This window comes from Oncorhynchus tshawytscha, linkage group LG01 (assembly GCF_018296145.1).
Source record: "Oncorhynchus tshawytscha isolate Ot180627B linkage group LG01, Otsh_v2.0, whole genome shotgun sequence".
Taxonomy (NCBI): domain Eukaryota; kingdom Metazoa; phylum Chordata; class Actinopteri; order Salmoniformes; family Salmonidae; genus Oncorhynchus; species Oncorhynchus tshawytscha.
In genome coordinates, this window is record NC_056429.1 from 51,175,012 (window position 1) to 51,246,985 (window position 71,974).

Genomic DNA, 71,974 nt, shown 5'->3' on the forward strand with positions numbered 1-71,974 from the left:
AGACTGTGTCCCTGTGTCCTGGTGTCGCCCCACACGTGAGAAGGTCTGCTGTGTCACTGGAATAGGGTGGTATCTCTACAGCTGGGAAAACCATGCTCCTCTGCTGGTCATGATTGGAATGTGCATTGTGCTGATTCACACTTCTGCTCTGAGATTCCCTCTGTCTGGCCTCTGGTCAGGAGTTGGGCTACAGGGCCCTTAATTCTGCTATGACACAGCTCTTTATATTGGCCTCGCACTCACAGTGAGTTCCTTACCAGACCTGTACTGTAGCTAAAGGTACCTAGCCTTCATAGAGACGGAATCAAAATAACTCTTTGGAGGCTGTTGTAATCCATAGTAGCATGTGGAAACAACAGACCAAAAACACACTCCTGCTAAAAGTTCCTCTTTTGCACCAATGACCAGCCCAACTGCCTGTGAATGTTGTGCTGCTTTTGAGATAAGGGCTGCCTTCCACTGTACAGTTTAGGGGATTTAGTTATCTAGAACATGCAGCATCTCCACAGATAACACCACTCAGAAAGGTTAGAAAAGAATGGGATAATGGGAGAAAGTCACTTTTCTCATAGTATATTGCAGCACAGATTCACTGTACCAGAAACTTCATTTAAGGTGTAATGACTAAACATGGCAGAGAAATGAGCCGATTTGTTTGAATAAAACAAGAGGTATATTACTCATTATTTATTGACTATTTCTATAAATATTAATCCACAAATTATATCGCTTTGAATAATTTGAGGCAATATCCCATTTGTGCATGCAATACTGTAATAGACCAATATTCTTAACAAGTTCGTTTTTTAAATATGAATTTACAAACTACTATGAATTTTCTGAAGAAAAAAAAGAAAAGTTTATGTGCCCTAAAATATGTTGGCTAAAATGCTGCTACTATGTTGGCAGAACTTTAATTCAGTGCACTAAACAAAAATGCAATTATATAGTAGTGACATGAGTAAAAAGGTGGGGGGTTTGGCGAAGAGAGGCAGCACTTCTTCGTGCAATCCATCCACACTGCCCAGTCTGCCAATGGAGGGACATGCTGAGGTATTCCTAAACAAGGAAGCAGCTGATACAAAATCAGTATATATACAGTAGCAATGAGACAGTAGCAATGAGTCAATTGGTTGCTTGTCTTTAGGAGTCTCTTTAAAGAGTTATTAGGTGTTTAATACATTTGACTTTTCTTTCACATTTTTTCAATCGCAGAGCTGCTTGGAATAAATGATTTCAAATTAGACTTCTAGACCAGAGCATTATCCTCAGTTAGCATCACCTGATCTAGAGACTTATCTATTTTTTTCTCGTTTTTCAGCAAACCACTGCCACCTCAAAGGTCTCTGTCCTACTGGAAAGATGGGATAACAATGTAAAACCTTGGGTGATTAAGCGCATAGGCCTACTAGCCTACATTTCTATAATGTCACTGAATTATTCATGATTCAATAATGAAATGTGTTCGAATGGTATAAAAGTATAGGGTTGAGTATATGTGATAATATGCATTTGTTGTTACAAAAGCACATGGAAAGATGCAACTTTCCACAATGGTTGTGGTGTACCTGTCACAATATTTGTTTAAACATAATTTGAAACCAACACAGTTGTCGTTTTAATTGCGCTGTGACTCTTATAGGATGCCAGAACAGGTGACAGAAGGGGAGCTGCTCATATGCAAGTGAGGAGTCCCCATCCTTCTCTACGAAATAAATAAATAAACAATAAATCGTCCAGTCTCCTGTGCGCCTCATCCCATCTCATGCATGGCTGCCAGTAATGGTCTACTGGGTGTCAGCTTTTATTGGCACGATACAAAGCAAGAGCCAAGGGCTGCTGCCTCCACTCCCCAAGCAGACTCGACCTCTGGATAAAAGCAAGCAAAATGCCTCAGTCGAGCACAGAAACATAGAAATGTTAGGCTGGAAAGAGGAAGTACAGTGGAGAGGGGAGGGACCGAGGGCAGAGTTCCATGGGGCTGCCGCGGCGCTTCGAACTTCTGCACATGGAGCGGGGGAGAGTTGGAAGAACTTCATATTGCAAACTCAAGGAATAGCAGGTAGAGTAACTTTCACGATGCTTGTTAACTTCGAACTCATTTAAAGCGTTTATTCGTATTTCTAAATAGTAAGAAAGGGCCTTATTCGTTTAAAAAAATGAACTATGTAGCGGATTGGAAAACATTGTCCTGAAGTCTGGTGCAGGTGCGCGAGCGTCTGAAATCCTGTGATGCGAGTATTTGTATAGTGGCGCATGTAACGGATTTGACCAAAAAGTCTAGGGAAACTGTAATGTTTAATGAATGTTATACAATTTTGATCAGCATTGTAGTTAATATCAAACGCACTTAGAAAAATAATGGAATAATGGAAAATGTTCCTCTTTTCCCATACTCCTTTTTGGAGATTGCAGGAATTGCTCACAATTATCTTGACCATATAGAATCATTAGGTTATATTTCTTGCCATTGACGATTAAGTCTAAAATAATTATGGTTAATATAAAAACAAAAATACGTTTTTGTGGTTTGCATGTTTTACATAGACTCCTTTCACTTTTCGTACCAGATCAACACCTGTTGCAACTGTGCGCATCCAGAATGAATATCTAATTATAACTATTTTGCTTAATGTCATTCAAGCTTCATGTCATTCAAGAGTTCTTATTTCAGAAGTCCACGTCATATTATTACAAATCAAACGAAGTAGGCCTGAGTTCAAATAAACGCAAAAACATTATATTAACACTCCTCAATGAAACTGCTGAAACTAATTAGCTATACTACGTTGCCTACAGGATAAAAAAAACGTAGTGTTTCTCTGCTTTCTCAAAGTTACATGAAAAAGACACACACACACACACACACACACTTCGAAGTCCTGTTTCAAGGTGCCCAAGACGTTCGCAACCATTGGTTGGTCTGAGCTGAACATGACTTGTGTGTTGAGATAGTATTGGTGGGCAGGACTCAAGTAACTGTTAACATGTTGTGAAACTGACATTCAACAAAAACACCAAAGGAAGATTCATTTTGAGAGAAAAATTGGGGAAACAAGTCCACAAAACTTCTCACACTTCTGTGCACTGGGACATATAAGTCTACAAACTTTAACTCGTAGGTTATTATATTCCTATAACGTAGAACTATATAGATAAACAATGCAAAATCCAACTCAAGTCTAATTCATTTGGTTAAACATAAGAAGGTATATCATTTGCGCATTGTCCAGTTTGTTCTCACAAAGCATCAAAAGCCACGTTGATATTGTTTTAACTTGATTTACTGTGTTGATAACAATATTTCAATTTTGTTAACATAGCCTCCCGCTGGGCAAAAACTGACTGAAGTTTTCATTTGGATTGACCTTGTCAGTCTGTCACGGAAAGAGCAGGTGTTCTCTAAGGTACTCACTTTTTTTTAGAGCAGCTAAACACTTGCATTTCAATTTGATGGTAGTAGCCTACATACTTTTGAAAAGTTGATTTTAAAAATGAATCCAAAATTAAAAACACAACGAGTCAAATGTACTTGCCCTCATATGAAATCAACTTAGTATATTGAAATGACTATGACTAAATCAAGCAATGACTTGCACCCCACCCCATAGCACAATTATGACATTTTATGTATCTGCTTCTTCGGATTGAGGATGGTTGAAATGCTGCAAACACATGCTTGTGGACACATCCACTTCCTTGTTACTAGCAGACTGAGGAAGGGGAAAGCGAAAGAAAGGCAGTTATTAAAATGATCGTCACTGAATACGAGTGTAATGAAGTGTGTAAGATGCAATTGAAGACCCTATAAGGAAACTCATTTCGCCCTTGTAATGTAGCCATTCCAACCCTTACAATAGGTGCCCAAACATCTGCTCAGTAAGATTATCATCTTTCAATTCATGGCGACACATTTCCTTAATTTCCAATGAGAAATTGCTCTATAAATATTAAAAGATGACTGTTTTGACTGTTTATTATATTACGTGGTATAGTGTAGTAGGGCATGGTTCCCCAAATTGTGGGTTTGGAACCACAGGTGGGTCGCTGGTAAGGCATGAGCGAGTTATGGCACAAATGTTGTTTTATTTAACACCGCAATGGATGAGGTGGGACTCTGTACACAAAATGTCATATCCATTTTTTAAAATCTCATTATCAAAATATATTAATCAAACTGATAACATTGTATTTTAGGAAAAAATAGCCACAAAAGCCATTGTTCTTAATTTCTTGTCCAAATGAGTGATTGTTTTTTGTATGCCATATGTCAAAAGGAATTTTCTGGAGAAACAAATGAGTATTTTCAAGTACAGTCTTGAATCACACTTCTCACAGAAGCAGCATATGCTAATAATAGTTTGGGAATAAAAACACTTCAAGTAAGAATACCTGATATGATACGTTTCTTGTTTTAATTTTCACCAACAACAAAAACATATGAAAAACTTAGCCTGATGTTCTATATGACCACCTAGATTGTATTGATTTTCATATATGACTGTTTTATTCATTGGTATTAGCCCCCATGTAATTTGCATATGTTCTTTTGTTGATATTCCAACATTTAACGATGAATATGAGTTGCTAGATTATAGTTTATATTATAAAACCCTGTCTGTCCGTTTTTACTTCCTCCCATTATCCAAAGTGTGCTGGTGTAGTCCACTTTGGCTGTTTAACGGTTTGGCTGTTTCAGTCTCCACCCTGCTCCCTTTCATGAGTTCGCACCCTGCTCTGCACAGCCCCCCCCCACACACACCCACACACACACCCACACACAATCCCTTGAGTTAGGACTGAGGGTGTTGTGAACCCACAGCCCTCTTCCTGTCTCTCCTCCCCTTAGTAAGCGCACTCAAACCCACTGCCATGACTCTTCCTGCCCTTTATGAGGCACTTTCATAAAGCAGCTGTTGCCGTTAGTGCCTTGTTTTGTCATACTGGACTTTAGAAGGTGGTGTCATTCTGGAATATTGTCTGAATGAAACCATCCACAAAATATACAATATATTGAGAATCATCAACAAGGGAAAAAAAACATTAGAGCAAGAAATTCAACTAATTGTCTTTTTTCACAAACGCCTGTGGATCAAAATGAAACGTTACGGTGAACCTTAGACAGGGAATAAACATTACTTGAATCTAGCATCAGGTACTAAAAGTAAGAACGGTGTCACTTTGGGTGAATATACAACTTCCTGAATGTTTTCATGCACCTTGCTCTCCACATGCCTACACAACTCGCTTGTGGTTTAACATGGGAATGCATTTCTCACTTCTGTCAAAGTCCCCCACCAACACCATCAGTATTTCCCTTCGCACCATCTGCCCAGAAAAAAAGGGCACATGAGAATACCACCCCCTCTCGACCTCCAAACTCCAGATGCTAAAGAATGATGACGCAGGCATGGCCTCCTAGTCTTATATCGACACACATCAGCACGCAACACCAACTGTGCTTTCTGCGCCACATCTCCTGCACTAATGACCTCTGCCCTTCCCACCCCCTCTGCAACCCCCCCACCACCTCCCCCACGTGAGTCCTGGGTGTCTGTGGGTTGTGGAACTCAGCCTCGACTCGCCTGTCCCCTGAACATTGTGCGTTGCAACAGCGGCGGGGGCTGCTTGGTGGCTTCCCACTATTTGTTCCAAATGTGTGGAGCCATCTGTCAGTAAAACAGGAAGGCCTAGGTTCCCCTTCTCCCTTGGGCTTGCTTCGCTATTTTAGGGAGCTTCACTTCTCCCTGTGTGGCTGGCTGGGCCGGCAAGCGGCTCCACCAAGGGCCTTCTTGAAGTGGCGGTGCCGAGGCTGAGGCTGTTGTGCCCATCTGCTGCAGGCTTGAGGGGGATGCATTATTAATGGGGCCACGCGCACTGGTGACTCCTCAGATATGCAGCAGGCTCTGGCCAGGGGATGTGCTCTTCTTCATTAAACTGCCTCCTCTTTTGCGAGAGAAACTTACTTCGGGGCACCTCGGCCTTCCTCTATCGATCTCTCTGTCCCTGGTTCTCTCTCTCCACTTTCGCTCTCTGGCACACTCTCTGTCAGTCTTGGTTCCCTCCCCTCTCTGTCTCTGTATCTTCCCCCTCTCTATCTTTCTCTGTCTCGCTCTCTCTTTCCGGGTCCCGCTCTGCATCTCTCTCGGACTGTCTGTCTCCCTCTTCCTCTCTCTCTCTTTCTTATCTTTCTCCCTCTCCTCTCTCTTTGTTTCTGATTGTGGCTCCTCTCGCACATGTCTGCGCTCGGGTAGTGGCGCGCTCAGCGATGCATGCTCAGTAAATTAGAGCGAACACGAGCGGCGATAAGCTTGGCACGGGCAAACAGCCGCATCCTCAGTGACCTAGGGCCAGTTAATTTTCTGCTTAATTTTGCGGCAGTCAGTTTGCATTTGTGGATGATTACGTGGCAGGAAATTAACAATAAATAACAAATGTGGTCTGAAAGCCCCTTCCCAGCACCCCCATCGCCATAGCCCATCATGCGGGGCCAAGCCACTCTCCCAGCCCGCCCTCTCTGTCAGACTTGTAATGAAAATGTCTGTAATTCTTTGTAATGTAATGTGGGGGACAGTGGTGTGTCTTTCGGTGTGACAAGAGTGATCTTGCCGGGGTGACGGAGTTGTACAGAGAGAGGTCACCCCTTTAGTCAGCTGTGGCTTTTTATAATGTTGTGGTTTTTTCAGCCCTGCGGAGCCGTTGATTGCATTTAAACACATCTACATCTCTGTGTCTCTCTATCCCATTAGAGTACCTGCACCGAATGGAGACGGAGGAGGCACAGGAGATGTCTCAGATGCCAGGTAAGAGCTTCTGTTTTCAGAACTGGCTCTGTATAGGAGCATGTCTGGTAGAACAGAGAAGCACAGCGTGAGTTGCACAGAGCCCAAGCTGAGTGGCACAGTCATACCACATGTAATAGATTATAGATAATTATGGTTCTATCTTATGAGCAATAATGAACCATGTTCTGGTGGCTAATGGGTTAGCTGGTGTTTCCCCATGTAGGCAGGGACAGCCCCCCTCCCAATGATGTGTCTGAGGAGAACGACGAGGCCATGCCCATCCCAGAGGACCTGTCTGCTAGCTCCAATCTGCAACACAATAACAGGGGCGACAAAGAAGGCATGGGTGAGTGACAGATCACATGGGTTTCACCGTGCTTCCCTAATGCACCACTCCTACATCAGTAGGCCTATGAACCAGTTAAGTTGCTGCACCTAGACCAGTATATCCATCAAACCTTTACCTGTATACCACAAAACCTAGCCGTTTCCAGAGAACCTTCAGAAATATGTAAACCCTCAGGACAAAAGTAGTAGCACTGTTGTTGCTAATAATAATAATTCAAATAATGATCTTTTTAAAAATGATGTGGAAATACACGACAAAATACATTAATAATTAACAATACCTGTGTTTGTTACACCCGCCTACACTTAAAATACATTTCAGCACTTTTTGTACATAGTCCTCTCATTTTAGGGCACCAAAGGTATTTGGACAAATTCACTTATATGTGTATTAAAGTAGTCAAAAGTTTAGTATTTGGTCCCATATTTCTATAACACAATGACTACATCAAGGTTTGACTCTATACATTTGTTGGATGCATTTGCTGTTTTGTTTGGGTCGTGTTTCAGATAATTATGTGCCCAATAGAAATTAATGGTAAATAATGTAGTGTCATTTTGGAATAACCTTTATTGTAAATAAGCATAAATATGTTTCCAAACACTTCTACATTCATGTGGATGATACCATGATTACGGATACTCCTGAATGAATCGTGAATAATGAAAAGTAAGAAAATTACAGAGGCGCAAATATTATACCCCCCCCAAATGCAAACCTCTCACCAATACAATAACAGGGAGGTTAGCATTTTTTTATTTTTTGGGGGGGGTATGATATTTATGCCTCTGTAACCTTCTCACTCTTTCCATGACAGACTGACCAGGTGAATCCTCGTAAAACCTATGATCCCTTATGTCACTTGTTAAATCCACCTTAAATCAGTGTAGATGAAGGGGATGAGACAGGTTAAAGAAATATTTTTAAGCCTTGAGACAATGGAGGCATGGATTGTGTATGTGTGCTATTCAGAGGGTGAATGGGCAAGACAAAAGATTTAAGTCCCTTTGAATAGGGTATGGTAGTAGGTGCCAGGCGCACCGGTTTGAGTGTGTCAAGAACTGCAACACTGCTGGGGATTTTTTGCGCTCAACAGTTTCACTTGTGTATCAAAAATGGTCCACTACACAAAGGATATCCAGCCAACATGACACAACTGTGGGAAGCATTGGCATCAACATGGGCCAGCATTCCTGTGGAATTGTCTTGAGACCTTGTAGAGCCCATGCCCCAACAAATTGAAGCTGTTCTGAGTGCAAAAGGGGGTGCAACTCAATATTAGGAATGAGTTCCTAATGTTTCGTACACTCAGCATAAGTGAATATGTCCCAATACTTTAGGTCTCTTAAAATGGGGGACTATGTACAAAATGTGCTGTAATTTCTAAACAGTCCACCTAATATGGATTAAAATACGCCCCCCAAAAGCTGACAGACTCCACAAAAAATCAGCACTTTAACCTCGTAGTCATTGTATAATTTCAGAGTACAGAGCCAAAACAACAACAACATTGTCACTGTCCTAACACTTTTGGAGCTCACTGCACATATCATAAAAACAAATGTCTTAGTAACATAACTATTTTGTTAGTAACATAACATTTCGTAATGGCATCCCAACAAGCGGTTGCCACATGTAACAACAATCCCTTAGATCCACTCATTACTTGCAATCTGGCACTTTAACCAAACACAGTTCTTTTGAACATGCAATCTAAAAGTTATTGATGCATTTAGGTCATTGGCAGGAAAGGTTGCACATTTCTCTGATCCGTCTCATGATGTGCAAACCTTAAGGAATGGCTAATGTGCCCTTGATATGAGGATGTTACTAAATTAAGCCAGGGAATATCATGGACATAATATTAGCATTAGTTGATGTACACGTTTATTTCAACTCGGGACATGACTGCGATATCAGGGGACACCAGGCAGCATTTACCACACGGAGTTTTGGGACTTGAATTGTTGCTTCATGGGAACATTTGTGAAAAGCACCCCTACCTGCATGCAAGGTGAACCATATCATATTCTATGCCTAAAAGTACAGTAGCTCATGCAACCAATAGCTAGGGTGTCTTTGTGGGATGTGTCGGTGATCCATTGTGATAACTACAATACACCGTAAGTGTTGCTATAAAGTGTGGCGTAAAATTAGAATGTCACTCCTTCTGTATTAGCTCCAGATAGCGGTGTGGTGTCGTGTACCGTTGCACTTTGAGGCGGCGTCTGTCAAATAACATGTCACAGCAGAGGAAACTGAAATAGGATGTGCAAGAGTTTCCTAAGAAGAACTTGCCATCAGTCAGTTTCAACACTCCAGGAGATAAAGACTTCAGGAGCAGAGTCGAGTTCAGAGATCAGCACGGCACATCCCAGTGCATCGCACCACCGCACTGCTAACGCACCTGCAAACACACACACACACACACTTTCACTTCAACTGTCAAGCTGTTAACTCAGCAGCACACATAAGGAACTCCAGCCCTTGCCAGCGTGCCATAGTTTACGACAAGGATGCCCATTGTCATGCACCGGGGATTTATTGTAACTGCCCTACCTATCATGAAGTACACACGTGTCTTTATCAAGATTCACCTTAGTTGACGTGAACACGTCGGTCAGCATTTGTTGCGGAGCAATCATCATAAGACATGATGAGGCTTTCACGTCCAGCAGCTGCAATTCCAATTTTTATTCATGATCCACCAACTGATTACATTTCTGAAAGCATTACATGGACTAGGCCCTACTACTTCCTGATATTTTGGTCATAAATGCGCCTTTTGGGGGGGCTCTGTGCAAGTGTGCAGTTGAGCTAGAGATAAAAGAGTAGGCCATGGGAAACACAGGCATATGCTGCTGTGGTTTGCCCTAGTCAGCCATGGCTTTCTCCATATGACTGTCTTTGTGGCTGAGCCTATGATTAGTCATTTCACTTGCCAGATTTTACATATTAGGAAAAACAGCTCAAATGACTCAAATCTTCACTGATGCACAATGGGGACTATGACTTAGAGATCACAGTCAGACAGTTTAGAATTTTTATGCGCGCTTCCTAAGTGAATTGAATGATATTTGTTGATCAATTTGGGAATGTCGTTACAGACATTATTCCATAGTACTTTCAACATGTTTTTGTAAATTCACTGAGAGGTCATGGGTGATAAAAGTTACTGTATTGTGTTCTTTGTTGAGTTTGTTTTTTAAGGACAGGTTGAATGATTCTTCATCTCTATATCTGGTCTTATAGTATTTTGAAGAGGTCCTGTATCAGGAGAGAGTTTGGCCTAAACATAGACAATAGGGTGTGTGTTTGTTGTATGTGTTGGTCTTTGAGTGTGAGCGAGTGTAAGTGTTTGTGTATATGTGTTGCTCTGCACTCCCTGAAGATCTAATCACCAGTGTGAGAGGAAGTGACTGTTATATCTATGCAGTGCATCGCTGGCTCGCTGATCAACCCCAAATGCATCAGGGAGTTATTATTATCTGTCAGGATCATGTGGTACAAAGGCTATGGGCCTGAAGTGCAGATCGCACACAGGATCGTGTAACTGAGACAGGGAGACTGAAAGTATAACGGAAGCTCAAGACCTCAAAGCCTGGTTGCTTTTTGCAGTTTTCCATTTACTTTCCAAAGCTAGCATAGGTTCGTCCTACAAAGCGTCTCCAGGTTCATCCTACATTGCCTCACCATACAAGTCAACAAGCACAACAAGTATTCCCCTTGTGTGGGGAGTACAAGACAAATCATCTCACAAGTATGCTTTACAAGTTGCCTTATTTAATTCAATTCTTAAAACATATATATTTGGTCATTACAGTCACACAGACAGTAAAATGACATGTCACAGTAGGTCTTTCTGGTGACACAATTTCTCTTTCGCTATGAATCATTAGAGTTATTAAGTTATTCACAACAACCGTGTTTATTTCATCCCCGAGTGCTACGCTTTTGAGTTCTCGGAAATTCAAGGCTAGTAGAAAAGTCCACTTTGTTTTTGGTGCTCCTAATCAACACTGACACACTCAAAGGAGTCATGTTCAGTGTGGCATTAACGTGGTTTTACACGCATGTGGTTGTTTCCACAGTCAGGCAAGCACACACTGGCCTATTTTCATCAGGCAGTGAGAAAAGAAGCCCCGTTACAGGAACCTCCAACAGGCTATTTTTACTTCCCCACTAGATATCTAAGCCAACACCAATGACTTGTTATCAGTTACCTGTGTTTCCTGTGTATTCTTTTCTTATACTGAACAAAAATGTATTTTACTGAGTTACAGTTCATAAAAGGAAATCAGTCAATTGCAATAAATTCATTAGGCTCTAATCTATATATTTCATATGACTGGGCAGGGGTGCAGCCATGGGGGGGGCATAGGCCCACCCACTTGGAAGCCAGGGCCACCCACTGGGGAGCCAGGCCCGGCCAATCGGAATTTGTTTTTCTCCACAAAAGAGCTTTATGACAGACACATAAACCTCAGCAACCCCCCTCCACCCCCACTCAGACCTCCACCCCCACTCAGACAATCTCGTAGGTGAAGAAGCCGGATGTGGAGGTTCTGGGCTGGCGTGGTCTGTGGTTGTGAGGCCGATTGGACATACTGCCAAATTCTCTAAAACGACATTGGAGGCAGTTTGTATGTTAATTTCTACCGTTAATTCTCTGGCAACAGCTCTGGTGGACATTCCTGCAGTCAGCATGCCAATTGCATGATCCCTCAAAACTTGAGACATCTGTGGCATTGTGTTGTGTGACAAAACGTTTTTATTGTCCCCAACACAAGGCGCACCTGTGTAATGATCATGCGGTTTAATCAGCATATTGATATGCCACACCTGTCAGGTGGATGGACTATCTTGGCAAAGGAGAAATAGGGATGTAAACAAATGTGTGCACAACAATTGAGAGAAATATGCTTTATGTGCTTATGGAAAATGTCTGGGATTTTTTATTTCAGCTCATGAAACATGGGACCAACACTTTGAATTTATATTTTTGTTCAGTATAGCTTGTGAATTTAGAAATTTAGCGTCTCTTTTGTACCAATGTATCAAATCAATGAAGCTGGAGCTGTTACTAAGTAAACTCAGCAAAAAAAAGAAACGTCCCTTTTCAGGACCCTGTCTTTCAAAGATAATTTGTAAAAATCCAAATAACTTCACAGATCTTCAATGTAAAGGGTTTAAACACTGTTTCCCATGCTTGTTCAATGAACCATAAACAATTAATGAACATGCACCTGTGGAATGGTTGTTAAGACACTAACAGCTTACAAACGGTAGGCAATTAAGGTCACCGTTATGAAAACTTAGGACACTAAAGAGGCCTTTCTACTGACTCTAAAAAACACCAAAAGAAAGATGCCCAGGGAGACAGGACGGACAGGTGATTGTCCTCGCAGTGGAAGACCATGTGTAACAACACCTGCACAGGATCGGTACATCCGAACATCACACCTGCGGGACAGGTACAGGATGGCAACAACAACTGCCCGAGTTACACCCGGACGCACAATCCCTCCATCAGTGCTCAGAATGTGCGCAATAGGCTGAGAGAGGCTGGACTGAGGGCTTGTAGGCCTGTTCTAAGGTAGGTCCTCACCAGACATCACCGGCAACAAAATCGCCTATGGGCACAAACCCACCGTCGCTGGACCAGACGGAACAGGCAAAAAGTTCTCTTCACTGACGAATCGCGGTTTTGTCTCACCAGGGGTGATGGTCGGATTCGCGTATATTGTCGAAGGAATGAGCGTTACACCGAGGCCTGTACTCTGGAGCGGGATCGATTTGGAGTTAGAGGGTCTGTCATGGTCTGGGGCGGTGTGTCACAACATCATCGGACTGAGCTTGTTGTCATTTCAGGCAATCTCAACGCTGTGTGTTACAGGGAAGACATCCTCCTCCCTCATGTGGTTCCCTTCCTACAGGCTCATCCTGACATGATCCTCCAGCATGACAATGCCACCAGCCATACTGCTCCTTCTGTGCATGATTTCCTGCAAGACAGGAATGTCAGTGTTCTGCCATGGCCCGCGAAGAGCCCGGATCTCAATCCCATTGAGCAAGTCTGGGACCTGTTGGATCGGAGGGTGAGGGCTAGGGCCATTCTCCCCAGAAATGTCTGGGAACTTGCAGGTGCCTTGGTGGAAGAGTGGGGTAACATCTCACAGCAAGAACTGGCAATCTGGTGCAGTCCATGAGGAGGAGATGGACTTCAGTACTTTATGCAGCTGGTGGCCACACCAGATACTGATTGTTACTTTTGATTTTGACCACCCCTTTGTTCAGGGACACATTATTCCATTTCTGTTAGTCACATGTCTGTGGAACTTGTTCAGTTTATGTCTCAGTTGTTGAATCTTATGTTCATGCAAATATTTCCACGTTAAGTTTGCTGAAAATAAACGCAGTTGACAGTAATAGGACATTTCTTTTTTGCTGATTTTATATGATAGCCTACAGTGTTGAAAAGTATGTTTATTTCTTTAACTTCCAAGTAAAGTAAATAAGCCCAGGGTTTTGTCATGGAAAGTCTCTGGAAAGATACCTGAGCTTCAGTGCTCTACACCAACCCTCATGTTGTCGCTCTGGCCCCTCTCTTACTCACTATCACATAGCTGAGGTGGATAGCACTGAACCTAGCAAGGCAGAGGGAACTACTACTGCTGTGCTGTAGCTTCTCAGAGATATACAGTATGGGGAAATTGCGACAAAATTCGGGATGGGAAGAAGGGGGGCCCCCGAGTGACGCAGCGGCCTAAGGCACTACATTTCAGTGCTAGAGGCGTCACTACAGACACCCTGGTTCAAATCCAGGCTGTTTCACAACCGGCAGTGATTGGGAGTCCCATAGGATGGCGTACAATTGGCCCAACGTCGTCTGGGTTTGGACGGTGTAGGACATCATTGTACTGACATGCCTGGTAAAAAAATAGAAGGGTTTTGACTTTATATCATGTTTGTCACACAGTCACACACCTTGATTTACTTGTTTTGGGAAGCAAGTGTTAATGAGAGCAATAAAACAACTACCATTAATCTCTAAATCTGCCTCTCAATGTCAACGTCAGACATTTAAGTCAAATTAACAATAATTATAAACGTGGTAGTTTGGGTTCTCAATGCTGATTGGCTGAAACAACATTTCAGCTGTGTGTATATCAGACAATATGACACGGGTATGTGTATGGGTAAAAATACTTGTTTAGTGTTTTATTTACATTGGTCTAGAAGAAAAAGAAACGCACACCTATTAAGACGAGGTGCTGGCTAGCGGAGTAGAAAAATTGAAAATAAAAGAGAGCCGCACACTCTAGGAGCTCAGATGCAAAAATGTAATTACCAACGTCTCGACGAAGACAGCTTGGCTGTCAAAACGTTGGTAATTAAATTTTTGCATCTGAGCTCCTAGAGTGTACGGCTCTCTTTTATTTTATTTTCAAGTTATTTACATTGGTAACCAGTTAATAATAGCAATAAGGCACCTCAAAGTTTGTGGTATATGGTCAATATACTACGGCTAAGGGCTGTATCCAGGACACACCTACTCATTCAAGGGTTTTTCTTTATTTTACTATTTTCTACATTGAATAATATTGAAGACATCAAAACTATGAAATAACACATATGGAATCATGTAGTAACCAAAAAAGTGTTAAACAAACCCAAATATATTTTATTTTTGAGATTCTTTAACCTGTTGCGTCGAGCCATCCCGGATCCGGGATCGTGAATACAGCCTCAAGCTCATTACCATAATGCAACGTTAACTATTCATGAAAATCGCAAATGAAATGAAATGAATATGCTAGCTCTCAAGCTTAGCATTTTGTTAACAACACTGTCATCTCAGATTTTCAAAATATGCTTCTCAACCATTGCAAAATAAGCATTTGTGTAACAGCTAGCGCACCTAGCGTAGCATTTAGCGTTAGCATTAGCAGGCAACCTCTTCACAAAAACCAGAAAATCATTCAAATAAAATCATTACCTTTGAAGAACTTCCGATGTTTTCAATGAGGAGACTCTCAGTTAGATAGCAAATGCTCAGTTTTTCCTGAGAGATTATTTGTTTAGGAGAAATCGCTCCGTTTGGTGCGTCACGTTTAGCTACGAAAAAAACCTGTATCCAGGAGTGTAATTATCCCAGCAGCTCATTAGCATAACACAACGTTAACTATTCATGAAAATCGCAAATGAAATGAAATTAATATGCTAGCTCTCAAGCTTAGCCTTTTGTTAACACTGTCATCTCAGATTTTCAAAATATGCTTCTCAACCATTGCAAAATAAGCATTTGTGTAACAGCTAGCGCACCTAGCGTAGCATTTAGCGTTAGCATTAGCAGGCAACCTCTTCACAAAAACCAGAAAATCATTCAAATAAAATCATTACCTTTGAAGAACTTCAGATGTTTTCAATGAGGAGACTCTCAGTTAGATAGCAAATGCTCAGTTTTTCCTGAAAGATGATTTGTTTAGGAGAAATTGCTCCGTTTGGTGCGTCACGTTTGGCTACCAAAAAAAACGAAAATTCAGTCTTCAAAACGCCAAACTTTTTTCCAAATTAACTCCATAATATCGACTGAAACATGGCAAATGTTGTTTAGAACCAATCCTCAAGGTGTTTTTCACATATCTCTTCGATGATATATCGTTCGTGGAAGTGTGCCTTCCCCTCTGAATCCCAGGAGAAAAAACCCTGCGGCTGAAGATTACGCACCAATTTACACAAAGGAGACCGGGCGGACCCGTGGTAAATGTAGTCTCTTATGGCCAATCTTCCAATGATATGCCTACAAATACGTCACAATGCTGCAGACACCTTGGAGAAACGATAGGAAGGGCAGGCTCATTCCCGGCGCATTCACAGCCATATAAGGAGACAATAGAAAACAGAGCTTCGAAAATTCTGCCCATTTCCTGGTTAAAGTATCATCTTGGTTTCGCCTGTAACATGAGTTCTGTGGCACTCACAGATAATATCTTTGCAGTTTTGGAAACCTTAGAGTGTTTTCTTTCCAAAGCTGCAATTATATGCATAGTCGAGCATCTTTTCGTGACAAAATATTGTGCTTAAAACGGGCTTTTTTTATCCATAAATTAAAAGAGCGCCCCCTATATCCAAGAAGTTAAAATAGTCATACATTGCCTTGATGACAGCTTTGCACACTCTTGCATTATCTTTACCAGCTTCATGAGGAATGCTTTTCCAACAGTCTTGAAGTAGTTCCCACATATGCTGAGCACTTGTTGGCTGCTTTTCCTACACTCTGCAGTCCAATTTATCCCAAACCATCTCAATTGGGTTGAGGTCGGGGGATCATCTGATGCAGCACCATCACTCTCCTTCTTGGTCAAGTAGCCCTTACCTAGCCTGGAGGTGTTGTTTTGGTCAATTTCCTGTTGAAAAACAAATGATAGTCTCACTAAGAGCAAACCAGGCGGGATGGCGTATTTCTGCATAATGCTGTGATAGACATGCCGGTTAAATGTGCCTTGAATTCTAAATAAATCACCAGCAAAGCATCCCCACACCTCTTCCTCCATGCTTCACGGTGGGAACCACCCATGCGGAGATCATCCGTTCACCTACTCCGCGTCTCACAAAGACACGGCGATTGGAACCAAAAATCTCAAATTCTCAAATCATTCAAATCAGACCAAAGGACAGATTTCCACCAGTCTAATGTCCATTGCTCATGTTACTACATGACTCATTTGTTACTACATGATTCCATACATATGTGTTATTTCATAGTTTTGATGTCTTCACTATTATTCTACAATGTAGAAAATAGTAAAAATTAAGAAAAACCCTTGAATGAGTAGGTATGTCCAAACTTTTGACTGGCACTGTAACTCTCTCTCACACACACACACACACACACACACACACACACACACACACACACACACACACACACACACACACACACACACACACACACACACACACACACACACACACACACACACACACACACACACACACACACACACACACACACTTTAACAAAGCACATTTTTTGTGCGTGTGTGATTACTGATCAATTAACTTATACATTCATAATTAGTAGGTTTTGTTTTCGGTTTTAAAAATCTTTCTTATTTTTGTGCTTAGGGATTGTATATTATGTATTGTATACAACCACACCTTCACATCGTTAAATGTTTTATTTAATTTTTTCTGTATTGCTGTTTATCACTTGTTTTCTCTGATGCAAATAAATAAGTGAAATCCCAGACGAGCCCCCAAATACGCTACAAGTTTTATGCATTACATTAAACCAAACAACAAACACATAGAAGGTACGAACATATTTTTCTCTCATTACTGTAGTCATGTAGAAGTTGGAAAATGGTTGTATTCATGTTGTAGCCAACCACCCAGTCATCTTCACGTCTATTGTTCTGGCTGACCTGTAGGCCTAACATGTTTGGAGACATGCAGGCCTTAATTCAGTGGTTATTGAAAATATGCTCTTCACAGTTATCATTGCCTCTCTGCCTGGGGTGCGCTCTCTCTTTCTGTTCTATTTCGTGCCTTTCTGCTTTCATCTAGCTAGCTTCCTTTGTGTTCTATAGGCGTGTGGTTTGTGTTCTCTTCACCTCGCCTGCTCAGTGGAAAAACATGTAGGCTATGTGTCCAATTGCAAAGTGACAACAGGGCAACAGACAAAATGTTGTAAGGCGAGGGAGGAGCATTATACTGCCCTGAACTTACAGTATTTCAGCAGTTAGCATAATATAACAAATTCTAACACAAATTGTTCTTCGGTCAATCCACTTTCACCAATGTGATGTTGAATTTGATTATTTGAATAGCTAGCATAGTACTGTACACCAAATGCTGATTTCATCAAGCATCACCAAGATGGTGGTGTTGGGTTGATAATGAAGTTGTGTTCGAGAGCAACAGGAAGTCACTGTGTTCACACCAGTTGCCTTTCCGCTTTCACTGGATGAATCACGCACTATGGAAGCTTGTTCCCTCCCAAGTGTCAGTGAAAACAAGCGTCCTGCAAAAAAAGACTCAAGTTTCAGTTACACCGTTTTACAATTCCTTGTCTGTGCTTCCCTTTCTGTCACTTCTCCATAATTCTTGGTATTTTGGTTAGGCAGGCCTCGTTTCTGACGCTTCCCCTTTTTCCCCCTATAGATTCCTATAATTCATTATTTCCACTTCTTCCTCTTTGGGTGTACAAACAAGGTAGACACATGAGGAAATCAGCCACCATGAAATGCAAATGAGATTGAGGGGTTTGCCAGGTTTCAAGTGTTTATTCCCTCCAGTATTTAAAATCGGGCACTTGTCGTCAAATTTCCTTTTTACACTCGCTCCTTTAAAACGTGTGCTTTTATTGAGACGATAATCGTCGATTCGAATGATTGTCATGCCATAGTCTGGTTACATAGCCATTGAAAAGAATGACAACAGTTATGCAAACCCGGCGCCAGGATGAAGTGACAATGGGGGCAGTTGAAATCGATATTAGTTCCAACGTCTAGTTTTGATTTACATTTGGTTGAGTTGTCACCTAACGTGAATTCAACATGAAATCTACAAAAACAGTTCACCATGTCATTGGATTTAGCTTAAAAGTTGGGTGAAAAAATACAAAATTTCCTTACTTTGATTACTTAAAAAAAAAAAATCCAATCAATTTTCCACATTGATTCAACATTGAATTTTTATTGTTGAATGATGTGGAAACAACGTTGATTCAATCAGTTTTAGCCTAATGGGCTATGTGTTCAGATATTGTGTTTTTAAGTTATCGTTTTGTGCGTATTTGTGTGTGTGTGTGTGTGTGTGTGTATGTGTGTGTGTGTGTATGTGTGTGTGTGTATGTGCATGCGTGTTTGTGTGTGTGTGTGTGTGTGTGTGTGTGTGTGTGTGTGTGTGTGTGTGTGTGTGTGTGTGTGTGTGTGTGTGTGTGTGTGTGTGTGTGTGTGTGTGTGTGTGTGTATGTATGTATGTGTGTGTGTGTGTGTGTGTGTGTGTGTGTGTGTGTGTGTGTGTGTGTGTGTGTGTATGTGCATGCGTGTTTGTGTGTGCCGTTATCATAGTTTGTTGGTCTGGTTGACACCGCTGCCATCCTTAGTTTCACACAGCTTCCTGTGTCTCTGTTTCCTGTTTATCTTGCTGTCATTTTCACAGAAGAGTGATGATGAGAGATGCAGTATATAGTTTCACCATCTTCTTTAGCAAAAGTTTAAAAGAAATCTATATTATTCATCTGTTATGTTTGATCTGGAACATTGATCACAAGAACCCACTGTATGAGTTCAGCAAATTTGTTTCAAAGTTTTGTCCTAGTGTACTCAGCCAATAAAGTTGAATTGAGGATTGCTGCACAGAAAGTGCTGATATAAATGCTCTCACGCCGCAATTAACTATTCCTATCAGTAAGTTAATTGGAGGTGAGGCATGCTCTCACAGGTGTTCATAGACCTCATAGACTAAAACAACCAGTCAAGTAGAGGGAGACATAGACACATGCCCTTAAACTAAAAAGTCACATATTGTCCCATAGAAAGTCAAAGATTTACATCTAGTCAAATAGTAATATAGTAATGTACTCATATTTCTACACAGTTAGTTAGGCTATAGTCCCCCAGAAACATGTTCCTATTCTAAACAGTGGCCCACTGCCCTCTTTTCCAGCCTGTAACATTAAAGTTGAGGCTCGCAGTGACGAGGAGAATGGGCTCGCCATTGACATGATGATGAATGGCGAGGAGGAGGAGGAGTGTGCGGAAGACTTGCGCGTGCTCGATGCCTCGGGGGCCAAAGTGAACGGCTCCCATGCAGGCGGCCCCGACAGCAAGGGCCCCTACTCCTCGGCTGGGGGTATCCGCCTGCCCAACGGGAAGCTCAAGTGTGATATCTGTGGGATAGTTTGCATTGGCCCCAATGTGCTGATGGTGCACAAGCGAAGCCACACTGGTAAGCCATCCGCGATACTCATCGCCCTTACTTTGCACCCACGCTATGCTCACTGGTAGCCTTACAGAGAGATTATGTGTATGTGGGGTAGAGAAGATGAGATGGATTCTGTCAGTGTCTTTATCTTCACTTGAGACGCTGAGAGCAGTAGACAGAGCACTGTTAGGGTTAGTCTGTGTTCTTAGGTCTTATTCCAAAGTTGCCTACAGAGCATGAGTTATAGGCTTCAACACAAGTAATTGGGGTTTCACACTATTTTAGAGTCCGTCATTTACGTGGTATTTCCTTGGAAATCTAAAATGGCAATTACGTGCTTATCACCTAATAAATATGTTGTTGAATATTTGACCACTAAGTACCACTTAGTAGGCTACCATGCTACAGTGCTAGGCATCCACCGATTGTGTTTAATTCAACGAGATAAGCACCAGGAGCTGCTAAATGTTACCATGTCACTTCTCCGTAATTGAGGTGCAATGAAGCAGTTGAATACTTGTTTTTGTAAAAGTTATTACTTAAACAATTGGAGCTATTTGATGATGGCAGAGCTTAACATGAGTAGATAATGTGTTATTAAACATTGTTGAGTTTTTTATGTGGATAATATAACTTTCATTGGTTTGGATTAGTTTCAGAGGCATATTTTCCCATAGTTACTGTGCTATAGTCATTATATTGGTCTATAACGCTGTAAAGGGATGTTTTAGACTGAAATATCGAAATATAGTCAAGTATGTCATCTGTCATTTGTAGTATCTACACTATATTCTGTATTGGTGACGGAGGAAGCCACTATACAATTATAATTCTCGGAGTGTTCTTTTAAATGATCACGTGAGAGAAGTGGCTCGTGATCAATTTGTTGTGTGATAAGATTGAAAAAGTATGATGAATATAATCCCTAAACATGCCCTTATATCACAGTTGAAAAACAGGATATCTGCAGCAATTAAATGGAATCTCCACAAAATGGCAATTATCCGAGTATTACAAGTTTTTCAAAATTCAGAATTGATATTCTATTGTAATGAACCCAAACCAGTGGCGGGGAACATTTTTCAAAAAGGCACTTAACTGTCAAGCTTTAGAAACTAATGAAACCCAAAATGGAAGAAAGGAACACTAGACTAATGTAAATGCAAAATAACATATAATAAAATATATAATGAAGTGCCTCCTATTTAAATAGAAAATATTCTGTGGTGTCTCTGCTCCTGAAATGCATTTTTAATGAGTTTCCTTTTTTCTATATTTTTGCTGCTTCACTGGTAACTCTTATTTTATGGGGCCTTTTGAGAGAAAAAAAGCCATATTAAAACCTTCTCACAGAATGCCACAACACTCAGAGGCTAGATATTGGTTTATTCCAGAACCACTGATCAGGAAGACTGGCTCTCAACACAAAGTGTTTCCTTCACTTTATTCAAATGAGCTTGAATTTGCATTGTGATGGGCTGCTCTTATTTTAGAGACGAAGAAGAAGAGAAAAAAAAAGAAGAGATTTTCTGATCAAATTGACCCAGGCACTGGTGCATTACGGAACTGGCAGCCTGAGTCTGAAAGGCTCTTGTTCGATCAGAGCGCCATTCGGCTCCGAGGTTCAGGGCCAGGGAGTGCATGGAGAAATGGAGTGTCACTCCGCTCTCAAACCCTCATAGGCTGGTTGATTGGCCTGTGCTCAGAGTTCCTCCATCATTCACCGTGTTCTAGTGCTTGGGAGTCTTGCGGTACAGTGACCCCACATTCACATCCACAGTGGTGCTATTGGTTGGAGATGCTTTAGTTCTTGCATCCAGATAGCAAAATTCAGACAATGCCTCTATACCTGGCCCATTATTCTCTGAAGATAGGCTGTTCTTGTTGAGCCGAGCCGACATTGGTGCGGCTCAAAGCAAAATGACAAACTCAGAATGGTTGATAAACTGATACAAATGACAAAAATGGGTCCATCTCATACTGTATGATGACAAAAGAGAAAGCACGTTCATACATTCCCCACACACTGTCAACACTTTGCATTAACCCTCGGTTATATAAAGCATAGAATTCCATTCATATAGGCCTACTCTTACAAACAAAATACTAATCTGCTGTAATGTACATTATTGTCATTTTGATTTTGCTGAAAAGATTCCTATTTTCTACATGATAATATTTGCATAACTCACAAAGACACCTATACTGCAGTTATGTATTTGTGAGATTACATAAGTGTGCTTGTCAGTGAAAAATATGCCAACACTCTTTTGCAATGAGCCAATTACATTTAAAATGTTGATACATACTGTAGATGAGTGGCAGCTGCTCCTGTGTGCTGGCCCTAACAACCTGCTGTGTGGTGTTTCTTGTCCTCAGGAGAGCGTCCATTCCAGTGCACCCAGTGTGGCGCTTCTTTCACCCAGAAAGGCAACCTGCTACGTCACATCAAGCTCCACTCAGGAGAGAAGCCCTTCAAGTGTCACCTGTGCAACTATGCCTGTCGCCGGAGAGACGCCCTCAGCGGTCACCTGCGTACCCACTCTGGTGAGTTAGGAGGATAGGATTAGTGGTCAGTGTGTTGTGGACATTAGGGCATGCAACATTTTAAAAAGGTTTTGAAACAGAAACAAAAAATGGACCATGTAATCCATGTAGTCCCTCCCTGTTTCAGTCCAATTTCTCCCGTTTAGGGCCTAATCAACTTTCCAGGTGGTGGTACTTACCCAGTGGAATTGTGAGGGAACACCTGCCCTGTACTCTGTGGTCTTAGTGTGGAGTGGGAACCATCCCACTGGGCACACACTGGTTGAATCAACATTGTTTCCAATGTCATTTCAATGAAATTAAGTTGAATCATCGAGGACTTAGACATTGAATTGGCGTCTTTGCCCAGTGGGATATCGGTCATCTGCAAAGATATGATTATAAAACCATGACATTTATCATGTCAATGAAACATGGGACTGGGTCTTTTGGAGAATGAAACAGAATGCCATTGTTATAAGTCAAAATACAACATATGCACATGTACACCACTCCTCACAATATGGACAGTACAATGGACATCTCACATGCTTGAAAAATGGCTCTCAATTAAAATGCTGTCAATACTCACCGCTGTCACTTCTTGCAGTTGGAAAACCCCACAAGTGTGCCTACTGTGGGCGGAGCTACAAGCAGCGTAGCTCTCTGGAGGAACACAAGGAGCGGTGTCACAACTACCTCCAGTGCATGGGGCTGCAGAACAGCATCTATACAGGTTAGTGTCTGTCAGTCTCTCACCTTCACCCACACTGTTGACCTACTTTGAACTTGACTACTCGTCACCACTCAGGACTCACTCTGGTGGCAACATTAATGCACCAACAATGTTGAAATTGCAACAATACTTCCAACAGGTCAGGCTCGATTTTAATGACGTTTACCTGCAGAATAAATGTTTCTCTTCCGATGCAAGGCTTCCATAATATATTGGAGTGTTTTTTTGCTCTTACTGTTGACTCATATCCAGTTATTCTAAAAGGGGGAAACACTTTATTCAGTAAGGAAATGTGGTAAAAAAAAAAAGCAGCAGCTTATTTTCTTGGATGGTCTTCAAGTTGTACTACTTCATTCTGTGAGTCCATAAATAAGAGCATGACAAAAAAAAAAATTCTGTGCTCTTTTCAGTTCATGTTTTGTTAAAAATGTATTTACAGTTCTGCTTAAAATCTTATAAGACTTTTGTGAATGTGGAACATGGTTTAAAGTTAAATAAATACAGTAAGATAATGTAGCTTTTTATAGTAAGATAATGTAGCTCACGTAAAAATGACCTCTTTATACTAAGGAGAGATCCATTGTGGGCGGATGTACATGTAGCCGACTGAACTGACAACATTAGGAAGTGGGGCAAGAGTGCAGAGGTTAAGAAGAGGAAATTAGAAGAGGAAATGATGAGAAAGGTTGATCACTCTGCTTTGCTTAGTGAGTAAGGCCAATGTATACCAACTGCAGCACATCTGTCAATAAAGGCCTCCTCATCATTGTGCCATGTATCTACAGTCAGGGAGGGATGCTCTAGCAAATTGTAGCAAGATCCTGTTATACAGTAATTATACTTTTTATCAGGTCAGATTTCACTACTTTGATTCTGAAACCTACTTTTCTGTCTTGCTTTCCAGTAGTAAAGGAAGAAAGCAACCAGAATGAGCAGAGGGAAGACTTAAGCCAGATGGGATCTAAGAGAGCCTTGGTGCTAGACAGACTAGCTAATAATGTAGCCAAACGTAAGAGCACTATGCCACAGAAGTTTGTAGGTAAGGGATAAAGTCTTCTACCTTCGCATACCAACAAACATGTAAAGCACAGGACTTAGGTTCCAATTGTCAGAATTGTGTATTTCAGTTTGATGCATTTGGATTTGCTACCTTTGCGCTGCAGAATAAGCTATTTTTTTTTTAAACAGCACATATTCAGCATGATCACCCTTGTGCCTGGAATCTGCATATCATTATAACAATGTTTGAGCTTTATTTAAGTTGAGCAAAGAGAATATTTTCATTTATTTCAACTTGATCCTTACCCTTGGTGTATTATACATGTATCTGAAGATTACTCTTTCTTAAACTAACAATAAAAATATATTTACAAAACATGTCAGAAATAACAACTAAAACTAAGTAATCAGCCATGAGAAAAATGCAAAGAATGGAATATTCTAAATAAAGAGAATCACTTTTCAATATGTCAAAAGTGGCCAATAAACTGACCACTAGAACCACAATTAAACATAAGTCCTTGTAATGTTTGATATCAGGAAACTGAGTTTAAAAAAAATTGAATTGTAGTCTAACATTGGTATTCATCTGTTTTCTCTTTCTAACCCTCAGGTGAGAAACGCCTCTCCGACATCTCCTTCGAGGGTGGCCCGGGGGAACTGATGCAGCCTCATGTCATCGACCAGGCCATCAACAGTGCCATCAACTACCTGGGTGCCGAGTCACTCCGACCGCTCATCCAGACCTCCCCAACCTCCTCTGACATGGGGGTCATGGGCTCCATGTACCCCCTCCACAAGCCCCCTGCAGAGGGCCACGGCCTGTCAGCCAAGGACAGCGCAGCCGAAAATCTTCTGTTGCTCGCAAAGTCCAAGTCAGCCTCCAGCGAGAAGGACGGCTCCCCCAGCCACAGTGGCCAGGATTCCACCGACACGGAGAGCAACAATGAAGAGAGGGCAGGTGTCGGGGCCTCAGGCCTCATCTACCTGACAAACCACATCACGTCCGGGGTACGTAATGGCGTGCTGCCCCTGGGGAAGGAGGAGCAGCAGCGGCAGTACGAGGCCATGCGGGCCAGTATCGAGATTGCCTCGGAGGGGTTCAAGGTGCTGAGTGGAGAGGGGGAGCAGGTGAGGGCATATCGCTGTGAACACTGCCGCATCCTCTTCCTAGACCATGTGATGTACACCATCCACATGGGCTGCCATGGCTTCCGAGACCCGTTCGAGTGCAACCTCTGTGGCCATCGCAGTCAGGACCGTTACGAGTTTTCGTCACACATGACCCGAGGGGAGCATCGCTACTGAGTTGCCAACTGAACACACACTTACTCGTGAACATACATACATACACATGTACTAAACACACACACATGATTTTTATACATTGTCAAGAAATTGCATGTTGAAGAACAAATCTAATTAATGTGTATTTCACATGTTCAGGAGGAAAAACAAACTATTCCTCGATCTGCTTTTTTAGAAAACAAAAAGGTGTTCAAATAACTGAACAAACAACTTAAAAAATGATTGTGCCTCAGCAGTAAGTATCATGTGTCACATACTGTATAGTTTTAAGTCATTCATCTACCCTTTGATGTCTGTGTACATTAAATACATGTCTGTTTTCTGATAGCCTACCTAGACAGGAATATCTGTATATTTTATTCTAAAGAATATAAGGTATTGCTTGACATTTAAGTTTTAACTTTACAGTGTTATTCGTCACTGTATTAATCTATTTGAATCCCACCCAAGGAAATTTTGCTCCTTATTTTACTTAAATGTTTTTTTTTATATGGACTTTTGATATATTATTTATGCCGTGTACACATGCATGTGTTTTTTTTTGGTAATTTATTACAGTTGGTGTTAGGGTTTCCCGTTTGATTTGTTTAGTTCAAACAAACCATTAATCAAATGTGATACATTAATTTGAGTGTAATAAATGACCGAACTAGAGTGTTTTTACTGAAAGATGTTTGTTTGATATAAAATACGGATGGGATTCGATTTTGTCACAGCTTTTTACCTCGGTGGCAAAGAAAATGTTACTCTCAATTTGGACTAAACTTTTAAAGTCTTTTCACTCATATATCATGCTTGCAAAATATCAATAAAGGATATTTTACATACACAAAAATAATACTGATTTGTTATTCTTTCATAGTAAGCTTCACCAGGATTACATTATATACCTGTTCAAATATTTTCAAGGATATTTCAAAGAAGGTTGCACTGTATTTTCCTACTGGAGGAAATTGACAACTTTTCACACTATTCCATTTCTACCCCTGGACATTTGAATGACAATCCATTGTAGTTGTTCAAAGCAATTCATAAATCATTAGGGTGCAACATCTGGCACATGAATACATTTGACTTTTAATGTAAATGATCGAACAATATCCCATGGAATAGATAACAGTGTTTGCTCTGTACATTTCAGCCATTGAGAATATACCCTAGGCAAAAAGCTACAAGTATAGTACATGACCCAAAACATGAGTCAGCAACCTTCTCAATTCTTACCAAACCATGCTGCCATGATAACCAAATGGCTAAATAAATTGATAGAAATACAGAAATGTAATTGCACGTTCTCGAACTTTCCTAAATCGTTAAGTTAACAATACGCCAGTCATTCAAAATGTAGCTGCTAATGGTGAAGGAAAAACTGAGGGAATGATTGACATGTATATTCCTGGTAAATATTTATATATTTTTTTTTAAGTAAAAACATTGTTGCCAATTTAATTCATGATGAATAAATGAATACTTAGTGTATTTAAAGTGCACATTAGATACTTTACATGGTTTTTAACCCCAATATGGGTTTGCTACAGTGTCTTTACTATCAAATTCAGGCAACTAAAGCATTTGCATATGTGCCCAACCTATCTGCTATTTTCAGAAAGGAATATTAGGGTAGTTTAGAGATTGAAATGTAAAAGTATTGATGATATAAATAAAACCACATCATCACCAAGCAGTGGTACACCATGGCTTAAATGACAGAGAAGTTGATCACTATAGTTTAAAAGATCTAGCAATAGGGCAGTAGGGCTCAAATAATTCAGGTAAAGAACCACAGGGCAGGACACTGAACACCGGACAGCAGAGGTCCAGACCAGGTGTGTAATTATTAGTCCAAACCGTTAGAAATTCAGGACGGTCCCTCCCTGTTCCGCTTTGTTTGCTTACGTTTGGATCCGTTTGGTCCCAAGTGAATACACCCCAGCACACAGATAACTTGCTTACACACAAAGAACCAGACTGCCAGGACAAAGAAAACCAGGGAGCAAAGATCCACTGTCGCACACAGAGAACAGTGGGTGAACGCTAACACACAGAAGACCAGAGAGGATTGCCAGGCCACAGAGAAGTTGTGGGTGACTGCTTCATGTCGCACACAGAGATAACCTAGAAGAGTGAAATGCCAGGAAAACACAGATAACAAGAGAGTGGACAACTTGCTAGCTAGGACATTGAGGATGAGGCAGTGGAACATGAGGCTGGGGCCAGGGCTCAGAGGACCAGGCCTAGCTGCCTGGAGAGAGAGGCGAGAGACGGCAGAGGAGTTCATCAGGGCTGTGCAGCGACAGGGGCATCCGTCCATATGGCTGCAATGTGATCTGGCCAACAAATGCTCCCCCTGCCAGAATCCCAAATCTCACCTCCACTTTCGGACAGTTTGCTAAAATAGGACTACTCAACCACTTAAGAATCAGAGTGAACCATTCCATTAGGGAGGATCCTATTTGACAGATTATGTTCAGAGTAAAAGATTGGGCCTGTAACTGAAAGGTTACTAGTTGGAATCTGCGAGCCGACTACATGAAATCTGTCAATCTACCCTTGAGCAAGGCACTTAACCCTAATTGCTCCAGGGTCACCACCAATAATGGCTGATCCCTGGCCGTTACCCCACTCTCTGAGGGTGTCTCGCGGGGGAGTTGGATATGCAAAATATCACATGTCCATTTCACACCACACACTTGTACATGTGTGAAACAGGACAAATATAAGCACCTCCTATTTGACCTTTGAGATCAAGGGAAAAAAGTATCAAAGTTTGACATGCCCACAAGTCATATCTGTTAATCTTATGAATGGATGGAAAGGGGTCCGTCCATGGACTGCAAATGTTAGACTGGTGTTCACAGGTTTAGATTACCTTCATGGACGGTGGGCGGCTGTGATAGCTCAAACTGGGGTGAGTTTAAGGACAAAAATACTGTGAAAGACGGATGTATGAGATTATTTGGCAGTCAGGAACACAAATAAAACTTAGAAAACATTTATTTAAAAAAATCAGGTATACCTCAACAGGCTGACCAACAGGCAGTCCAGTTCGCGGTCAAATTTTTCAATTTACTGCTGTTGAGGTTTGTAAACGTAGAACGCACAAGGTGCAATTTCGAAATTTGGTAGTGCATGGGCAGTTTTCGTCTAGTTATGTCATTCACTGACAGACGTTAGAGAGCTATTTATAACCTGTCAGAAATGTCCAGTTGACTACTAGCTAGATAAGTAAATTAGGCTAACCAGCTACCTAAATATTGTATCATGGCCAGATTACATGCCATGGGGCTTTTATCCCAAATGTGCCCCGTCACTCAGGTATCACATGAACACTCATAAGACATGGCAAAATTGCAGGAATTTAGCTTCAACTGCTAAATAAATATCTCAGACCCATGGCAAAATGTGTAAAATTGCAGGAAATTAGCTTTGAAATGGAAAAATGCTCTCCGCCAACAAGAAGGGTGTGAGGTGGGCCCATTACTACACCGTTAAATGACAATATACATCCGGACCTTTTCCACCTAGGACATTAGTGTGACTGGACTTTCTCAAATAGCAGTCGAGTACCCCTGACCTATGTCATCTTCAATAAACTTAACAGGGGTCCTTTTCCTTTGTAATGTAGCCTAGTACTGTTTAACTTAAATTCAAAGCCAAAACTCAACCCCCAACATTCCTAGAATTAGAAGTTGTTAAAGCTACAGCGGCAAGAAAAAGTATGTGAACCCTTTGGAATTACCTGGATTTCTGCATAAATTGGTCATCAAATTTGATCTGATCTTCATCTAAGTCACCACAATAGACAAACATAGTGTGCTTCAATTAATAACACACAAATTGTACTTTTCTTGTCTACATTGAATACATTATTCAAACATTCACACTGTAGGTTAGAAAAAGTATGTGAACCCCTAGGGTAATGACTTCTCCAAAAGCTAATTGGAGTCAGGAGTCAGCTATCCTGGAGTCCAATCAAAGAGAAGAGATTGGCGACGTTGTTTAGAGCTGCCTTGCCCTATAAAAAAAACTCACAAAATGTGAGTTAGCTATTCACAAGAAGCATTGCCTGATGTGAACCATGCCTCAAATAAAATAGATCTCAGAAGACCTAAGATTAAGAATTGTTGACTGGCATAAAGCTGGAAAGGGTTACAAAAGTATCTCTAAAAGCCTTGATGTCCGTTCATCAGTCCACGGTAAGACAAATTGTCGGTAAATGGAGAAAGTTCAGCACTGTTGCTACTCTCCCTAGGAGTGTCCGTCCTGCAAAGATGACTGCAAGAGCACAGCGCAGAATTCTCAATGACATTACGAAGAATCCTAGAGTGTCAGCTAAAGACTTACAGATATCTCTGGAACATGCTAACATCTCTGTTGACGAGTCTACAATACGTAAAACACTAAACAAGCACGGTGTTCATGGGAGGACACCACGGAAGAAGCCACTGCTGTCCCAAAAAAACATTGCTGCACGTCTGATGTTTGCAAAAGTGCACCTGGATGTTCCACAGTGCTACTGCCTAAATATTCTGAGGACAGATGAAACTACAGTTGAGTTGTTTGAAAGGAACACACAACACTATGTGTGGAGAACAAAAAAGGCACAGCACACCAACATCAAAACCTCATCCCAACTGTAAAGTATGGTGGATGGAGCATCATAGTTTGGGGCTGCCTCAGGTCTTGGACAGCTTGCAATCATCAATGGAGAAAATTAATTCTGAAGTTTATCAAGACATTTTGCAATAATCTGTCTGCCCATGAAACTCATCAGAAGTTGGCTGATGCAACAGAACAACAACCCAAAACACAGAAGTAAAGCAACAACAGAATGGCTTCAACAGAAGAAAATATGCCTTCTGGAGTAGCCCAGTCAGAATCCTGACCTCAACTCGATTGAGATTACCTCAAAAGAGCAGTTCACACCAGACATCCCAAGAATATTGCTGAACTGAAAGTTTTGTAAAGAGGAATGGTCCAAAATTCTTCCTGACCGTTGTGCAGGTCTGATCCGCAACTACAGAAAATGTTTGGTTGAGGTTATTGCTACCAAAGGAGGGTCAACCAGTTATTAAATCCAAGGGTTCACATACTTTTCCCACCCTGCACTGTGAAGGTTTAAACAGTGTGTTCAATAAAGACATAAAAACATATAGTTGTATGTGTTTTATTAGTTTAAGAAGACTGTATGTCTATTGTTGTGACCTAGATGAAGATCAGATCAAATTGTATTTATGCAGAAATCCAGGTATTTCCAAAGGGTTCACATACTTTTTCTTGCCATTGTACATGATGGTAGAATATGACATTATTCTGGGTATCAAGTGTCTGGATCTGCCATCCCAGCACCAGAGGAATTCTGTGTATCTGTCCCGGTCCAGCAGTGGGGAGCCTTGCTGTTCTGACAGGCTTCCACCAACCCTCTGGCATGTGCGCACTACTTGCATTGCTGGCTGATTTTACAAAGTTTCAATACTGCAGCCAACCCCAGAACTCTGAAATATTAATCAGCGACTTGACAAAAATAATGAAAAATACATGAAACCTTTTCATGGTCTTCCAGTTTTTCAAAGATTGTTTTATGAAAATCATGTGCACAATCTATAATCGTCTTCTTCTCAACCAGTGACAGTCTATTTACAGAAAGGCATTCAACTTAAAAGGAGATAAACTACATTCAAAATCTCTGTTGACTCCTTGTACATCTGGAGAACTAAGACTTGGCAGAGAGGGCAAGTTTCAGCTTTAAGGGGAGGACAGACAGTCTTGCATTTGGCGAAACACAACTGAATAGCTTAGTGAGAGGAGCAGGATACCAAAAGTACTTGTTTTGGGATCATTCAAATATGGATTCTTAAGGAAACAATTCAATTACAGTTTTCACATACCAGCTTAATAGCATATGGTCACTGTGACAGGCAGAGGCAATACAAGGCAGATCAGTGGGCGAGCCTCATCATGAGATCAGGATACTCCAGTCCATTAATTAAGTCAATGTTTCAGGAACATTTTGGATTCTCTGTTTGAGAATTCGTTTTTATTTAAGTCAAATTTTTATTTACAATGACGGCCTCCTGCGGGGATGAGGGCTGGGATTTAAATATATATATATAAATATAAAAATATAAATATAAATATATATATATATATATATAGGACAACACGTCATGACAAGAGACACCACATAAAGAGAGACCTAAGACGACAACACAGCATGGCAGCAACACATGAGAACACAGCATAGAAGCAACACAACAACAACATGGTAGCAACACAACATGGCAGCAGCACAACACATGGTACAAACAATTGGGTATAGACAACAGCACAAAGGGCAAGGTAGAGACAACAATACATCAGGTGACGCAGCCACAACTGTCAGTAAGTGTCCATGATTGAATGAAGAGATGGAGATAAAACTGTCCAGTTGGAGTGTTTTTTTTGCAGTTTGTTCCAGTTGCTAGCTGTAGTGAACTGACAAGAGGAGCGACCCAGGGATGTGTGTTCTTTCAGGACCTTTAACAAAATGTGACTGGCAGAACAGATGTTGTATGTGGAGGAGGAGAGCTGCAGTAGGTATCTCAGATAGGGGGGGAGTGAGGCCTAAGAGGGTTTTATAAATAAGCATCAACCAGTTGGTCTTGCGACGGGTGTACAGAGATGACCGATTTACAGAGGAGTATAGAGTGCAGTGATGTGTCCTATAAGGAGCATTAGTGGCAAATCTGGCCGAATGGTAAAGAACATCTAGCCGCTCAAGAGCACCCTTACCTGTCGATCTATAAATTACGTCTCCGTAATCTAGCATGGGGTAGAATGGTCATCTGAATAAGGGTTAGTTTGGCAGCTGGGTGAAAGAGGAGTGATTATGAAAGAGGAAACCAAGTCTAGATTTAACCTTAGCCTGCAGCTTTGATATGTGCTGAGAGGACAGTGTCTAGCCATACTCCCAAGAACTTGTATCAAGCTCTAAACCCTCAGGCGGTAGCAATCACACCGGTGGGGAGAGAGGCATTCTTCTTACCAAACCACATGACCTTTGTTTTGGAGATGTTTAGAACAAGGTTAAGGGCAAAGAAAGCCTGTTGGACACTAAGACAGCTTTGTTGTAGAGCGTTTAACACAAAATTTAGGGAGGGGCCAGCTGAGTATAAGATTATCATCTGTGTATAAATGGATGAGAGAGCTTCCGACTTCCTGAGGTCTGAGGTATGTTGTTGAGAAGAGAGTGGGGCCTTGGAGTACTCCCTTGGTGACAGGTAGTGGCTGAGACAACAGATGTTCTGAATTTATACACTGCACTCTTTGAGAGTGGTAGTTAGGAAACCAGGCCAAAGACCCCTCAGACACCAATACTCCTTAGCCGGCCCACAAGAATGGTATTGTCTACCGTATCAAAAAGCATTAGACTGGCCAATAACAATAGAAGCACAATATTGCTGAGAATAAAAGGCAATAGTGACATAATTTAGGACCTTTAACGATGCAGTGACACATCCTTAACCTGAGCTGAAACCAAATTGCATACCAGAGAGAATACTAAACATGAAGAAAGCCAGTCAGTTGATTATTGACATGTTTTTCCCAAACTTTTGATAAACAGGGCAAAATAGAAATTGGCCTATAACAGTTAGGATCAGCTTGATCTCCCCCTTAAATAAAGGATGCACCGTGGCTGCCTTCCAGGCAATAGGAACCTCCCCAGAGAGGAAAGACAGGTTTAAAAAAGGTCAGAGATAGGCTTGGTGATGATAGGGGCAGCAACCTTAAAGAAGAAAGGGTCTAACCATCTGATCCAGATGTTTTTTGGGGGTCAAGTTTAAGGAGCTCCTTTAGCACCTTGGACTCAGTGACCGCCTGCAGGGAGAAACTTTGTAATGGGACAGGGGGAAAAGAGGGAGGAGCATCGGGACTTGTCGCATTAGAAGGGGTGGGAGATGAGATGTTAGACGGGCAAGGAGGCATGGCTGAGTCAAATAGGAATCCTGAATTAATGAAGTGGTGATTAAAAGAGCTCAGCCATGTGCTCCTTGTCAGTAACAGCCACATCATCAACATTTAAGGGACATGGGCAGCTGTGAGGAGGGTTTATTCTCCAGGTCTGTAACAATTTTCCAGAACTTCTTGGGATTGGATCCACAGAGAGAACTGCACCTTAAAGTAACTAACTTTGGCCTTCTGGATAGCCTGAATGCACTTATTTGCCTGAAGGAGAGCTAGTTTGTCTGAGTATGCGTGTGCCTTTTGCAGACCTGCCAACCCTGTCCAACTTTTAAGAGTACCAGACGCACGCGGAAAATTGGAGATACAACTCACCTGCATGGCACGCGCTGAATTGGGGTTCTTTCCCCTGCAAGCTCGTGCGCATGCTGTTTGATGGTCTGATCGCAATTATAGAATTGTACCAAATCAAGTATTCTTGACAGCATTCTATTTACACAAAGTCACTAACAAGACATAATTAGAAAGAAGACACAAAGGGCCTTTATTCTTAGAGATGTTTAATTTTACAAAACAAATAATAAGTTATTTGTTTAGGTACAAAATGTACAAACGTCGCATCCATGATAAAACATTTTTTAAAACTCTGATATGATAAGAACAAATGTTTGAAGAGCATCAGTATGAAATAAACATGTTATCCATAATAAAACCGAAAAGGCTATGATAGGAAACAGTGGGTGAGAACAAATCTTCTGGAGACCTTCAACTGTTCAGGAAATCATTTCCTAGACAGATTTGCCTGGTAGCTAGTAGATTTAGCCTTACGCAGCAGGGCATCAGGGTAGACTTCTCTGTGGCAAACAGTTCCTTTGGCAATCGTTGAAACCGTCGGTAACGAGGGCACTCGGCATGTCTGTACTGAGGGAGGCTCTGTACTGGGTTTTGTTCTTGGAAATGAGACTGAATATTCGATCGCAGTCTGCATTGCTGTGGAATATGACCAATATCCCCAGCATCACAGCCGAAAGGTGGGAGTAGACAAGGCTGCCTCTCCCTTTTCATTGTGCCGATTTCTCTCTAGGCCTGATCCGTGCGCATGTTGACCAGACTCTGCTCAAAGGTTGTTGCCTGATAAGAGTCTAAACTCCTCTTCCACCAGATCAAGAGAGGCTCCCTCAGGAATAATGAAGGGAAAGCATGCCATGAAAAAGTTGAGGGATGAGGACTTGTCAGTCTGCCTTTTGGCAATGTCAGCGACCACTGCATGCTGAAGGAGCACATATCCAAATGTAAATTTCAGCAACATGTAGTCTACTGCAAAATACATTTATTTTCTGACATCTGCATAGAAGGTCTTCAGATCCAGCTTGCCTTGGCCCCCAAGTTTAGTCTCTAAAGCAGAGGAACGCTTGTGACCTTACAAACAGGGCCAATCACCAGGGCCAGCTCACAGGTTTTTAGACACGTTCCTAATCAACACTAAAAGCTAAATCATTTAGAAAACATAAAAACAAAAGTTCGCATCGACACAGAGCGCAGACTGGTTACCGCAAAGGGAATCTGAACGCTGTTCGCTATTGTATTTCTTTGCAGCGCATACATCAATTCAGATTTTCGAAATTGACAAAATCTAAAATCTAGTGCAAAGGCATTTTAGAAGCATAGCCTCTATAGCTAATACCGGACACTCATTCATTAATCGCGCAGTCTTCTAAACTCCCGACTCCATTTAATGCCAAGATATTTATATATATATTTTTTACATTTATTATACTTTTGTAATGCTTTTTGTGACGTGGATCATAATTACAGTTAGTCTACCAGGTTGTGTGATCCTCGTAATGTTACGTGGAAAATACAACTAATGGGACGCAGAATTAAATGTATATCACACTCGCACAAATTAAGTTATTTTTCGTATTTGCATTTCAATTTCCTTCACTGGCAAATGCGAGTGAAGTGCTGGTACTTTAGAGCCCACTGAATGTTCATCTTATGTTCGCTTGAAACAATTAGTGTTTACCTTTCCACAACACACGGAGTCAAAAAGGGATTTCTCCATGTATTTTACTTACAGCTGACGTCGGCAAACTCAGCATCATAACAAACAGGAGGGGCAGACACGGGGTAGCTACATCGAATAATGATGTTTTAATCTCCATGTCCGTTGACATACACGTATGTGTGTTGCAGCTCGAGAATCAGGATGTTAGATTTACTCAGTGGATGTATTTTTTTAAATTAAAATGTAAATAAAATGACAAAAATAAATAAATCAGGACCTATTCATTTCTGCGTACTTTTAAATCGGATCTCGTATCTGCATACATGGACAGAGAATTGCGTAGTTGGTACGCAAAATGCGTGCGTGTTGGCAGGTCTGCTTTCGCCAAATGGAATTTTTGAGGTAGAGTAATTTTGCCAGATCACGGTCGAATGTAAACTGTAAGGGATGAAGATATGCAAGTGACAGGGAGACACTAGACCTCATTTAACAAACATTGATGATGACAAGAAACTGAAAGCTGATGTAGGCCTGATTTCACCTGCTTTGGATAAACAGGTAGCTAGCTAGCTAACTAATGGAGTGAATAAGGAATATTTCCCGTAATCCGTCTTCAGAAAAACACTGTCACATTTCCTCTCTGTGTTACAAAGGAAAACCTGTTTGCTGTGCAACGCAATAGAAAACATTTAGCAAATTTATTAGGAACATATTACTTACACCAACATCTTATTTAGTGAATCAACAGTGTAGAAAAACAAATAGCCTATCTTTGGAAATAAACATTGTGCCATGGATTAGTAAATGAAAAATCAAGTTAACATTGAGACAGATTATTAAAATAGTCTCATTTTATGGTGGAGTCTGTTGCAGGAAATCTAAAATGCAATTTTATTTACTCAACATAAACTAAATATATCCCCAACAGCAGTAAATGGCAAATATAGGCTAATATGTGTAATGTGAGTCCATACTGCTTCCCTGATCAACGACCACAACCAAAGGTATTGTTCCACTCCTCATAGAGCTCCAGGTCTTTGGCTGAGACGCTGGGCCTCACGATCCTCAGGGCCTCCTGGAAGTCACAGTGGAGGATGGGCCGCACCTGGTCGGGGGTGATGGTGGCAATGTCACTGAGCTGGATGCTCCGGATGGGGCCCAGCGCTGCCTCCCGGCACAGTCCTGTCATATCGGCCCCGGAAAAGCCCTCCGTCCCTGTGACCACGTTCTCCAGCTCTTCCTCTTCCAGCTGGCTTTTCTCGCAGGCCATGAGGTTAGAGACTATCTGCCGTCTTGCGGCTGCCTCGGGAAGGGGGATGTAGAGGCGTTTGGAAAGGCGGCGCCGAGCCGCCTCGTCTATCTCCTGAGGGCGGTTGGTGGCCCCCACCACCAAGATGCGGTCGTCGGCTGAGGTGGCCGCCCCGTCCAACTGAACCAGGAACTCAGTCTTTATCCGCCGGGATGACTCGTGCTCCCCGTCCGTACGCTGGGACAGCAGAGAGTCTATCTCGTCGATGAAGATAACTGCTGGCTGGTGGCAGCGGGCAATGGCGAAGAGTGCTCTCACCATTTTCTCTCCCTCCCCCACCCACTTTGAGGTGAGAGATGAGGCGCTGATGCTGAAGAAGGTGGCGCCTGACTGGCAAGCAATGCACTTCCCAATCAGAGTTTTTCCTGTCCCCGGGGGCCCAAATAGGAGGATGCCTTTGGGTGGACCACGGAGGCCAGTGAAGATGTCAGGCCGGAGCATAGGCCACACAACAATCTCCTTGATTGTGGCTTTGGCAAACTCCAGGCCAGCAATGTCATCCCAGGCTACGGGCGGCCCGTGGTCCATAATTTCACTCATGATCAACTCAATGATCTTTGGCTCAAAGTTTTTCAGACGCTCGTCTACTGGCTGAGTCTCCTGGGCATTGTTGCTCCCGACCCCAGCCTCCTTGTCCTCTTGCCTTGGCATTGGGGATACAAATTTGGAGAATGTCCCCCGTGGCCTGTTGGCCCCCAGTGACTTCTTCGTGACATTTCCCATGGCAACCACCATCCCAGGGGGCTGCTGAGCTCTCTGGGGCTGGTTGGAGTGCTTTTTCTGCTGATCAACAATAAACTGCTCCCTTGCAGTTTTGAAGTTAGTGCCACCACCATGTGGATCTTGCCCTCTAGATGCCCCCCCTCTGCCACTCTCTCCACAGGAGTTATAGAATGTCTTCCTCTTGGAGGGGTTAGAGTTGAAGAAGACAGATTGGTTTGCTTCAGGGCCTGGGTTTGGATGTGGTGGAGCTGAGGCGTGCTGGCCAAACAGAGACTGAGCACTTCCTGAGGGGCCAGCAGAGGAATTGTGGTGGCTGGGGAATCCCTCAGGGCCTCTTGGTCTCTCTGCAGTAATACTCTGTAAATTGCTGAAAGTGCTGTTGCCTGCAGCCTTGGGCCATGATGTGGGTCCCAGGGGTTTGAATGGAGCCTCTGCAGCTCTGAGTCCAGTGGAGGAAACAACAGGCAGGGAGCTGCCTCTGCTCTCTTGTCCAACAGTGACATTAACATCTGCAGGTGCCACCAGGGACTTTCCACCCCCTGTCCCAGCCTGAATCATCTTCTGCACGCACGGCAGCTCCAGCACATTCACAGTTGTCAGGGACGACTCCCATTTGTCGCTGTGGTTCCTCTGACTGCGGGCCAGGTGCAGTGCACTCTCTGCATAGTTGTTAAGCCCCGTGCGAGGGTCGTCCGAGTCCAGCACTGCGGCATAGCGTTCAGAGTAAGTCCTGAGCAGGCTGGCCGTGCCGGCCTGAGAGAGCTGGGAGCTCGCCCATGCATATTGAATGGCAAGGATGTGCGCCCGATAGGCGTCTGCCGTCTGCTCAGGTGCGCAGGTGCCAGATGAAATGTCAAAGGACCTCCTCTGCCACTCGCCTAGGTGTGCACCACTCATGCCTGGCGTGCTCCAACCTGTTTGAGAAATGAGGGACAGGACTCATTAAAAATGCATGACCCAAGAAGCAGCCAGGCAAACAATAACACACACACACACACACACACACACACACACACACACACACAGAGAGAGAAGACAGTCATTTTATAAATTCCATGAGCCTCAGTAAGTTGTGTTGACAGCCTGGTCTCATAGACTAGACTTAACATAGTAAATCTGGGACACTCAAATGTGTACGATATGTTACGTTTGGTATGGTTACATTAAGACAGAAGGTTACTTAAGGCAAAAACGAAAGAGGGTGGTTAGTCAGGGTGGGTGTATAATGCTAATGTCTTGCAACCCAAAGGTTGCCCGTTCGAATCTCATTGCAGACAACTTTAGCAACTTATTACTTTTCAGCTACTTTAAAACTACTAGCATGTCAGTTAACCCTCCCCCGAGCCTTAACCCTTTAACCAAATGCCTAACCTTAACCCCTAACCTAGCTAACATTATCCACCTAGCTAACATTAGCATTAGCCAGCAAACCACCTTGCTAATGTTGGCTACAACAAATTGGACTTCGTAACATATTGTACGAATTGCAATTTGTAGTAACATATCATACGAAATCTGATTGACATCCACAAATAAATACATACTCGCCATAAGACGGAATTCCCCTCGACAAAATTGGGGAAAACTATTATTTCCCATTGACCCACACTGTAAAAGAGCCATCTTTGTCATCAAATTTGATTTATACAGAAATCACAAAACATACAAAAAAGCTGCTGCGTTGTTCAATGTACAAATCAAGACCTACAGTTCACAATGCTCCCAGGTAGGGAAATAGAACCTGTGAGAAGAGCCCTGTGACTTCAGGTTATTCAGCGTAGCAGAGTAGGACATTGTGGGAACCTGGTGTTCAACTAGGCTACACATAGCTATGCGTGTGGAAAATATTCCATCACAGGTAAGCTATAGGGGTTAAAGCAACAACAAAAAAACATGGCTGAAACTTAAGTCGATCTCAGATCGATTGTTTTGGGCCAAGTTAACCTCCCCCTTTCATGTAAGAAAGTCATGACCATCATACTTTTAGCGAAAGAGGATCATTTTGTACATATATTAAACTGCGACTTTGACCAATTCCAGTCCCCTTGCTTAGATGGTTCAGGCTCCTCCCCAGGATAATTTTTATGTAGAAGGACTGAGTAGCTTAGTTCTGGTGACTTTAAAAAACAACAACACTTTATTCCAAAATTAATGAAAATAAAATGATGCTGGCACCATCTAAAATATAATTTGCACCTCCTGAAATTGGCACAATAACTTACTGGTAAACAATGTTAAAATTATTTTAACATATTCGACCATGCATAATGGTCTATATTTTCAGATGTGCTATGAGCAATAGGCATTATCACCTGTGACCAACTGCTGAAGCATAGTTTGTCCATCTGCATTTACCCCATTGGACACAACATCCTAATTTGTATTATTAATTATTAAAAAAACATACATTATTATTAAATACTTTTCAGTCAAAAAAATTAAATTGCTTTTTGTTTCAAATCAAATTTTATTGGTCACATACACTAGGTTAGCAGATGTTATTGCGAGGGTAGTGGAATGCTTATGCTTCTAGTTCCGACAGTGCAGCAATATCTAACAATTCCACAACAACTACCTAATACACACAAATCTAAGTAAAGAAATGGAATAAGAATATATACATATAAATATATGGATGAGCAATGACAGAGCGGCATAGGGAAAATGCAATAGATGGTATAAAACACAGTATATACATACGAGTAATGCAAGATATGTAAGCATTATTAAAGTGACAAGTGATCCATTTATTAGCGGCCAATGATTTCAAGTCTGAATGTAGGCAGCAGTCTCTCTGTGTTAGTGATGGCCTTGAGATTGAAAAATAGCTTCTGTCTCTCGGTCCCAGCTTTGATGCACCTGTACTGTCCTTGCTTTCTGGTTGGTAGTGGGGTGAACAGGCAGTGGTTCAGGTGGTTGTTGTCCTTGATGATCTTTTTGGCCTTCCTGTGACATCAGGTGTCCTGGAGGGCATGTAGTTTGCCCCCCGGTGATGCGTTGTGCAGACCGCACCACCCTCTGGAGAGCCATGCGGTTTGGGGCGGTGCAGTTGCCATACCATGCGGTGATGCAGCCCGACAAGATGCTCTCAATTGTGCATCTGTAAAAGTTTGTACGGGTTATAGGTGACAAGCCATATTTCTTCAGCCTCCTGAGGTTGAAGAGCCACTGTTGCGCCCTCTTCACAACACTGTCTGTGTGGGTGGACCATTTCAGTTTGTCCGTGATGTGTACGCCGAGGAACTTAAAACGTTCTATTACAATGTACAGTGCTTTCAGAAAGTATTCACACCCATTGAATATTTCCACATTTTGTTGCGTTACAGCCTGAATTTAAAATTGATTAAATTGAGATTTGTATTTGTCACTGGCCTACACAAAATACCACATAATGTCAAAGTGGAATTATGTTTTTTAAATGTTTTACTAATTAAATGAAAAGCTGAAATGTCTTGAGTCAAAAGTGCCTTCCACACCATTTTAAATAAGCATGCCCCGTTCAAAAAAATGTAGAACCAGGAACAGATATTGCCCTTGGTTCACTCCAGACATGACTGCCCTCGACAAGCACAAAAACATCCTGTGGCGTATTGCATCAGCATTGAATAGCCCCTGTGATATGCAACTTTTTAGGGAAATTAGGAACCAATATACACAGGCAGTTTGAAAAAGCTAGCCTTAGCGTTCCTAACAGAAATTTGCACCCTGTAGCACAAACTCAAAAAAGTTCTGGGACATTGTAAAGTCCATGGAGAATAAGAGCACCTCCTCCCAGCTGCCCACTGCACTGAGGCTAAGAAACATTGTCACCACCGATAAATACACTATAATTGAGAATTTCAATAAGCATTTTTCTACAGCTGGCCATGCTTTCCACCTGGCTACCCCGGTCAATTGTCCTGCACCCCCACAACAACTCACCCAAGCCTCCCCATTTCTCCTTCACCCAAATCCAGATAGCTGATGTTCTGAAAGAGCGGCAAAATCTGGACCCCTAGAAAATCAGCCGGGCTAGACAATCTGGACCCTCTCTTTCTAAAATTATCTGCCAAAATTGTTGCAACCCCTATTACTAGCCTGCTCAACCTCTCTTTCGTATTGTCTGAGATTCCCAAAGATTGGAATGCTGCCGCGATCATCCCCCTCTTCAAAAGGGGAGACACTCTAGACCCAAACTGCTACAGACCTATATCCATCCTATATCCTCTTCGAAAGCCAAGTTAACAAACAGATTACCGACCATTTCGAATCCCACCATACCTTCTCCGCTATGCAATCTGGTTTCAGGGCTGGTCATGGGTGCACCTCAGCCACGTTCAAGGTCCTAAACGATATCATAACCGCCATCGATAAGACATTACTGTGCAGCCGTATTCATCGACCTGGCCAAGGCTTTCGACTGTCAAATCACTGCATTCTTATCGGCAGACTCAATAGCCTTGGTTTCTCAAATGACTGCCTCGCCTGGTTCACCAACTACTTCTCAGACAGAGTTCAGTGTCAAATCGGAGGGCCTGTTGTCCGGACCTCTGGCAGTCTATGGGGGAGCCACAGTGTTCAATTATCGTGCCAACTCTTCTCTGTATACATCAATGATGTCGCTCTTGCTGCTGGTGATTCTCTGATCCACCTCTACGCAGACGACACCATTCTGTATACTTCTGGCCCTTCCTTGGACACTGTTAACTAACCTCCAGATGAGCTTCAATGCCATACAACTCTCCTTCCGTGGCATCCAACTGCTCTTAAATGCAAGTAAAACTAAATGCATGCTCTTCAACCGATCGCTGCCTGCACCTGCCCGCCCATCCAGCATCACTACTCTGGACGGTTCGGACTTAGAATATGTGGACAACTACAAATACCTAGGTGTCTGGCTAGACTGTAAACTCTCCTTCCAGACTCACATTAAGCATCTCCAATCCAAAATGTTATATAGAATCGGCTTCCTATTTCGCAACAAGCATCCTTCACTCATGCTGCCAAATATACCCTCGTAAAACTGACCATCCTACCGATCCTCGACTTCGGCGATGTCATCTACAAAATAGCCTCCAACACTCTACTCAGCGAATTGGATGCAGTCTATCATAGTGCCATCCGTTTTGTCACCAAAGCCCCGTATACCACCCACCACTGTGACCTGTATGCTCTCGTTGGCTGGCCCTCACTTCATACTCGTTGCCAAACCCACTGGCTCCAGGTCATATATAAGTCTTTGCTAGGTAAAGCCCTGCCTTATCTCAGCTCACTGGTCACCATAGCAGCACCCACCATTAGCATGCACTCCAGCATGTAAATCTTCACTGGTCACCCCCAAAGCCAATTCCTCATTTGGCCACCTTTCCTTCCAGTTCTCTGCTGCCAATGACTGGAATGAACAGCATTTAAAAAAATGTTTTTATCAATGAAGCTGGAGACTCATATCTCCCTCACTAGCTTTAAACACCAGCTGTCAGAGCAGCTCACAGATAACTGCACCTGTAAATAGCCCACCTGTAAATAGTCCATCCAACTACCTTATCCCAATACTGTATTTTATTTATCTAGCTCCTTTGCACCCCAGTATCTCTACCTGCACATCTATTTACTCGTGTTTAATTGGTATACTGTAATTACTTCGCCACCATGGTCTATTTATTGCCTTACCTCCCTTATCTTACCTCATTTGCACACAAAGTATATAGACTTTTCTCTACTGTATGTTTTGTTTATTCCATGTCTAACTCTGTGTTGTTGTATGTGTCGAACTTGCTTTATCTTGGCCAGGTCGCAGTTGTAATTGAGAACTTGAAATCAGTTCTTTTGAGTAAACATTTCAACTCAAAGGGGGACCATGGAGAGGTTAAGATTCCTTGCATTGTATTTGCCATCTGCTTGTAGGTGTTGGAGGGGGGTGGTGTTTTGGACAGTCCAGAGATGGAGCTGAGACCTAAGGAGCCATCTACAGGTGGTTATTTTCCTCTTGATTCCTCATCTCTCTGGACTGATTCATCACCTCTCTGGCCCTTCTCACCAACACCCAACCCACCGTCCAGGTGCACCCGATCTCTCTGCCCTGCAACTCCATCAACTTCCACCCAATCTCCCCTACCCAGCTCCAATGGCCGGAAGAAGAAGACAGCTGAGCAGTGGCAGGTCGTCATACATTGTTTTTGTGTTGCATGTTATTTTGGCATTAATACATAAGTTTGCAAAATTAAAAAAAAAAAAAAAAACATTTTACTTAATAAAGCTGCATACAATTTCCGTCTATTTTTTGCTTTCTTGAGTAGGGCAGCTCCAACATGCAGGTGTTTCAGCCTAGCTCAGTGCTTTCTGTGATGGTGGGACAGCCAGCAGAAAATACATAGCGTAGGGATTGGCAATGTTCTCTAGTTGCGCCGTGATTGGCTCAGTGTTCTGTCACTCATGGGGACACTACGTCCGTCCCCACAAAATCTACAGGGAGAGTTCGAAAATTCAAGCCCCTTGGGTGCTGCCACAAATTTACATTAGAAGTGCCCATCCAAGTAGGCTCAAGGTCATTGGCCAAAGATACAATGACGCCAAATCACATATCTACCGTAGCTTTGAATGGACTGTCAACATACTTTCAAAATCTTAGCAAGCTAGACAAGCAGTCATCATCCTCAATCAAGTCGACAATCTACCTGCAAATCTTTTTCAATCCTTGTCATATGGAGAAATTATGGATAAAACTTCAAATCGGTGCTCATCGGCCATAACCATTACACAACAAGTTGGAAATCACTAATTCAACAATGAGTGGTTCGGAAGGAATCAGTGGCTAACTGCAGGCTTTGCAAAGCAATCACTAGCCTGCTATTCAGTGGAGAGGGTGTGTGGTCCAAGTCTGGGTTTAAGGTTCCATTTTCCAACGATAAACATTCACTCGCAACACACCAAGGGCCAGAAAATGTTGAATATATTAGCCATGCTGTCAATCCAGCATGACTTCTGCCGCGTTCAAAACAACTGGAAACTCGTAAATCTCAGATTTCAGTGAGTTCGAGACAACTGGGAACTCGAGGGGTGGAAACAGTCATCCAACTTGACCTGAAGATCACAGACATGATTTGACCTTGTTTTTATGTCCCTCTCCCTCCAGAGTTCCCAGTTGTCTCGAAAGCACCATCAATCCAGAGAATACCAGACTTTGATGACAAATGATTGAATATTGTAAGAGCTTTCATTGTCTGCTTAGATGCCTCCTTTATTAATCCTGCGGTTCTGACTTTGTGTACTGGGAGAATACTGTAAGAACAGCCCATGTTCTGAATTCTGTCGCTGTACATTTCCAAAGTGCTAAACAAATAGTTATATTGACTAAGTCCGTCCTAGCGCGCTCATTAATGTCTTAAAATCGAAATTACAGATTGCCTCACCCGCTTGTCATTCCCTTATGCCATAGTTTGTACATCTCAATTTTCAGTAAAAAACGCATTTGCTTAGGCAAGTGAGCCATATCAGCTATGTTTTTTTTAAGGCAGTAAATGGGGCTGAATGAATTGTTTTGCTGCCAGAAAAGGCTCTGCTTTATGTAGGTCCTAACAGTTTGCGGGCACTGTTTGTCACAGTTACAGTGCAATTATTGTATTTTTGTGTTGTGGCTTTAATGGCATGCATCTAAAAAAAAAATGTTTTAGAGCGTTTGCCCCACCAAGATTTACATGCCAAAATTGCCAATGCAGCTGAGGATCCTTTGGACACTGACATTAAGCAGCGGGTGGATGACAAAGAAAAGGTAGCAGGAGTTACAGAAACAGCAGCGGAGTCCAGCAAAGGCCATCTACGATGTCATAGTACCATGGATGGTGTCTATTACTGCTGGTCAACATCCCCCATTTGTCTCACCGCAAAAACTGTTGCGTGCTTTATTTTTCTTATTCACACAATGTAATACACCCCCAGTGTAATACATTGCACTATTTTTCTCTGGTGATAGTAAATAAATATCTAAAAAAGTATTTGTCTGGTTATTTGTACTTGTGTTTGAATCAAGTCACTCAGTAAAATTGTACAGCTTTGTACATGAGCTATGTAGATGAGGGCTTGGGGGTCTAGCCTTAATGTCTACAGCTGGACAGCCATTCTCACCCATTTAACATAGCAGGAAAGATCTCATTGAAAGGCCACGACACAACCCAAGTTAAGGTAAATGGCTTGAGGGTCTTGTCTCCCAAAAAATATGAAAAACTTTCTTGGCATTCTCTTAACCAGCTTCATGAGGTAGTCACCCGGAACACATTTTAATTAACAGGTGTGCCTTGTTAAGTTAATTTATGGAACTTAATGCATTTGAGCCAATCAGTGCTGTCACAAAGGGGTGGTATACAGAAGATAACCCTATTTGGTAAAAGACCAAGTCTATATTATGGCAAGAACAGCTCAAATAAGCAAAGAGAAACAACAGTCCATCATTACATCAAGACTTGAAGGTCAGTTAATGTGGAAAATTAAGAACTTTGAAAGTTTCTTCAAGTACAGTTGCAAAAACTATCAAGCGTTATGATGAAACTGGTTCTCATGGGGACTGCCACAGGAAAGGAAGACTCCGATTTAACTCTAATGAACTTATCCTCAGCTGCAGAGGTAACTGCACCCCAGATTGCAGCCCAAATAAATGCTTCACAGGGTTCAAGTAACATACACAACTCATCATCAACTGTTCAGAGGAGACTGTGTGAATTAAGTCTTCATGGTGAAATTGCTGCAAAGAAACCACTACTAAAAGGACACTAGTAATAAGAAGAGACTTGCTTGTGCCAGGAAACACAAGCAATGGACATTACACCGGTGGAAATCTGTCGTTTGGTCTGATGAGTCCAAATGTGAGATTTTTGGTTCCAACCACAGTGTCTTTGTGAGACGCAGAGCATTGGAACATATGATCTCCGCATGTGTGGTTCCCACAGTGAAGCATGGAGGAGGAGGTGTGATGGTGCTTTGCTGGTGATACCATCTGTGATTTGTTTAGAATTAAAAGGCACACTTAACCAGCATGGATACCATAGCATTCTGCAGCAATACACCATCCCGGCGATACAGCATCCGATCTGGTTTGCACTTAGTGGGACTATCATTTGTTTTTCAACAGGACAATGACCCAACAGACCTCCAGGCTGTGTAAGGGCTATATGACCAAGAAGGAGAGTGATGGCGTGCTGCATCAGATGACCTGGCCTCCACAATCCCCCGACCTCAACCCAATTGAGATGGTTTGGGATGAGTTGGACCGCAGAGTGAAGGAAAAGCAGCCAACAAGTGCTCAAGTGGGAACTCCTTCAAGACTGTTAGAAAAGCATTCTCAGGTGAAGCTGGTTGAGAGAATGCCAAGAGTGTACAAAGCTGTCATCAAACCAAAGAGTGGCTACTTTGAAGAATATAAAATATATTTTGGTTACTTCATGATTCCATGTGTTATTTCATAGTTTTGATGTCTTCACTATTATTCTACAATGTAGAAAATAGTAAAAAAATAAAGAAACACCCTTGAATAAGTAAGTGTGTCCAAACTTTTGACTGGTACTGTACGTGTGGACATGTTTTCCAAACCACACTCCAACATTTACTGTAGGGTGCCATGTGTGAAAGCAGCATCCTGGAAAGACACTTGACCAGCTGGTGTGAGGATGTAGTCCTTTGTGTTGTTGCACATGTCTATTGCGTCTTCTGGCTCTTGAGCGGCAGTAGTTGTAGATCTTCTTGGCGTCATCAAGGCCAGAAGAACCTTTGAATAAAAGAGTTACCATTAGTATTGAAAAGGACCATGAAAGTTATTAAATGTGTACTATCATAACTGTGTAGCCTATTCTTTGAACATAGGACCCATCCTCTTATTGGGATGCCAGATCACTTTTATGTGAGGCATAGCATTACAATGTTTATATTGGTATAATTTTCACATAATATGTATATAGTCACATGTATTTAGAGCATCTTACCTGGATATGGTCAGTACCTTGCATCGCAGACTGCCATCAGGTCCATTGATAAAAATCCCTTTTAGTTGTCGTAATTGCTGCCCGAACTTGCCGGATCTCGGATTTGACCATGTTTTCTGTCAACAGCTCATGCACAAAACGGATAATTCCAGCAACCCCCCGAATCTCTGGCGATTTCTGCCCATTGTGCCATAGAGGGATAAGCAACTAAATCTACCTTCTGGACATGCCACAGATAGCGTGGCACACTTCCATGACGATGGCGCAAACTGTTGAGATTACTAACTTATACATTTTAACTCTCGGCAATACTTTTCTGTGTTCTGCCACTTGCTAGGGTCACAGACAGCCTTTCTGCAGCACAAGCTGTGAGTTCTCTCGTGTGAGATGTATGGGGCAAGCTGCTGAAGCAAGTCGTCAAATCTGGAAACCGACATCCGAAAGTCTTGAAAATGTCTTTCAGCGTCACTGCTTCGCAGAGGTTGGACAAGAGAAATGTACTCATGTACCCCTCCAAGTGTTCAGTGGATTTACTTGCCATTTTCTCCCCCCTTCTCGTCTTGAGTAGTAATAGCAGTACAAGCTCTAGCAAATGCAATTCAAATTAGAGAAATGTTTGCTTCTATGGCTAAAAGGTAGTGTCATTAAGCATAGAACACCAGACTAGCCTGGCATGCAACTAGCATTTGTAAACAGGCATAGAATACCAGATCCGGAAGTTCAAACCCCTTTGCTAGCTGGGGTCAAAGGGTGCCTCAGCCCCTCTTGAATGGTAAACTACTTTGGCTCCCCAAGCCCCCAGTGGATATACACTACACAAAACAGACTTCCTCTCTGGGTGGAATGCAACAGAGTCCGCTGCCACCGTAAACCATTCTTGAACGCCACAATTGAACGAGTATAGAAATAAACGTGTTCTCATGCTGTTTGCATTAAGAATAGTTGCGCATTGACTGCTTGAACACGTTTCTTTCCTTTGGCTCTAGCATTAAATGCGTCTCAAGAGGAATATTTATCTCGCATAGCACACACAAGCCGACTAGGTAAATATGTAAACTATTTTACTATGGGGTTGTCTGATTTTGTTTTAGTAACATTTACATTCCAGTAGCACTGGAAGGTTACATCCTGAGTGACAAAGTATAGGCTTTGAATTACTTTGCCAGCAGCTACAGTAGCCTACACACCGCTGTCGGAGTTGAGCGCATTATTAGACTATTTAATTCCCTTCATCGGAACATCGGAGTGTCATCAACAATCACGCGGTGAAAATAAAATATTTGATGATATATTTCATGGAACATACATGCTTCTGTCTGTATTGGGCAATGCAATTTCCAAAACAGCACAGAACAAGAAAATTGTGTTTGAAAAAGTGAACGTTAAAGGCGTGCGGGGCGCAGACGTTGTGTCTATTATCTGACTGTAAATATACCAAACATAACATATCATACTAATCTGAGTGTCCTGGATCTACCCCCGAGTCCAGTTGGTGTTGAAGAGATCGTCACATAACTTCACTTATTCAATGTGTCATGTCAAGTAGCTAACTTCACATTTGAGCCATATGGCACATTTCCGAAATTCAGTTGGGATTATGAATATAACGTCCGAAAGTGGAAGATAATGTTTTTGGAAAATATTTACCCACTAGCCTCGGCGTCACGGGTCCCCTAAATTACTGTTGTCATTTGTGTCCAAGGTTGTCTTTAATTTTTTTTACTCGCTCCAAGCATATTTTCGTAACACCTGGCTGGATATCGAGGTGCAGCGCGACTGAAACAAGATGAACTGTAAATTTAGCGGGTACATTTTGCAGGCGACCAGGCTAGGCAAATGGACAGCTTTATCAAAAATAACTGCTTATTCTGTTCACATAGTGGCTAGCAGTATTTCAATCTTCTCGATGGAGCAGTGTGGCTAAAGATAACATTTGGAATATAGTGGCATTTCCCATCCCTGCATTGACGTACGCGTCGGATCCACGGTGTCTTAATGTAATGTAATGTAACCATGATTGCGTTCCGACCCAGTGCACGTCGTAAACAAGCGCGGTAGGGTCGGTATCTTCTAGCTAGCTAGCTAGTTGGCTTAGCTAGCTAATTTACCAATTTAACGGGCGTGTTAGACAGATCTCGACTTACCACAGATACGTAACAAACAGTTGTAGCTGGAAAAATAGTGAATAACTTTTTTGCACCATGGAAAAGTGGTTATATCCCATTCACAGGCCCAGCTGGTACAAAAAAAAGCTTTCCGTCCATAGGAAGAGGAGAAGCGAGAGGTTTTACTCCGCCCACGAAGTGACGAAATGTTGTATGGAGGTAAATGAGTGTCGAATTTGGTCAACAATAAAATATATTGCTACGTGAGGTTTATTTGTTCGAATATAAGTTTCGTAATGGTTAGGTTGTTACGAATGCACTGATATAAGTGGACGCACGAGGCATTTTGGCAACTTTGGAGAAAAAAAACGACTTTATAGCCTGTTGTCATAGCAACAGATAGAGGACTCGTCAAAGATATTTCAATGTGGAGTGCCAGAGGGCGTAAATTCAGATAATTATCAGGTTGTCCGTTTGTAAATTCAGAGCGTTTTTGCTCTGAGCGTTCAGAGTGCACACTGGACGCTCTGGCTGAGGAGAAGAGTTGATCGAGTGTTCTGACATCACAACTGCAGTCAAGCACCCAAGCTAACTGGCTAAAGTTAGCTACATCCAGACATAAATGAGAGAACACCTCACTCTGACCATTTTACTTGCCCTAGCAGAGCTGGTTAGGCTGTTTTCATGTCATCCAGAGTGTTGGTGACTGTAACTGTGCTGCCTGCAACCATTTAATTATGCCTCTTTGCCGATGTTTACTGACACCAGCCATGTTCAACTCATCAGTTATTCTGCGCTCTGGCACACTCAGATTAGAGTGCTCAGAAATCGGAGTAGATAGCCAGAGGGAATTTACGAATGCACCCTTAAGCAATAAGGCCAGAGGAGGTGTGGTACATGGCCAATATACAATGGCTAAGGGCTGTTCTTATTCACAACGCAATGCGGGGTGCCTGGACACAGCCCCTAGCCGTGATATATTGGCCATATATCACAAACCCCTGAGGTGCCTTATTGCTATTATAAACTGGTTACCAATGTAATTAGAGCAGTGAAAGGAAATGTTTTGTCATACCCATGGTACACGGCTGTCTGACAATCAGCATTCAGGGCTCGACCCACCCAGTTTATAAAACACATTTTAGCATGGACATTGCCATTGCCATTGAGGGCTTCCACTATTTTAAAGTAGTCAGCTGGGTGGGGATTCCTATGAGTTGGGAGCAATCAGCCAATTCAAGAATAATAAAATTGACTATTTTTAAATCGAGATAGCCTCAATGCTGTCACAGATGCTATAATGGCACAGATACAAAGATGAGTCCTCTATCTGATGTTCTGAAAGAGTTGCAAAATCTGGACCCCTACAAATCAGCTGGGCTAGACAATCTGGACCCTCTCTTTCTAAAATTATCCACCACAATTGTTGCAACCCCTATTACTAGCCAGTTCAACCTCTCTTTTGTATTGTCTGAGATCCCCAAAGATTGGAAAGCTGCCGCGGTCATCTTCCTCTTCAAAGGGGGAGACACTCTAGACCCAAACTGTTACAGAACTATATCTATCCTACCCTGTCTTTCTATGGTCTTCGAAAGCCAAGTTAACAAACAGATCACCAACCATTTCAAATCCCAGCATAACTTGCTATGCAATCTGGTTTCCGAGCTGGTCGTGGGTGCACCTCAGCCACGCTCAAGGTCTTAAACGATATCATATCTGCCATTGACAAAAGACAATACTGTGCAGCCGTATTCATTGATCTGGCCAAGGCTTTCAACTCTGTCAATCACCACATTCTTATCAGCAGACTCAACAGCCTTGGTTTCTCAAATGACTGCCTCGCCTGGTTCACCAACTACTTCTCAGACAGAGTTCAGTGTGTCAAATTGGAGGGTCTGTTGTCCGGACCTCTGGCATTCTCTATGGGGGTGCCACAGGGTTCAATTCTCAGAAAAATCCAATCAGGAAGTGCCCCATATTTTGAAAACGCTGCGTTCCAATGAGTCCCTATTGAGCTGTGAATGTGCCATCAACCAGCTTACGCTTTCTACGTATTCCCCAAGGTGTCTACAGCATTGTGACGTAGTTTTACGCATTTATGTTGAAGAATAGCCGTAGGCGGCTACATTGAGTAAGTGGTCACCTGATGACTCCCAGGGTGACTCTCGCGTAAAATACAGAGGTAGCCATTACTCCAATCGGTCCTACTGAAAAACGAATTGTCCCGACGGATATATTATCAAATAGATATTAGAAAAACACCTTGAGGATTGTTTATAAACAACGTTTGCCATGTTTCTGTTCGTATTATGGAGCTAATTTGTAATATTTTTTTGCTTTTTTCGTGACTGCAATTTCCGGGTGATTTCTCAGCCAAACGTGAAGAACAAACGGATCTATTTCACCTACAAAAATAATCTTTCGAAAAAATGAACTTTGGCTATCTACCTGGGAGTCTCGTGAGTGAAAACATCCGAAGCTCATCAAAGGTAAGCTATTTAATTTGATTGCATTTGTTATATAAATAATTCTAATATCGAGCACTACTAGCAGACCAACACTCTGGTTAAACCGGATGCCCTCAGATAACTCTGGGCCCAGTGTCCTCAGTCAAGTTTAGAGCCTACGTGCAATAACATGATTATCCGAAGGACACACAGCTGCTATCACGCAAATATACTCCCCTGTAAACCACAAAGAGCAGCCTGCAACACTAACGAGCTTAGAAGTGCCAAGCTATCTCACTGACATTGAACCCTACATGCACTCCTGCATAAACAGGAAACACCTGAGCCTAAAGCAGACATTACCAGTCCCTAAAATCCATGCTTTCCTTGACACACATACATCTCATGAAGCACTGTACACTCACACTCTAACCCCCCCCCCCCTACTGGTCGGGTGCCAAGAGCAAAGGAATTTGCTGTGCACCAATGGGGCCCGCTCTGGCTAGAGCAAGACCCGCCTCCAACTCTTCAGGACCAGTCAGAAGATCAACACGACGAGACTCCACCTACATTATTCTGTGTATACATTCTGTTGTAAACTCTGGCTGAGCAGCCTAATTATTCTGACTCCTCACAGAGTCACATTCCTTAGGTCCGTGCACGATAAACGGCAGGACAAGATAACTTTGACCAATAAACTGCCTTTTTGATACACCTGATTCCACTCTGTCCAGCGTCGTTGTTTTGCATTCCCTCTCCAGTATGAAACACTAACACTTTTCTTATTTCCGTGACCAAGTTACCTGCTGCTAGCTGGACAAAATACTATGCTAGGCTATCGCTAAACTTACACAAATGCTTGTCTAGCTTTGGCTGTAAAGCATATTTTGAAAATCTGAGATGACAGGGTGATTGACAAAAGGCTAAGCCGTGTCTCAATATATTTCATGAGGAATATTTTCTAGGGATATTTATGTCCGTTGCGTTATGCTAATTCATTTAAGGCGATGATTACGCTCTCGCATGCGGGATGGGGAGTCAGTAGAGGTTCTTAACAAACCTCCAGACGAGCTTCAATGCCATACAACTCTCCTTCCGTGGCCTCCAACTGCTCTTAAATGCAAGGAAAACTAAATACATGCTCTTCAACCGATCGCTGCCCACACCTGCCCGCCCGTCCAGCATCACTACTCTGGATGGTTCTGACTTAGAATATGTGGACAACTACAAATACCTAGGTGTCTGGTTAGACTGCAAACTCTCCTTCCAGACTCACATTAAGCATCTCCAATCCAAAATTAAATCTTGATTTGGCTTCCTATTTCGCAACAAAGCATCCTTCATTCATGCTGCCAAACATACCCTCATAAAACTGACTATCCTACCGATCCTTGACTTCAGCGATGTAATTTATTTAAAAAACTCCAACACTCTAATCAGGAAATTGAATGCAGTCTATCACAGTGCCATCTGTTTTGTCACCAAAGCCCACCACTGTGACCTGTATTCTCTCATTGGCTGGCCCTTGCTTCATATTCGTCGCCTCACCCACTGGGTCCAGGTCATCTATAAGTCTTTGCTTGGTAAAGCCCCGCCTTATCTCAGCTCACTGGTCACCATAGCAGCACCCACCCGTAGCACGCGCTCCAGCAGGTATATCTCACTGGTCACCCCCAAAGCCTATTCCTCATTTGGCCACCTTTCCTTCCAGTTCTCTGCTGCCAATGACTGGAACTAATTGCAAAAATCACTGAAGCTGGAGACTCATATCTCCCTCACTAACTTTAAGCATTAGCTGTCAGAGCAGCTCACAGATCACTGCAACTGTACATAGCCCATCTGTAAATAGCCCATCCAACTACCTCATCCCCATATTTTTTTGTTTGTTGCTCCATTGCACCCCAGTATCTCTACTTGCACATTCATCTTCTGCACATCTATCACTCCAGGGTTTAAATGCTAAATTTGAATGATTTCACCACTACGACTTATTTATTGCCTTACCTCCCTAAACTTACCTAATTTGCACACACTCTATATAGATGTTTTCTATTGTGTCATTGACTATACAGTGGGGAGAACAAGTATTTGATACACTGCCGATTTTGCAGGTTTTCCTACTTACAAAGCATGTTTTATTTTTAAAATTTTATTTCACCTTTATTTAACCAGGTAGGCAAGTTGAGAACAAGTTCTCATTTACAATTGCGACCTGGCCAAGATAAAGCAAAGCAGTTCGACACATTCGACACCCCCATAGAGACTGCCAGAGGTCCGGACAGCAGACCCTCCGATTTGACACACTGAACTCTATCAGAGAAGTAGTTGGTGAACCAGGCGAGGCAATCATTTGAGAAACCAAGGCTGTCGAGTCTGCCGATGAGGATGTGGTGATTGACAGAGTCGAAAGCCTTGGCCAGATCAATGAATACGGCTGCACAGTAATGTTTCTTATCGATGGCGGTTAAGATATCATTTAGGACCTTGAGCGTGGCTGAGGTGCACCCATGACCAGCTCTGAAGCCAGATTGCATAGCAGAGAAGGTATGGTGAGATTCGAAATGGTCGGTAATCTGTTTGTTGACTTGGCTTTCGAAGACCTTAGAAAGGCATGGTAGGATAGATATAGGTCTGTAGCAGTTTGGGTCAAGAGTGTCCCCCCCTTTGAAGAGGGGGAAGATGTAGAGGTATGTCATTTTTATCAAAGGTACACTTCAACTGTGAGAGACGGAATCTAAAACAAAAATCCAGGAAATCACATTGTACGATTTTTAAGTAATTAATTTGCATTTTATTGCATGACATAAGTATTTGATACATCAGAAAAGCAGAACTTAATATTTGGTACAGAAACCTTTGTTTGTAATTACAGAGATCATACGTTTCCTGTAGTTCTTGACCAGGTTTGCACACACTGCAGCAGGGATTTTGGCCCAAACCTCCATACAGACCTTCTCCAGATCCTTCAGGTTTCGGGGCAGTCACTGGGCAATACGGACTTTCAGCTCCCTCCAAAGATTTTCTATTGGGTTCAGGTCTGGAGACTGGCTAGGCCACTCCAGGACCTTGAGATGCTTCTTACGGAGCCACTCCTTAGTTGCCCTGGCTGTGTGTTTCGGGTCGTTGTCATGCTGGAAGACCCAGCCACGACCCATCTTCAATGCTCTTACTGATGGAAGGAGGTTGTTGGCCAAGATCTCGCGATATATGGCCCCATCCATCCATCCTCCCCTCAATACGGTGCAGTTGACCTGTCCCCTTTGCAGAAAAGCATCCCCAAAGAATGATGTTTCCACCTCCATGCTTCACAGTTGGTATGGTGTTCTTGGGGTTGTACTTATCCTTCTTCTTCCTCCAAACACAGCAAGTGGAGTTTAGACCAAAAGGCTCTATTTTTGTCTCATCAGACCACATGACCTTCTCCCATTCCTCCTCTGGATCATCCAGATGGTCATTGGCAAACTTCAGACGGGCCTGGACATGCGCTGGCTTGAGCAGGGGGACCTTGCGTGTGCTGGACTGTGGTCCCACTGTACGTTTGTTTATTCCTTGTGTAACTCTGTGTTGTTGTTTGTGTCACACTGCTTTGCTTTATCTTGGTCACATCACAGTTGTAAATGAGAACTTGTTCTCAACTGGCCTACCTGGTTAAATAAAGGTGAAATAGAAAAAAGAAAAACATCTCTATGGCCTGTTGTTCACACACTTATCTGCCCTCTCATTGGCTAGAATGGTCCCTCTGATATAGCCTCCTCCCGCCTGCCTTCCATCTTTGAGTACATTTGTTTCCATCGTTAGAGCGGTCACTTTACTATCTTGTCAATATAATAGGCAATCGCCTGGCCTGCAAACCTCAATACGTGTGCATCTCAGATTGTATTTTTGCTTCTCAGATGGTATGGTTGCGCAACCTGTAGACGTGTGTTGGTCACATGTATCGCCTGAGTCTGTAGCTTTGTTCCAGGGCATCACTGCACTACTCACATACCAGTCGGTACACTGATCCAGGGCTTAATGTTAACCACTGTTGCAGCTAGCTAGCTAGCAAGTATACATTAGCTAGTACTCGCTAGCTAGGTTGCTTTGTCGCCACCTAGTGTTTGTTGTTGGAAGAGAGGCTCACAATGGTTCCTCCTTGGACTGCCAGGACACACAGACAGGAAGGTTGCATTTGGCTTCTGGTTAAGAGCTAGGCCATTCCCAGGTTGGTGGAGAAGGAGCGGACTGGGAGGAAGGTTGTTACGTCGGAGAGTCGGAAATGGTGGAGGGTAGTGCAGATGAAATGGAGGAAATTGAGAAAAAGTTGTTGAAGCAACAGCTGTGCTGGAATGCGAACAATATGGATGTCAGTTCTAATGGAATGGAGCGGAAGGATAAGGGTCAAACACCGGAATGGTCAGTAGTGGAAAGACATAAGAAGAGAGACCACGATTCAGAAAGCAGTGGAGCATTTCGTAAAGACAGCATAAAGAGGGCCAAGGTAGGAAGCAAGAGTAATAATGTGTTGGAGTGGAAAGTGGTGATGGTGTTCGATGAGACCATAAGGCCTCATTTAACCCTATCCAACTAACTAATGCTGTAGAGAAAGACGTTTTTGAAGTCAAATTAGCTCGGATCATTGGAATTGGTAGATTGTTCACATTTTGTGGTAGCCAGGCTCAGCAAGAGAAGATTCTGAAAATGGAAAAGTTGAATGTGAAGAAGATCAGGGAAGTAATCACTGGAGTCCCAATATCTATGTCCATAGGTTAAATTAAAGAAAATGTTAAGGGAGGAAGAGAAATTGAGGCCAAAAGCGTGGAAAAGCATGGAATGAGAACTACAGTATGGATAGATGGAGCTTCGATGGCTGCTCCTCCTGTACTAAGTGGACCTAATGTCGGTGCTGGTATTTCTACTGGTCCTGGCATGGCTTCAAGGCCTGTTATGAAATATTGCACTCATGAATGTATGGTGTCAAAGGACACTTTGATAATGAATAAAGTTGACTTCATAGCTTTTATTGGTAAGGTTATCAATATGACTTGGGTTGTGGAAAGGGGGTAACAGATGTTACTGTTGAAATAGTTGTTGATATGCTGAACAGTCCTAAGAGTTTAGTTTTTCAGCACTATATACAGTGGGGCAAAAAAGTATTTAGTCAGCCACCAATTGTGCAAGTTCTCCCACTTAAAAAGATGAGAGAGGCCTGTAATTTTCATCATAGGTACACTTCAACTATGACAGACAAAATGAGAAAAAAAATCCAGAAAATCACATTGTAGGATTTTTTATGAATTTATTTGCAAATTATGGTGGAAAATAAGTATTGGGTCACCTACAAACAAGCAAGATTTCTGGCTCTCACAGACGTGTAACTTCTTCTTTAAGAGGCTCCTCTGTCCTCCACTCGTTACCTGTATTAATGGCACCTGTTTGAACTTGTTATCAGTATAAAAGACACCTGTCCACAACCTCAAACAGTCACACTCCAAACTCCACTATGGCCAAGACCAAAGAGCTGTCAAAAGACACCAGAAACAAAATTGTAGACCTGCACCAGGCTGGGAGGACTGAGTCTGTAATAGGTAAGCAGCTTGGTTTGAAGAAATCAACAGTGGGAGCAATTATTAGGAAATGGAAGACATACAAGACCACTGATAATCTCCCTCGATCTGGGGCTCCACGCAAGATCTCACCCCGTGGGGTCAAAATGATCACAAGAACGGTGAGCAAAAATCCCAGAACCACATGGGGGGACCTACTGAATGACCTGCAGAGAGCTGGGACCAAAGTAACAAAGCCTACCATCAGTAACACACTACGCGCTAGGGACCAAATCCTGCAGTGCCAGACGTGTCCCCCTGCTTAAGCCAGTACATGTCCAGGCCCGTCTGAAGTTTGCTAGAGAGCATTTGGATGATCCAGAAGAAGATTGGGAGAATGTCATATGGTCAGATGAAACCAAAATATAACTTTTTTGGTAAAAACTCAACTCGTCGTGTTTGGAGGACAAAGAATGCTGAGTTGCATCCAAAGAACACCATACCTACTGTGAAGCATGGGGGTGGAAACATCATGCTTTGGGGCTGTTTTTCTGCAAAGGGACCAGGACGACTGATCCGTGTAAAGGAAATAATGAATGGGGCCATGTATCGTGAGATTTTGAGTGAAAACCTCCTTCCATCAGCAAGGGCATTGAAGATGAAACGTGGCTGGGTCTTTCAGCATGACAATGATCCCAAACACACCGCCCAGGCCACAAAGGAGTGGCTTCGTAAGAAGCATTTCAAGGTCTTGGAGTGGCCTAGCCAGTCTCCAGTTCTCAACCACATAGAAAATCGTTGGAGGGAGTTGAAAGTCCGTGTTGCCCTGCAACAGCCCCAAAACATCACTGCTCTAGAGGAGATCTGCATGGAGGAATGGGCCAAAATACCAGCAACAGTGTGTGAAAACCTTGTGAAGACTTACAGAAAACGTTTGACCTCTGTCATTGCCAACAAAGGGTATATAACAAAGTATTGAGATAAACTTTTGTTATTGACCAAATACTTATTTTCTACCATAATTTGCAAATAAATTCATTAAAAATCCTACAATATGATTTTCTGGATTTTTTTTTTTCTCATTTTGTCTGTCATTGTTGAAGTGTACCTATCATGAAAATGACAGGCCTCTCTCATCTTTTTAAGTGGGAGAACTTGCACAATTGGTGGCTAACTAAATACTTTTTTTGCCCCACTGTAGATCAAGTTTTAATGGGGTAGGGTGTTGGGGAGGTTTTTTGGGGGGGAGGGGAGTGTGTGGTAGAAGTTAGTAGGGATTTAATTTTATTTTCATGGTAGTACAGAATTGGGAAGATCATGATTGATCGTACATTCCAGCACAATAGGTGAGGAAATACACTTAAACGATTGTTTGCAGACCTCCATGATATCAGAGAAGAAGAAGATAGCTAGCTAGCTAGTGACTGTAGACGGAAGTCGAGGAGTAAAGTCGGGCAAGGTGCATCTGTGACAGCCGGAAGTCGGACACTAATGTGGTTTTCTAACAGCAAGGCTCAGATCAACATGGCAGTGTTGGTTGATTTAGTGAGTTTTGTATGTTTTCATTGCAGAATTATAGATCATTTTTAGTCAATGTTTTGTTGATATCAAATTTATGTTGATTTCAGCTTTATTGAATGGAAAATTGCGCTCCCTGGAATCCTGTGTTTCAGACATAAGGAAGTGGATGGCAGCAAATGTTCTACTTTTAAACTCGGACAAAACAGAGATGCTAGTTCTAGGTCCCAAGAAACAAAGAGATATTCAAAGAGATATTGTGAATTTAAGTATGCTCTCTCTAATTCTTTATCTTTTTCTTTCTCTCTTTTTCTCTGAAGACCTGAGCCCTAGGACCATGCCTCAGGACTACCTGGCCTGATGACTCCTTGCTGTCTCCAGTCCACCTGGTCGTGTTGCTGCTCCAGTTTCAACTGTTCTGCCTGTGTCTATGAAACCCTGACCTTTTCACCGGTCATGCTACCTTGTCCCAGACCTGCTGTTTTCAACTCTCTAGAGGCAGCAGGAGCTGTAAAGATACTCTGAATGATTGGCTATGAAAAGCCAACTCCTGAGGTGTTGACCTGTTGCACCCTCTACAACCACTGTGATAATTATTATTTGACCCTGCTGGTCATCTATGTACATTTGAACATTGGCCATGTTCTGTTATAATCTCCACCCGGCACAGCAAGAAGAGGACTGGCCACCCCTCATAGCCTGGTTCCTCTCTAGGTTTCTTCCTAGGTTCTGGCCTTTCTAGGGAGTATTTCCTAGCCCCCGTGCTTCTACACCTACATTGCTTGCTGTTTGGGGTTTTAGGCTGGGTTTCTGTATAACACTTTGTGACATCAGCTGATGTAAGTAGGGCTTTATAAATACATTTGATTGACTGAGTGTTGCCATTGTTTATAAAAGTTATTTTTCTATAATGTTGAAATAAACACGTAGCTAACCCCAATATCACACACACAAACGGAAATCATAATACAATACTATGTGTGTACACATAGTACGTTCAATTAGAGAATGCCTCAAATATCACATTTATTCGTATAAATCCATTGTAATCATAAATCACAGCAAATTGGTTCGTGTTTCAAATCCAATCCAATGTTATTTGTCACATGCTTCGTAAATAACAGGTTTAGACTAACAGTGAAGTGGTTACATGTCCTTTTCCAACAATGACGAGTTAAAGATAATTAAAAAAAACATTATACATACAGTACCAGTCAAAAGTTTGGACACACCTACTCATTCAAGGGTTTTTCTTTATTTTTTGACTATTTTCTACATCGTAGAATAATAGTGAAGACATCAAAACTATGAAATAATGCATATGGAATTATGTAGTAAACAAAAAAGAAGTGTTAAACAAATCAAAATATATTTTAGATTCTTCAAAGTAGCCATCCTTTGCCTTGATGACAGCTTTGCACACTCTTGGCATTCTCTCAACCAGCTTCATGACGTAGTCACCTGGAATGCATTTCAATTAACAGGTGTGCCTTGTTAAAAGTTAATTTGTGGAATTTCTTTCCTTAATGCGTTTGAGCCAATCAGTTGTGTATTGACATGGTAGCGGTGGTATACAGAAGATAGCCCTATTTGGTAAAATACCAAGTCCGTATTATGGCAAGAACAGCTCAAATAAGCAAAGAGAAACAACAGTCCATCATTACTTTAAGACATGAAGGTCAGTCAATGGGGAACATTTCAACAACTTTGAAAGTTTCTTCAAGTGCAGTCGCAAAAACCATCAATCACTATGATACAACTGCCTCTCATGAGGACTGCCACATGAAAGGAAGACCCAGAATTACCTCTGCTGCAGAGGATAAGTTCATTCGAGTTACCAGCCTCAGAAATTGCAGCGCAAATAAATGCTTCACAGAGTTCAAATAACATACACATCTGAACATCAACTGTTCAGAGGAGACTGTGTGAATCAGGCCTTCGTGGTCTAATTGCTGCAAAGAAACCACTACTAAAGGACACCAATAATAAGAGACTTGCTTGGGCCATGAAACACAAGCAATGGACATTAGACCGGTGGAAATCTGTTCTTTTGTCTGATGAGGCCAAATAGATTTTTATATAGTAGATTTTTGGTTCTAACCTCTGTGTCTTTGTGAGATGCAGAAAAGGTTGAACGGATTATCTCTGCATGTGTAGTTCCAACCGCAAAGCATGGAGGAAGAGGTGTGATGGTGTGGGGGTGCTTTGCTGGTTTTTATTTATTCTATTTACCCTTTATTTAACTAGGCAAGCCAGTTAAGAACAAATTCTTATTTACAATGACGCCCTACCCCGGCCAAGCCTGGACGACGCTGGGCCAATTGTGCGCTGCCCTAAGGGATTCTCATACATGGTCGGATGTGATACAGCCTGGATGACACTGTCTGTGATTTATTTAGAATTCAAGGCACACTTAACCAGCATGTATAGCACAGCATTCTGCAGCGATACGCCATAGCATCTGGTTTGTGATTAGTGGGACTATCATTTGTTTTTCAACAGGACAATTACACAACACACACCTAGGCTAAGTAAGGGCTATTTGAGCGAGAAGGAGAGTGATGGAGTGCTGCATCAGATGACCTGGCCTCCACAATCACCCGACCTCAACCCAATTGAGATGGTTTGGGATGAGTTGGACCACAGAATGAACGAAAAGTAGCCAACAAGTGCTCAGCATATGTGGGAATTCCTCCAATACTGTTGGAAAAGCATTCCAAGTGAAGGTGGTTGAGAGAATGCCAAGATTGTGCAACGCTGTCATTAAGGCAAAGGGTGGCTACTTTGAAGAATCTAAAATCTAAAATAGATTTAGATTTGTTTAACACCTTTTTGGTTACAACATGATTCCATATGTGCTCTTTCATAGTTTTGATATATTCACTGTTATTACACAATGTAGAAAATACTAAAAATAAAGAAAAACCCTTGAATGAGTAGGTCTGTCCAAACTTTCGACAGGTATTGTACATATACATACAGCGCCTTTGGAAACTATTCAGACCCCTTAACATTATCCACATTTTGTTACGTTACAGCCTTATTCGAAAATTGATTCAATTGTTTTCCCCCTCATCAATCTACACACAATACCACATAATGATAAAGCTTTTTTTTATCTACTGAAATATCACATTTACATAAGTATTCAGACACTTTACTCAGTATTTTGTTGAAATTCAATTTGCAGCGATTACAGCCTCAAGTCTTCTTGGGTATGACGCTACAAGCTTGGGTTCTTGGTCACCTCCCTGACCAAGGCCCTTCTCCCCCGATTGCTCAGTTTGGCCAGGCGGCCAGCTCTAGGAAGAGGTGGTTCCAAACTTCTTCCATTTAAGAATGATGGGGGCCACTGTGTTCTTGGGAACCTTCAATGCTGCATAAATGTTTTAGTACCGTTCCCAAGATCGGTGCATCGAAACAATCCTGTCTCAGAGCTCTACGGACAATTCCTTTGACCTCATGGCTTGGGTTTTTGCTCTGACATGGACTGTTAACTGTGGGACCTTATATAGACAGGTGTGTGCCTTTCCAAATAATTTCCAATCAATTTAATTTACCACAGGTGGACTCCAATCAAGTTGTAGAAACATCTCAATGAGGATCAATGGAAACAGGATGCACCGGAGCTAAAATGTTGAGTCTCATAGCAAAGGGTCTGAATACTTACATATGTAAATAAGGTATTTCATTATTTTAATATTTTTTTATTTGCTAAAATTTCTAAAAACATGTTTCGCTTCCTCATTATGGGATATTGTGTGTAGATTGCTGAGGATGTTTTTTATTTATTTAAATCAAATCCATTTTAGAATAAGGCTATAACATAACAAAATATTGAAAAAGTCAAAGGGTCTGAATACTTCCCAAAGGCACTGTATGGCTGAATCATCAGCATACATGGACACGCTTGCTTTGTTTAATGCCAGTGGCAGGTCATTGGTAAAAATAGAAAAGAGTACAGGGCCTAGAGAGCTTCCCTGTGGTACACCACACTTTACATGTTTGACATTAGAGAAGCTTCCATTAAAGAAAACCCTCTGAGTTCTATAAGATAGATAGCTCTGAATCCATGATATGGCAGAGGTTGAAAAGCCATAACCCATACGTTTTCTCAACAACAGGTTATGGTCAATTATATCAAAGGCTATACTGAAATCTAACAGTACAGCTCCCACAATCTTCTTATTATCAATTTCTTTCAACCAATCATCAGTAATTTGTGTCAGTGCAGTACATGTTGAGTGCCCTTCTCTATAAACATGCTGAAAGTCTGTTGTTAAGTTGTTTACAGAGAAATAGCATTGGTATTTGGTCAAACACAATTTTTTCCCATCAGTTTGCTAAGAGCTGTTAGCAAGCAAATAGGTATGTTGTTAGAACCAGCTTTACTACTCTTGGCTTCCCTCCAGGTATGAGGACAAATACTTTCCAATAGGCTCAGATTAAAGATATGACAGATAGGAGTGCCTATAAAGTCAGCTACCATCCTCAGTAGCTTTCCATCTAGGTTGTCAATGGCAGGAGTTTTGTCATTATTGATTGACAACAATACATTTTCCATCTCTCCCACACTAACTTTACAAAATTCAAACTTGCAATGGTTTTCTTTCATTATTTGCATTTTTATGCATGAGTAAGATGGCTCACTGTTCGTAGTTGGCATTATCTGCCTAAGTTTGCCTATTTTGCCAATTGAGTAATCATTAAAATAATTGGAAATATCAAATGGTTTTGTGACAAATAAGCCATCTGATTTGATGAAAAATGGAGTTGAATTTGTCTTTCTGCCCATAATTTCATTTAAAGTACTCCAATGTTTTTTCCATCATTCTTTATATCATTGATCTTGGCTTCATAATACAGTTTCTTCTTTTTTTGTTGAGTTAAGTCACATAAGTCAGCCAGGCAGATGTGCAGCCAGACTTATTAGTAAACTCCTTTTGCCCCATCTCTTTCAACCATACATATTTTCAATTCCTCATCAATCCACAGAGCCTTAACAGTTCTACAAGTCAGTTTCTTAACAGGTGCCTGTTTATCAATAATTGAAAGAAGAAATTTCATAAATTCATCAAGTACAGCGTCTGGATGGTCCTTATTAATCACATCAGACCAACAAATAGTTTTTACATCATCCACATCTTTTATATGATCTTATACATTATTTTAGGCCCAGCTTTTGGAACTTTGGCTTTCCTGGATATAGCCACTATATTGTGATCACTGCATCCAATGGGTATGGATACAGCTTTAGAACAAAGTTCTACAGTATTAGTAAAAATGTGATCAATACATGTGGATGATCAGATTACAGGCACTGGTTACAGTGAGAAACTTCCTCTTGAGTGGACAGTTTGATGAAAACCAGTCAATATGCTGGTCCACAAGAAAGTACACCTCTCTGTTTACATCACATACACTATCAAGCATTTCACACATTATTTACATACTGACTGTTAGCACTTGCTGGCCTATAGCAACACCCCAAAAGAAAAGGCTTTAGATGTGCCAAGTGAACCTGCAACCACAACACTTCACTGACACTTGACATAATATATTCTCTAAGCATTACAGGGATATGGCTCTGAATATATACAGCAACACATCCCCCATAAGCATTTCTGTCTCTTCTATAGATGTTATATCCTTGTATTGCTACTGCTGTATAATCAAATTAATTATCTAAGTGAGTCTCAAAAAGGGATAAAATATAAATGTTATCTGGTGTTAGCAAGTTATTGATTTCATGAACCTTATTTCTAAGGCTACATATATTAATATGGGCTATGTTCAGCCCTTTCCTGGGTAGTTTATCAGAGAGACATAATATGGACAAGAGCAAACAAAGCAAGAGAAAAAAATATACATTCAGCAGTCCATTAATCAGTTGTTGGTGTGTCGTTTTAATTTAATTTGGCTGATTAGGGGGCTTGTGCACATTAGTGTTTTGTTAAGTAGTTAGCTAAGTTACAGACTAAGCTGATTATTATTAATGTTTTTGTTGTTGTTGCATTTCAAGTGGGCATTGCTGACAGGCCAGGGCCCATATTCCCAAAGAATCCCAGAGTAGTACTGACTTCAGGATAAGTTTAGCCTTCACACCAAGTAAAATTACATTGACAAGGGGGAAGTTATCCTAGATCATTATTCTTACTCTAAGACACTTTGTGAATATGGGCCCTGGAAGAAAGCTGTTGCCCAATACCTTGCACAGCAGTCTGTTCACCACAGGACCCTGGAGCAGGGGTAGGCAACCTTGTGCTTGGAGTGCCGCAGGTACTGCAGGATTTAAAAAAAACTAGGCACCTCACCATGGGTGCGTTCAGTTAGCTTGAACGCTTGTAACATTGCAGACTGTTTTGTACTAAACGCATCGTTCTCTTAAAACATTATTGCACTTTTTTATAGGAGTGCAACTTTCACTGGGGATGGGGGATCATGTCCCCCCCACATTCTGAAATTGCTTTTTTGTCCCCCCCAGTTGTATCATTGCAATGTGATACAAAAAGCGGCAACGGTGTGCTTAAGTACCATGCGGATGCCTTCGAGTGGTTGGGTGGGCTGTTTAGTGTGTTCAGCCGGCTGGATTTAGGACTGCGTGGACACTACAGAGCAGGCTGACAGGCTGTGTGAAGACAAAGCTTCTGGAAGGCAAGCAGAGCAGAAACTGGCTACTCTTTAGTTGACTGATGTAGCTGGCAAGGTAACTGCTGTTTAACTTAACAGAATAAACTAAACCACTGTTTATTTGCAGTGCTGAGCTAGTATTGTAACGTTAGCTAATGTTTCATCACCTCTCAACTGAGGTGAATGAATTAGCTATACTAGTTAGTAGCTACAAGAGCCAGGTCAGCTCTATCCTCTAGCTCTCTGTCAGATAGTGATATGAAGTGGCTAGTAATACTATATTACAGCAGTTGTTTGTATGGAAATGTTTTTTCCAGTTTCAACAGAAGTAAATTAACTTGGCTAGCTTTCGCCAGATGATGTACCGTTAGAGAGAAAGAGCTGGCCAAATGTTGGCTAACGTTAGCTATTCTTTTTGCCTCACTCACACTAGACCTGAATCAAATGATAAAACCATCAGCCAAATGATTAAATATTGATATTCTGATGTTTTTTCAGTGCAATGTGAGTTTTTATTAGACAGTATGGCAATGTAATGTTATTGATCTGTCAGTTTCCCTAGCTAATTCCCTACTTTTCACACTAACATAGTAATAAACAGCTCTAACGTTACAGGCTTCACTGTCATGGTGCACAGTATAGGTCTTCGTGGGACCAATCTCTTCATTCCGCTCCCGCCAGCCTGCATCTACAGCTTTTCATACCACACTCCGTCTGACTCCCACCCGCTACCGCAAGAACTGGTCCCAAACACAACCGCAGTCCCGCCATGTTATTTCAGTGATGCAGCTCACTTGCCAGCCATGGTCCCAGCAATTTTGCGCCCTATAGGCAATATCATATGCGCAAAAATAACTTTTTCACCTGGCCCTTACATGGCCCGAACTTCCACCTTGTGTACTCTACTATTCTAACTCAGTAAGTTGAGACCCCGACTGAGTTCCTCCAAAATGTTTTATATATTTTTCAGTTTTAAAGCAAGTTTCCTGCAGTTCCACACATTTTGCCATGGGGCGGAGAGAACATTTAGCAATTTTATAACACATTTCATGCAATTCTACCATTTTGCCATGGGGTGGAGATAATGTTTTTTCCGTTTTGAAGCTCATTTCCCGCAATTCTACACATTTTGCCGTGACTTAAGCCATGTTAATGATATCTGAGTGAGAGTAACTAACAGAATCAAAAGGGGCCCCCTGGAGGTCAGGGCCCCTGGGCAAGTGCAATGTGTGACCGGTCGGTATTCGGACATGATAGCTGTCTAGACTAATTTACAAATAAAAAGAATAGTTCGCTGAGATGGCTAATTGAGTGACTGTCATTGACTGACATAACCAAATTTAGAACTTGCACCTTGTGCATTCTACTATTCCGCTTATGTCGCTTATGCCTGGAGCCAGCCCTGACTGTACCTGTTTTTTTGTGTCATTAATTTATTGTGGCCACCAACAATTGGAATGTGCATGCTACCACCTACTGTGCGGGAGTGTGTAGTCCACAGGATGTTGGTGGCACCTTAATTGGGGAGGACAGGCTTGTGGTAATGGCTGGAGCGGATTTAGTGGAACAGTATCATTCCATTTGTTCCCGTTCCAGACATTATTATGAACAGTCCTCCCCTCAGCAGCCTCACTGTTGTAGTCGATCACGTTACACTTTGTGATACAAAAAACTGTGTGCTGGCTGTGGTGAAAAGGGAAGTTAAAAAGGGGGGTGGGGGGATTGCACCACTAACTAACCCTGCACCTATATCCCACCCTTCTATAAAAACATGATGCTAAGAAGCCAACCGTACTGAATTACATATTATTCAGATCACTTTGTATTGGCCTACTACTCACAGGGAACTGATCTCTTATTCTTGGCCATCATCCTCTCCTCTCCTCCATGCATCAGCATACGACACCTTCTGCACTATGACCCTGACAACCTCTACCTGTCTCTCTTGCAGGATAGGTGTAAAGCACTATACTCAAACTGGGCCGAATCCTGTGCCCTCCCATCTTACAAAGCTCAATGATAGTCCATGGTGCCATCTGGTGGTGAAGATATACAGTGGCAAGAAAAAGTCTGTGAACCCCTTGGAATTACTTGGATTTCTGCATAAATTAGTCTTAAAATTTGACCTGATCTTCATTTTAGTCACAACAATAGACAAACACAGTGTGCTTAAACTAATAACACACCAATTATTTTATTTTTCTTGTCTATATTGAATACATCATTTAAACATTCAGTGTAGGTTGGAAAAAGTATGTGAACCCCAAGGCTAATGACTTTTCCAAAAGCTAATTGGAGACAGGAGTCAGCTAACCTGGAGTCCAATCAATGAGACGAGATTGTAGATGTTGGTTAGAGCTGCCCTGCCCTATAAAAAAAACTCACAAAATTTGAGTTTGCTATTTACAAGAAGTGTTGCCTGATTGTGAACCATGCATTGAACAAAATAGATTTCAGAAGACCTAAGATTAAGAATTGTTGACTTGCATAAAGCTGGAATGGGTTACAAAAGTATCTCTAAAAGCCTTGATGTTCATGGTAAGACAAATGGTCTGTAAATGGAGAAAGTTCAGCACTATTGCTACTCTTCCTAGGAGTGGCCGTCTTGCAAAGATGACTGCAGGAGCACAGCACAGAATGCTCAATGAGGTTAAGAGGAATCGTAGAGTGTCAGTTAAAGACTGAAAGAAATCTCTGGAACATGCTGACACCTCTGTTGACAAGTCTACGATACGTCAAACACTAAACAAGAATGGTGTTCATGAGAGGACACAACGGAAGAAGCCACTGCTTTCCAAAAACAAAACATTGCTGCACGTCTGAAGTTCGCAAAGGAACACCTGGATGTCCCACATATATTATGTGGAAAGATTAAACTAAAATTGAGTTGTTTGGAAGGAACACACAACACTATGTGTGTGTGTGTGGGGGGTAAAGTATGGTGGAGGGAGCATCATAGTTTGGGGCTGCCTCAGGGCCTGGACAGCTTGCAATCATCAATGGAAAAATGTATTCCGAAGTTTATCAAGACATTTTGCAGGAGAATGTTAGGTTATCTGTCTGCCATTTGAAGCTCAACAGAAGTTGGGTGATGCAACAGGACAACGACCCAAAACACAGAAGTAAATCAACAACAGAATGGCTTCAGGAGAAAATACGCGCTCCAGCAGGTGTATCTCACTGATCATCCCTAAAGCCAACACCTCATTTGGCCGCCTTTCGTTCCAGTTCTCTGCTGCCTGTGACTGGAACGAATTGCAAAAATCGCTGAAGTTGGAGACTTTTATCTCCCTCACCAACTTCAAACATCTGCTATCTGAGCAGCTAACCGATCGCTGCAGCTGTACATAGTCTATCGGTAAATAGCCCACCCAATTTTACCTAACTCATCCCCATACTGTTTATATTTATTTACTTTTCTGCTTTTTTGCACACCAATATCTGTACCTGTACATGACCATCTGATCATTTATCACTCCAGTGTTATTCTGTAAAATTGTAATTATTCGCCTACCTCCTCATGCCTTTTGCACACAATGTATATAGACTCTCTTTTTTTCCCTACTGTGTTATTGACTTGTTAATTGTTTACTCCATGTGTAACTCTGTGTTGTCTGTTCACACTGCTATGCTTTATCTTGGCCAGGTCGCAGTTGCAAATGAGAACTTGCTCTCAACTAGCCTACCTGGTCAAATAAAGGTGAATAAAAAAATAAAAAATAAAGAGTCCTGACCGCAACCCGGTATAAATGCTGTGGCGTGGTCTCGAGGGGTTCACACCAGACATCCCAAGAATATTGCTGAAATGAAACAGTTTTGTAAAGATGAATGGTCCAAAATTCCTACTGACCATTGTGCAGGTCTGATCCACAACTACAGAAAACGTTTGGTTAAGTTTATTGCTGGCAAAGGAGGGTCAACCAGTTAATCACATACTTTTCCCAACCTGCACTGTGAATGTGTACACAGTGTGTTCAATAAAGACATGAAAATGTAATTGTTTGTTATTAGTTTAAGCAGACTGTTTATCTATTGTTGTGACTTAGACGAAGATCAGATCCAATTTTATGACCAATTTATGCAGAAATCCAGGTAATTCCAAAGGGTTCACATACTTTGTCTTGCCACTGTAGCTAATAGCAGAAAAATTATAGTGTACTGTGGGAATTAAAATATATTTTGTTTAATTGGGGATAATCCGGACCAGTCCAGTATGTTCAAGTCTAATTAGTCCAGTCAAGTGTAGTCAGCCCAGTCTAGTCAATCAGTCATGTCTAGCCAAACAGGCTTGGACCCCAGACATTGCTGTGTATTGTATTTCACTTCATGTCTCATAATTTAATTTATAAGATATGCTGGATATTGATTGAATAGGAGGCAAACTCAACTGACCATTATTAGGCCATACTCTCAAGAGAATAAGATACATTAAATCTGCACATTCATTCTGAGATTTCATCTGTATCCATTCCAAACAACCAAAATAGAGGTTTCTTTTAGTCAAATAAACAAACACTCTCTATCAAAACCTTTTGACCCTTAGAGTTTCTAATCCCAGAGGCACAACATCGCGAGACTTCCAGGAACGCTTGCGAAAGAGACGATGCAGACCGGTTTGGGGTTTGAGAAGTCAATGGCCATGTTCGAGAAGATCAAAAACTGTAGTGTATCATGGATATATTGTGACTGACTGATCAACAAATGGAATAGTTATTTATGATGCAAAGTTATTTGTAGATCAGTCAGTCGGCAGCCAATTGAGAGAAGATAAACATTATTCCTTAGTTGTAAATTGTCATAAGTAGCTGAACATGTAATTTCTCCAACCTCATAAAATTGACAAACTGACACGTTTTTCTTTTCGTAAACAACTTCATATTGGAGTGCCTTTCACTTGACCGCCTTTACATGCGCAGTTCGAGGGGATGACGTATTTCTGCGCATGAGCTTAGCTAGATCGTCACAAGTAAAACAAAATTAAAAAAGGCCTGTCTACACGACCAACCAGCTGAGGGAGTGTAATAACACGTTTACCGGTTTCGGTATATTTCGAGTTCAAGTTTGAGGTTCAATGGTGCTTTCAAGACAATTGCGAACTTTGAAAAAAATAGGCAAAGTCTTGCAACTCTCATCTAAAATGAGCTAGCTAACTAGCACAATGGATTCCATTCCAACCACAGAGTTATTATATTTGATAGAGCAACATTGTTCGTTTTTAGTTTCTCTACAAGCCTTTCATTATAATAGTAATATAGCCTATCATATTCTTTCTATATATATACAGATCAGTTTTGATATTGCAGATAGATTGTGGCTTCCATCAATGTAATTGTCTGCATCAATCCCCCATATAATGTATATATATTTGAAAATATATTTTCCTTTATTATTTCCCCCTAATCCTACCATCCCTCCCAATCCCTCGCCTAGCGTATTCTTTACCTTCAACAGATACACAGCCTTTCGAAGGAAACACTGCAAAGAGCTTTGGGTGTTTAGAAAAGTGCCATGCAATTCCAATCAATTATTATAATAAAATGTTTTGCCATCTTCCATAGCTTGAAGACCATGCCTTTGCACAGAGATGGAAACTGGTTAAAAAAAAAAGAAGAAAAAAAAGATGGACTGCAGGTGATAATAAACATCTCCCACATTATCTGCTTTACTTTCCTGGTTTTAAGGTAGAAATGAAAAAGTATATCTACCTACTTTAAGGAAAAGTCTATAGCTGCATTTATTTAAGATGTAAAACAAATACACGACCTTGCCAAATAAATCAACTGGGTTGAAATCATCTTAAATTGGCCAAAAACCAACAAAGAAAAAAATACATCTGTGAACATTTATGTGAAAGTTTATGTTTTACTTGTGAATTACTTGTCCGTTTGTTTAAATGCCATTTTAAAAACAATGCAGCTGTAGTCAGACACAGCGGCCAAACACAGCAACGGTTCCAATTGTCTTTCCACCATTCATTTTTTAGATGGTGAATTTTACAAACACTTCAAATTAAGTACAGTATGTGTTTGGTGTAATTCTTTCTCAGACAAGGTGACTTTTATCAATATATTTGTCTCAATTTACCCTAAAAAAAACCGAAATGCTAATTAGCAACCTCAGCAAGACTACAAATTCCTGCATATCATCTCTAGCCAACGCTTTCAGCTTCATTCATTAGTGCG

General features: G+C 41.8%; 2 protein-coding genes across 4 annotated transcripts; one reads left to right on the top strand and one right to left on the bottom strand.

The window, feature by feature from the left end:
- The first annotated feature begins 1,767 nt into the window (after nt 1-1,767).
- Nucleotides 1,768-26,293, top strand: ikzf1 (IKAROS family zinc finger 1 (Ikaros)). Of its 3 annotated transcripts, XM_024424463.1 has the most exons (8): nt 1,768-2,062; nt 6,750-6,803; nt 7,009-7,131; nt 19,813-20,094; nt 22,450-22,617; nt 23,207-23,332; nt 24,237-24,371; nt 24,945-26,293. In XM_024424463.1, the coding sequence occupies exons 1-8, from the start codon at nt 1,783-1,785 to the stop codon at nt 25,637-25,639; spliced, it is 1,863 nt and encodes a 620-aa protein (XP_024280231.1). In that variant the 5' UTR covers nt 1,768-1,782; the 3' UTR covers nt 25,640-26,293. The 3 variants fall into 3 exon arrangements, with proteins under 3 accessions (XP_024280231.1, XP_024280267.1, XP_024280277.1); XM_024424499.2 differs by lacking the exons at nt 1,768-2,062; nt 6,750-6,803; nt 7,009-7,131; ... (1 more) ...; nt 22,450-22,617; nt 23,207-23,332 and adding an exon at nt 23,345-23,471; XM_024424509.2 differs by lacking the exons at nt 1,768-2,062; nt 6,750-6,803; nt 7,009-7,131; ... (1 more) ...; nt 22,450-22,617; nt 23,207-23,332 and adding an exon at nt 23,345-23,471 and having other exon boundaries at nt 24,240-24,371.
- Nucleotides 26,294-36,267: 9,974 nt separating this feature from the next.
- fignl1 (fidgetin-like 1) lies at nt 36,268-49,879 on the bottom strand. Its single transcript, XM_024424522.2, has 2 exons — nt 49,712-49,879; nt 36,268-38,534 (listed from the first exon to the last, which is right to left on the bottom strand). Exon 2 carries the CDS (start codon nt 38,515-38,517, stop codon nt 36,574-36,576), a length of 1,944 nt encoding a protein of 647 aa, XP_024280290.1. The 5' UTR covers nt 38,518-38,534; nt 49,712-49,879; the 3' UTR covers nt 36,268-36,573.
- Nucleotides 49,880-71,974: the final 22,095 nt, after the last annotated feature.

What these genes read in the sequence shown, in the direction of transcription:
- ikzf1 (XM_024424463.1), top strand. Translation starts at nt 1,783, where the DNA reads ATGGTCTACTGGGTGTCAGCTTTTATTGGCACGATACAAAGCAAGAGC. An exon ending in GGAGATGTCTCAGATGCCAG is followed by an intron (nt 6,804 to 7,008) that starts GTAAGAGCTTCT and finishes TTCCCCATGTAG; the next exon opens with GCAGGGACAGCCCCCCTCCC. An exon ending in GCAGAACAGCATCTATACAG is followed by an intron (nt 23,333 to 24,236) that starts GTTAGTGTCTGT and finishes CTTGCTTTCCAG; the next exon opens with TAGTAAAGGAAGAAAGCAAC.
- fignl1 (XM_024424522.2), bottom strand. Translation starts at nt 38,517, where the DNA reads ATGAGTGGTGCACACCTAGGCGAGTGGCAGAGGAGGTCCTTTGACATT.